The following is a 70,969-nucleotide window of genomic DNA, read 5'->3' on the forward strand; positions in this document are numbered from 1 at the left end:
ACAACCCTGATATCTCTAATAACATACACAGCCCATATGACTGACAATAATAGAAAAGTACCATTTTTGTGAGGCTCTTCTCAGGGTACAGTAACATGCCAGGCCTTCCCAAAACTACTTCAGTGTTTCTTTCTCTCTATGCAAGATGTTTTTCATCATAGACCAAACCTTTTCCAGAAGCCAAACACATCAATTTCCATCTCTTCCCCCTGCAAAGGGGAAATGTGTGGCCAGAGAGGTGTTGCTCTGATGAAACGGCTGCATTCTTCCAGGAGGCTTTCTCCAAAAGGAGAATTGCCCCGTGAGCTGGGATGCCGTGGGAGAAGGGCTGCCCCTGCAGTAAGTGCCCATCCCCAGAGAGGAATGGGGAGCCGGGGACTTAGCACCTTCCTGCTTATCACCAGGGATGGAAAAATGTGAGAGTTGTTCTTTTTTTTTAGATTAGCCCTCTGAAGCAGAATGAGAATTCCACTGAAAAATGAGATTTCTTGGTTAAGGTTAGTCCCTGCTTCTCATACAGCCCCCCATGGAAGTGAGCAGAGGGAGAGCATGAGTATAAAGGCATTTCAGAGGAGCTGAATGCATTTCAAAAGTATCAAAACTGATACTAATGGATAGCTTGCCTCACATACATGTTTCTTTTCTCCCCTCCCTTTCACTTAACCCCAACTTGGGTTTCTTTCTTCCCCCAAATCCCATTTGCCTTGGCTTTGAGGTGAGCTGAGGTCTCCCATGCTACCTGCATAAACACCTGTGGGAGGGAAGAACATGACTAAAGGAGGATGAGGAAAAGCATTTAGGAAAGCATTTTCAAGTGATTTTTCTCTTCCAGATGTGTTGGATATACTGCTGCATGAGTGTTTTTAAATATTTTTGTAGACATCTGAGCAAAGGTGTAAATTCCTAGGGACTCTCCCTTGGGCAGCCTAGAAGAAGTCTGGCCCAAAACACCTTTTCCTGCTTTCTAAGGCCACCTTCTGCCCTTTCTCTCTCAGGTGTGCTGGAGAGTTTGTTGCAGACAGAGAGCAGATTCCCCTCTAGTGGTTTAACACTTTCTGTGCAGCCCTGTAGTATAACAGCATAACTTGGGCCTTTTGACGTTTCAGAGCAATCTTTAGCTTTGGCAGCTCTAGGTGGGTGCAGATGTTTTCCATTCAGAGCAGTATCCAGCTCAGGATTTACCTGGTGGGCACTGACTGCAGTTGGCTCCTTTTGCTCTGCCTGGTGCGATGCTGCACCAAGCTCTTGCAGGTACAGGGATATGCCGACTATGCTGTGAAAGCTAGATGTCAATGGTGTGGTTAGATTTTTAATTTTTTAAATAATTTTATGGGTATAAAAAGTGATTTTGTGTGAGCATGGAAGGCAAAAAAGCCCCTGATGGGCCATTTTACATAAAGAAGAAATCTGTGGTTTAGGAGGTTCCTCAATTACAGGCTGCAGTAACCTGGGAAAGTATTGGTGGGCTCCCAGCCTGCCACAGCAAGGATGGTCTTCCAGCTTTGCAGTGTAGTGCCAGGGCCCTGAAAATCCAACCTTGCCTGGGCTCAGGTGCTGTAGATAGACAACATTTCAGCTGCAGCAGGGACTGGGACAGCAAGGGGTGTGCTGGATTTCTGCTTCCTATCAGACTGACTACAACTAGAAGAAACCTTGTGGGGATGTGACCTGTACTGCGAGAGGCTGATTTGCACACAGGACTCTCTTCCTCATGGTGCGTGGGAGAGGCGGTGAGTTCATGCACTTGTGCTTCTTCTCTGGCTACCTACGAGCAAGAGCTCTGTACTGATAGGGGAGCCCAGAGGCTCACAGAAATCCCTAATAGTGTGCTGCAGAGTTAAATCCAAGCCAAAGGAAGAAGATCTGGCTACCAGTGACTGAAGACAGTTGTTTCCAAAAGACCCAGAGAAGTGTGGGAACATATCTCCTTGAGACACTTGAAAAGACAGCTTAGCACCGAGATTAATCACTGTATTGGGGGGGGAAAAAAAAAGCCTGCTTTAAGTCTGGAAGTCCCATCTGGAGAATATTTACTAAACCTTCTGGTTCATGTGGAATCAGGAGTTCAAGAAAATAAAGCAGTTTATACAAAAAAAAGTAAACTACCCATGCTCTCTGCTCAGAAATATTAGTCATGGGGAATTCCCAATTTCTCTAGTTTTACAAGCCTAATGCATCAGGAACTAAATTTATGCAGAAGTTTTTGTTTTCCCCTCCTGCATGCTGCAGCCACTGCCATTTCTCCATCACTGTGTCTCTCCTAGATGTTTACTTGCTTTCTGTTCCTCTTACATCCTTTATGTCACACTGCTACTTTTTGTCACCAGCACAGGGAAGAAAGCAGAAAAAGGGAGTATTTTCTTTCTATGCTGACTGATGTGTTATTTACTTTTCTGCTGGAGACTGAGGGTTGTGTTCACAATGTTTCTTCTCAAATCAGAATTTTAGAAATGATAGAGGATGATTCATGGACGCTTTAGCTGTTGTCTTAAAATGAATCTTCAAATATTTTCTTCTTCCTTCTTTTGTGACAGCTTTCTGGTTGATTGACCTTCTGACATCTGGGTTTGTTGCTGACATCTAGGGTTTGTTGCTCTTGGGTCATTTATTGAGTCAGATCTGCTAGAAATCATTTAATGGCATAGGCTTTGTTGATCAGAGATAGGCTACTCTGGCACAAGGTGGAGAAGCAAAAGGTCACATGAGGAAGGCAAAAGATGATTCCTCCTGCATTTTGCAGGTTGGTGCCCAGTTGTCTATGGAGCTTGGTAATAAAATGGGTCAGTGAGAGATGCTGGTGCAGAGGTGGGGGAACTGGCTCTCGGGGCTACCAACTTTCTCCTGTTGGGCTTGTCACTCTCACGTGGACAGGTTGGAGCAGGAGACCTTGAATTATCATTGCTCCATCTGGGGAAGAGGATTGCTAGTTGGGGTCTGTTAGCCACTCACCTTCCTCTTTTGGCTGCCTTTCTTCTTTTCGGTCATGAGCTCTCTTGTTCAAGCACCAAGACAGTCTGGTTTCCCAATGCTTGCCTGAGCCAAGGGTGGTTAATGGTCTTGTGAAACCACACTGGCCCTGCATTGGCACCTGTTGGGAGGGGTTAGACTGGCCTTTGCTGTCACTGGAAAGGTGGGTGAGGTTGCACCAGAATTAGCAGTAAATACTGCTTTTAGAGAAAAGCACTGGATTTTCATGAAACCAGGGCTTCCTATCACCTTTGTCAGCATGGCTTATAAACATGTTTAACAACAAGAGGGTAAATACAGGCCTGAGGAAAAGCTCTGGCAGCTACTTCTCTTATCCGTGAATTCACCTTGCTGATAAGAGAAAGTGTATGTTTTTAACTTGCATGCATATCCCCAAAATATTGCTGTTTGCCAAGCCTGCTGCTTATCCTTTGTTATGCCCCTACCTCACAGCAGCAACGCAGTCTACAGCATCAGTGGAGCATCTGGGTTGTGCAGCAAAGGGTACTGCAGAAAGGAATGGGCTTGCACAGCTCAGCACTCTGCCAGTTCACAGTAAAAAATGTCCTCATACTGTGGTTTCAACTTCTGCCCTGGCATAAATTCATTGTGATGATTCAGGCTGTCAGCGTGCTCACATCTCCGATATGCGTTTGACAGCTTGGAGTGTAGGTACGCAGGGCAGCCAGGCCTTACGGAAAGATCCCTGACTTTGGTGGTCTTTTTTGTAATAAATATATTCTGATCTTTACATCTTGGCTTTAGATTAGGAATAGTTTTCCTTAAAAAAGGAAAGGAGTGTGAGTTAGACAACGCTGAAGAGTCAGATATGAGTTGGGTACTCCTTGCAGAAAGGTGGGTTTGGGTTTTTTTATTGTCGTGGGGTTGTTTTGTTTGCTTGTTTTTAGGGGTTTATTTGGCTTTCTATCGGATCATTTTTGCTGTAGTTGATAACACACCAAAAAAAAAAAGCCCTGGGCAAGGACAACTGGCCCATACTGGGGCTGGATGCTCAGCACTGGTCAGGATAACTCAAGAGTGGCAGCAACCGGCTCTGGCAACCAGAATGTGCCCCTGTGACTGCTGGAAAGGCTGAGCTGCTTCTGGTCTAATTTACAGGAGAAGACGATGATAAAAAACAAAAACAAAAAAAATCCCCAAGACCTGGAAAGGATGAGTCCAAATGACTGATGGAAACAGTGGTGTGTTTTCCAAGGCCCCCCTCTTTCCTCCTGGTTTAGTGCCACATCTCTTCACACCCAAGAATTTATCATGTGAGAAACAATTTCTACGGCTGGTAGGTTGGTTATTTTGCTTGTTGTTGAGGTTTTTGGGGGTTTGTGTGTTGCTTTGGGTTTTGTTTGTTTGGGTTCTTTCCTATTTTTTTTTTCTTTCTTTCCCTCCTTTCCTTGCCTTTATGGAAATTCTTGTGGTGCATGTGCTTTCTCACCGAGAACTGTGCTGGGTACTCTCAGGATGGGTTGGGGATATCACAGAGCATCTGGAAAAAACTTGCCCCGCAGACATGAGACCTTCCCGCCTCCTCCAGCCCTGGTAGCCTGTCCTCTTTCATCACCTCACCCTGGTCATGTCCAGCCTCTCTCAGGGGAGGGGAAACCCATTATTTCTGTAGCTGATGGCGGGGGAGGCGGGTGATTTCGCTGAGCAGCTGGATCCTACATGGCTGTTTGCAGGCAGGCCAGTCCAGCTTGTGGCATATTGCAGTGATGGTGGACAGTGAGAGACTTTGGGTGATCCTGACAAGCACTGGGTTTTGCTGAGGACAGAGCCACCGGAGGAAGGAAAGCCTCTGAAAGGTAAAAATAAAACAGAGCTGTGCAACACAGTTCACTCTCTGGAAAGGGTAGTTGCTAATATAGCAGTTTCTAAAGCTAGATTTTCATGTGGGTCTTGTACCCCAATTTCTTTCCTCCGACACAGTGGTATAAGGCATGAAGCCAGTTTCCAGTTGCAGCAGGATCCTAGAGCAGGCTGGGCATGGGGAGTAGCGCTGGGGTGGGGGATTCCCACCCCAGAATCTGAAGGAGGAAGGGGAGGTATATGCACACCTCCTGGAGCTAAGACGCATTTCTTGCATCAGGGGTGGGCCTGAAAGACTCTAGAGCTCCCTTGCGCATCCCTCCATGGAGGAGAGGTTCATGGGATGCCTCCAGTGCAGATCCAGGTACAAACCATGCAGGGGGAGAGGACAGGCCAGGCCCTGCACTGGGGACAGAGCTTGCCAACTGGCACCGTCAGCGCCAAAAGCGATGGAGCAGAGAAGGGCTGTTTTGCTGTAGCTGTGTGTGCTGCACCAGGAAGTTGCATGTCCCCGTCACTTCTCTGACACCAGCAGAAACCTTTGTGCCATCAGGGCATTTGCCCGCACTAGGGGGGAGGTTTTAAGTGCACAAAAAGAAGCTCTTGTGATTTCTCTCTTCTGCGTATGCTGACTGATGTGCTGTGCCTTTGTGCAGCTGTAAATTGAAGAAACTTGGTCAAGCATAAAAGTGACGTGTGCTCTTTAGCATCTGGCTTATGTAGCCCTATCTGAAAGCAGAAAAGCAATTCCTCCTTTGGTCACTTTTATCAAAAAAATAAAAAATTTAAAAAGTCAAGTAGAGAAATGTTTCAAGGGAAACTAGAGTAAGATGTGAAGGGTTTGTGTGTTTATGAGGAAGTGAATGTGTTGAAATACACCAGTGGAAACAAATCAGCCTGGAGTTTACTGGCAAAAAATAAAGCCAATGTGAATTAATCAAAAACCAGAAATGTGCTGGATTTCATGGCTGGTTTTAGTATTGGCACCTCAAATCTTCCTCACAATGATTATGTAGATAAATTGTCACCAGCAGCACAGTCTGAACCTGGGGTGTGCCTTTAAATGCCAAATCTGGGAAACCCCTTTTGAAACAGTGGTTCTTCCGCTGTGGTCTCATTTCATGGGAGACCTTTTTCTTTTCAACTTCATTTTATTTTTTTGAAAACCAGTGGGAGAAGCTGCCTGGTTAGGACCCCTGTCCCAGGCAGGCAGGTGGTGGGATCCACTTGCCTTTTGCTGGGGGAAGGCAGCGGGTGTCCAGGGAGGCAGGTGCCCTGCCCTGGGTAGCCCAGTAGGAGGTGGGCACATGGATGCAGGGGGCAGTGCATTGCCTCCATGGGAACTTTTTGGCAGGACCTGTGTTTCCTAGATTGTGCTTTACGTAGAGGGGAAGTTGGTCAAGCTTCTGCCTCTACTGATACCTCCCTGCTGGGACGGAAATAGCACTGCAGTCCCTGATGTGAGAGGTGAGAACAGAAGAATCCTAAAAACAAACCAAACCCAAACATGCATACCTGGAGCAGTGCTGTTGTAATTGAGCTCCCCTGTCCCTTCTTCCAGAGCTGGGACTACTGCAGACCACCATCCCTCTAGGAAGCAGGAGGTGAGATCCCCCCTTGCTGCACTCTGCCTACTGAAAATATCAGCTGCTCTTCCCAAAGGGACAAAATCCACCATTTGTGTCCAGCCAGCTGGTAAAAGAAAAATTCTAGGTATGTTATTAAAGTCAGATATATCTTTTATCATTGCACAGCTTATTGCACCTTTGACATTTTTCAGAGTTATGTTTCTTTAAAAACGAAATAGAAGCCAAACCCGCCCCCCTCTCTAAAACTGCTAAACCACTGTGAATATAGTTGTGTCACTTGAGATGAAAACATGTAACCACAGTGGCAGAGAGTGAAGATCCCAGTGACGGCGAAGGGCCATGGCTGGCGGGTGTGGTCCTCCCAGCCACAGAGCGCACCCAGCCCCACCCTGGCCCCTGGGTGCAGGGTGGCACTGTGGGTGCTCGGGGGATGCCTGGCAGCGGGGACTGGGAGCCAGCCCCTAAGGGCATGTCAAATGCCGCTCAAGTCTGATATGGTCGGTGTCCAGACATGACAGGAAGTAGTATTCATCAGAATAATAGCAAGGAAAGGAAGTGAGCAGCAGTAAAAGATCTAATTTACCATTAAATTATAGCTTAAACAAGAGTCTCTTCCTTCCTGCCCCAAGATCACTCCTGACCTTCTGCCCGCACTGCCTGCCCTGCCCGCAGTGGCTGGCTAGCAATTGTCCATTGTCGCCTCTCTGCTTCAAAACCAGATGAGATTATGCAGTCCCTTCCGCCACCCGGAACTCTTCTCAGAAGAAATTATTGAATAACCTTTGTGACAGGCAGAAGTGTAAATGTGTTAACTGAAGCAGGTTGTGAAATAGCTGTGGTGATGTGGAGGAGCTGTGTGACCCACATGGGGTGTGTGTGATGGTGTCCTGCCCTTCTGAAATGTGACATCTCTGTGGTGGAGGCATGATGCAGTCTCTGCTGGGGCACTGAGAAAAGCTGTTCCTTCGGTCCCTGGTCAGCGCAACGTGACTTTTGGTGGAAATATGATGTTTCTGAAGCCCATTTTTGTACAGCAACATAGGGCAAGGGATTAAAGAGTGATTGTGGGCTGTGGCACCAACTAAGGGCAAGAGACCTACAGACTTGCTCTTGCAATTTTGTGGCTGATAAAAGTCTGACTTGAAACATCTGTGCCAAATTTTTACCAAACCAAATCAGGGAGCCTGGCTTGAAAGCCAAGGGCCAGAAAGGCAGAAGTGTGAAGTGTTCATCTTGGTAGAAGAATGTCAGCAGACAGAAGTGAAACAGGAGTTTTGAAGTTAACAAAGCAGCTGGCAGACTGCTGCTGGTGTTTCTGATGGACAGGGTTGCAGATGCTGCAGCCTTTTAGCACCTTTGAGGATGAGGAGTGAGTGGTGTCAGATGTTGTCGCTGGCTGGTGCATGCAGTGCCACACGGGACAGCTCATCCTGTTGGAGTGACTTGGTGATGTTTCTGAGGCTTCATTCAGAAACTGAGAGACATAGGAATGCTTCTATCTCAAGTTAATGATAACGAGTCACCCTGATTTTCACTTCCCCAGAAGTGCCTTCTTTTTCTGTCCTCAATGAAAGCATCTTTGAAGTATGTCACAGTTTTTTTTGGTGACAGCTTTCACACTTTCCCCCCACACCTGACATTCAGCTGAACTCTCATTTTTCGATCAGCTGCCCTGCTTCAGTACTTGGCAGCAGGGTTCAGTTAAAATGTGACAGCAACAGCAAATGGAAAGCCCCAGGCAAGAAAACTGGTGTGAGACGTTACCAGACCTCTGTGAGCAACAACATGAAAGTTAGAGGGAGACTTGGATGTGTTCCTACACTGTGTGTGTGTGTCCTGCCTGTGCAGTCACATCCAGTGCACTGCAGCAGCCCCACTTGTGCTTTTAAGTGACCTGTTTTTGTAGCAAGTTCATTCAGTGCTTGTGAAGGGTATCAAACTGTCTGCATCCAGCTCTGTCATCAGTTCATAGAATTAGAATTAATATAATGTAGGAGATGCTAGCACAAGATGTTTGTGCCTACCTGTGTCCTGCAGCTGCTGGGTGGGCAGTGTGGCCTGATGAGGGCAAGATGCAGTCATGCATGGTGGGAGATAGCTGCCTCGGCCAGCCTGCGACGTGTAGGTTCCAGTCCTCCTCACACCTGTATCCCCATCACTTGGAAAGGGTGAGGTTGATGTTGTCCAGACAGCTCCAGAGAAATCTGGGAAGTCTGAAAGACAGAGCGCTTCCTATGCTAGGAAGGTTAAGTTGCACATATTTGAAAGCTTGGTGGATGTGATGAGATAGCTAAGTTTTTTGCAGCAAGATCAAAGCAAGCCAGGCAAGGCCTGCTCCACATAAAGCAGCTGCTCCTGGGCAGTCATTAGGAGTGGCAGTGGTCCTGCTCAGAGCTGCTGTGGAGGCTGGCTGTGGCAGTGAGGACCATCCCTACACTCCTTGCCCAGCACCATCCTGCACTGGCACAACCCAACTGTCTCCTCCACAGCCCCTCCAAGGCTTCCTCCCTCTCCAAACCTCAGTAAGCACCTGAGGACTCACTGCCGTGCAGAGGCTTTGGTGTGAGGTTTCTGTGGTGAGGAAGTTTGGCCAACTTTGGCCAAGCATTCATGGTATGTATTTCTGGGCAAATGGCAGCTAAAGGAAGGGGTGTTACTCGGAGTGAGACAGCTTAGCAGAATCTGATCGGAAATGCTTTGTTTGTAGGCTGCTTTGTATCTCCTCCACCCATTTAATTAGTGGTTACTGGAGGAGAAGTATTTTTTTCCTGTGCATCTAAAATAGCAGTTTAGTTTGTGCAGAGCTTTTGCCTCTGAAGAGCTTGCACCCATGCTGGTGAAACTGGAGGTGTAGAAAAAAACACACTGGCAAACAGGTTATCTCTTAAATCACTGCAGTCTGGGCACGCAAATCCCATACTGGGGAGGAAATCTTAAAGTTATGTTTAACCTTATTGGGGAACAGTCCATCAAATTAAGGTCATAAAGGGTGTATATGTTACTATAGAGATGCAGGAGACCCATCAGCACACAGGGCTGGGGAAGGCAAAGTGTGAGCCCTGCTGCACTGAGCTGAGCAGTGTGAAATCGCTGCCAGGGCCATGCCACGCAGCACCTTGGACTGAGCTGGGAGGAGATCACAGACTCATAGCATGCTTTGGGTTAGAAGGAACCTTAAAGATCATCCAGTCCCACCCCCCTGCCATGGGCAGGGACACCTTCCACTAGACCAGGTTGCTCAAAGCCCCGTCCAGCCTGGCCTTGAACACTGCCAGGGAGGGGGCAGCCACAGCTTCTCTGGGCAACCTGTGCCAGGGCCTCACCACCCTCACAGGGAAGAATTTCTTCCTTAGATCTAATCTAAATCTGCCCTCTTTCAGTTTAAAGCCATTACCCCTTGTTCTATCACTACATACCCTTGTAAAAAGTCCCTCTCTGCATGCACAGTCCCATTTGTGGCTGCTTTGATCTTTTCACAGAAAATTCACAGGTAGGAAAGAGGAGAAACCAACCTCCTTAAAAGGTCTTTTTTAGAGCCAGAGCCTCTCCTACTCCCCCTCCTCATTGTGCAGTGAGTGAAGGCAAGATCTTGCTTTCAGATTTTGGTGATGACAGAGAAGATATCCCCATTTCTACCTGAATCTCTGACAAGCATGGTGAGAAGCCTACAGTCCCTCGGGAGGTTGTCAGAGCTTTGCTATTGTCCCGTGCAGGTGACGTGGGCTTTTCTGGGCAGTGACGCAGCCGTTGCCTGGGTGGATGGAGGGCTCTGCTCAATGATTGTCTGCAGCAGAGTGTCTCCTTGAGGGGTTTCCTCCATTTGACATGTGCCTTGAGTAAGAGGAGATGAAAAGGCTGAGCTGGGTGTGGGGGCTGTAAAGCTGCTTAGGTGGTGGTAGGGTTTGGCCCAGCGTGTGCAGGTGGAAGGAAGCCCAGCCTGGGGTTGGGAGGTGTGAGTGGAGGTGTGTGCCTGGTAACATCCCATCCAGGGACACGTGGCTCAGGGCTAGTTAGTGGTTGTACCTACTTAGCTGTTTGTGGGTAAGTGTGTTGCAGGGTGGCATGCACTGCTCTGCCTTTGAAAACCTGAGGCTCCATTGCAGCTTGTACCCCCTGCCCCTCACTTGGACAGTGGGGAGATGAGCTGCCCCACTTGGGGACAGACAGCAGAGCAGGTCCTGTACCACCCGAATCCCCCCACCTTTTCCATTTAGCTCACTAAGAGACTAAGCTCTGTGCCAGTAACATGACTTTATTTATGTTGGTTTCTTTGGACCAGCTTGCTGCAGCTTTCTTTAGATAGTCCTTTACATTATAAGCCCCTAATACAGAGTCCTTATTCCCACTGCCCTGCCCCAACTCTTTGGATAGTAGTTTTAATGCCGTTTGACTCAAACACTTTTGATGTAAAGTTTTTCTCCAAAACAAGCAATTGCAATTTCTTCTGACCTTCTATTGCAATTGATGACTATTTTGTAGCTGTTATGTAGTATGAATGGTGCTGTAAAGTTGTCTAAAGTGGGAAAAATCTGCCTTTGCCACTGTGATTGTGCATTACTACCAACTAAAACCCAAGAGGTTTATAGCTTATTAAAACACCTTTCTTTCTTTTTCTGCAGTGGTTTCACTTTTTTTTTTTTTTTTTTTTTTAATATTGGAATAATCCCTCTTTCTTTGTCACAGCTATAGCTGCATAAAAACTGATCCAATGAGAGGGCAAGGGACAAACACTCTCCCCCCCCTCCCCCTTTACCTCTGGCTGTACTTGGTTTGGGTTTTCTGGGAAAATGAAAGACAATATTTGCAGGGGAAAGCTATAATTTTACTCAAATTTGCATAACGTGGAGAATTATCAGTGGCAACCTAGATCATTACATCAGGATCTGGACTGCTGTGGTTGTCTGAATCAGGGCTAATTTTCATGTGTCTGAATCCTTTCCATTAGCAGAAAGTCCCTCCATTCCACTCACACAAAAAGGAAGTGTGAAAGCCTGCTATGGAGTCCCAGTTGAACTTGAACATAGCAAGTATAAAATGTGTGCTGCATGTGTTTTGCACTAACGTGTTATGCATGTGAGTTGAATTTCAGCTTCTTCACTGGCTTCAGATTTGGACTTGGCTAGCTTGGGAGATGCTTCCTTAAATTCCTTGCTGACAAAGTAGTAACAAATAGCATCCAGGCAGCAGTTTGTGTTTGCGAGGACCGAGGCGAGGTGAACAAAATTATTAACCCTCTGTATTGCAGAGCAGTTGGAGCTGGTGGAGTCCATTATAAAGCGAAGGAGATGCCCAAGGTAAAGAGGTAAAAAGCATACGATGAACACAGCCATGTTTGCAGACACAATGTAGACGGCCTTCCTGATTAACTTTTCCTTGTGACAGCTTTCATTCTTCTTTCTCATGAGTTCTGCAATGACTTGTATGGAGCAATAACTCAAGATGATCAGTGGCATGAAAAACCCTACAATAATAGCACACAGTGTGATCACTGAGGGCTTAACGGAAGATTTTTCAAAGCAAAGTTCATCTTGTCCTCGGTCCTCTAACTTTTTAATGATGGACATCATGCAGATGATAACTATCCAGAGAAATCCAGAGGCAAAAGCTGCCTTCAGCGGCGACCTCAGCACCTTGGCTTTCAACGGGTACTTGATTGCAAGGTACCTATCAGCTGCTACGACAGTGATGATACCGATGCTCATTAAGCGGTTTATGAAATAGCCACCTTCCAGAGCCAGGCACCATCTACCTACCTTCAGCTGGTGGAACTGGGATAAAGTTTTAAAAGGCAAAGTAAAGAGCAGCAAGCAGTCAGCCACAGCCAGGTTGACCATGTAAACTCTGGTTTCTGTCCATTTGCCGAGTTTGCAGCAGAACACCCACAGCGCCAACACGTTCAGCAAAATGCCCAAAACCAAAACCGGGATGTAAACACACAGCTGGACAAGCGGAAAGCTTTCATAGGCTGTGATATTGCAGCTGCTGAGGTTCATTTTTGGGGTATTAAGAGGCACGGTTCCTGCAAAAGCAGATTAAACCTTTGAGAAGCTGGACTCTTGACTGAATTGGTGATTAATTCAGATAGTTTAGGACTTTACAAACAGTGAAAACCAGATCATGGAGATCACTCTGCAGAGCAGAGCTGGCTGTAGGGTACTTAGTGAGAAAGGGAGGGAGTGGGACATGAGCCTGATGAGTTGTGAAGGAGAGAAAAGCACAGGTTCTCACTGAGTCCCATGTGGGAAGATGTCTTGTGGAGGGCTGCAGGGGAAAGTGCTTGGGCCTCTGTTTAGCCCAGACTCAGATCAGGCAGCACCAGATATCCTGCAGCTAGGAGTTATATGAGCTGTTACAACCATCTCTTAATGGAAAGGGGTGCCTAAACCCAGCTCTCATCCCTTCCTTATAGTGGTGCTCAGGAGAAGCCAGCCAGCATCCTCACAGCTCAAAATGTTCCGGGAGATGTGCAGCAAATGGACAGCTGTCCTCTCCTTCAGTCCTGAGCTGTCTCTGCATCACTTCTCATTAGTGATAAGAGCAATGAGTACATCTCTCATTAGTTTTAGCTGCCATTGAATCCTGTACTCAGTGGTAGCATTTAGTGGTGTGCAGCAAGAATCGGAGTCCTGGGGTCTGCTTATGCTGCCTTTCAAGGATCGTGAAAGCTGGTCTTTGTCTCAGAAGTATTAGAGCAATCTGCCACAATTCCAGGACAAAAAACCCCACCAATGTCATAGCATGATCAGCAGCCATGTGAAACTGAGAGATGAGCTCTATCTGGTCTAGTAGGTGGTTTTATCACCCTAGATCTAAGGGCAATACTGCTGTTTGCCCTCCTGCTTTGGAGGAGTTAATGCAGGAGTATATTCCAGGTGCAGCTGTTCATTGTCAGAAAAGACCAGGGAGGTCTGAGATGTCTTTGGATTTTCCCTGCAAGGGGAACATGGCTCCATGGGTGCAGGTTCCTGTGGCTCGAAAGCACCCCGAGCAACCCAAATCATAAGGCAGTGCTGCGGCATCTGCAGCTCTTGGCTAACTTTGAAAGTCATGCTGCTGAGGAATCATGCCAGGAGACCTCTTCAGAGGTGAGGAAATGTGCTACAGCCAATACCTGCAGCAGCTCTGTGCTTTGGACATGAGGAATGATGTAAGGGTAGATCATAACAGACAATGGGGACATCTAGCAAAGGCTGGGACAGCCCTTAAGCATCCAAAACATGTCTAATGTGGCCAGTATCAAAATGAGCCTTTGAAATACACAGGCTCCAGCCCTCTCTCAGTTTCTCCACCACCATTTTGGTGTCCTTCCATGGCTGGGGAAAGGCAGTGCCTTGCAGAGCTCAAATAACCAGGTCAGCAAATAGCCAGGAGGAATTACCTGCTTGCTCGCTGTCCTTGGAGAGAGTGAATGTTCCTCCAGACCAGCTGCGGTGTGATGTGCAGGCACGATGAGCGCTCCGAGCAGTGTTCCTGGCACATGACCAGCAAGGTGTCCTGCGATGACCATTTGCCAGTGGCTGTGACAACAGCAACGCTGGTGGAGGAACCACCTCTGCCCCTCCTCAACGCATTTTGCCGGGTTTGAGCTTCCTCTTCACCGCTGGCATGGCTTGTAACACCCCCTGTTGACTGAGGAGCCTGCAATAGCCCTGCAGCCCGATGAAATGCTCATCTGCCATGTGGCCCTGCAGCAGTTCCTCCAGTGATGGAATGACTTTGGGTTTTTCCTTTGATTTACTTCCCGGTGCCTGCTGTCTCAGTGGGCAATGACCGCTGACCTTCCTCTCCCAACAGGCTGTGTGTGTTTCTTGGAGGGTACCCATTTCCCTGGAGGGTCCTGAGGTCTTCGCTCTGCCACTTCTGCTGGGGCTGGAGCAGGGACTGTCACCTGCTGTCACACTGCTGAGCCCCAGGACAGAGCAGCCCCAGCAGGCCCCCAGTCCCATTCACAGAGCTGTTGGAGAAGGGGAGGGCTGTGGTTTGCAGACAGTTTTGTGATTATTATAGCTGGGTTTCACTCTGAATCATGGTATTTCTTTCGTCTTCCACAGTTCTCATCAGCCAGCAATTCTGAGAAAGCGTGGCATCGTGACCCTATGACCTGATAACTTTGTGACTTCTCTGTGGTTGCAGGTGCCTGCTGGCCAGGGGCTCCTCCTTGGCTGTCCATTGCAACCCATTTACAGGAAGAGTTCAGACAAATTGATCAACAAGCTCGAAGGTCCCACTGTTAGTACCTTGAATTGCTGTCTTGGGCAAACACATTTCCCCTTCCCACTTTTCAGGTCATCTTAGAGCATCTTCAGGAGTATTTCTGCCTTGTCTGTCTGCACATTTATAAACCAGCTTTTGAGATTAATTCCTTGCCAGTGTATAGTCAATATAAAGCTTAGCTTAAATACTTCTCCTGAGTTTCCGCGGACTGTGCTTGCCTTTCTTGGCTGCTTCTTGGTGGATGCTTATAAGTAGTTGCTGACCTGTTAGTACACCCAGCTTCTTGATCCCCAACCATCATAATTTTCATGTTGTGGTTCTTGTTAGTACTTTAGTTTTCAAAGTCATTCAGATATTGGGTTGTGATAATTTCACCACTGTACAGAAAACACTTCACTTTGTGTCATCCTCAGGTGTTGTCCACACGCTCCTATTGTCTATATCAAAGCAATCACTACTGGTATTAACCATGAGCAGTCAAAATCAAGCCTGGAGGGATCTCAGCTCATAGCATCTCTCCAGTGTGATGCTTCCCATCCACAGCTTGGTGCTGTGGTTGCCAGATGAGGGCAGCTATGTCTCCCGTCAGCCTGGTGAGGATTCAAAGGAGGGACAAATGGTGTCACCAGGCACAAAGCAGCTGGCTGTGATCAGCAGGTTCACCAGGGTATGTCAGAGCAACTCCACCAGCTACCAGTAGGCAAAGCTACGATGAAGTGTTATCTGTGGAGAACTTACATGTCTCCTGATGTGGTGGTCCCTGTCTGATTCCTGGACACTGCTTGGCTCAGGATCCTCATGCTTCTCTTGTCTCCACCTCAGCTCCTCATCAGCCACCCTCTAGGCTCTTGCAGATGCTAATGACCCCATTCTTCCATCCACTTGCAGGTTTTATCACTTCTGCCATGGACCAATGATGCTCACTTGGTATTTTCCCCTGCCTCTGCAGTTCTCAGCCTGTCTCAGCCCCATGAGTGCTGTCACCATGTGGTGCAGTGCAGGTGACACCAGTGCTGCTTTCTGACTTCCTTGCTGGCAGCTCTCTGGCAGGGTAGTCCAGGGGCCTACAGCGCCGCTGAGTACCAGTGCCTGTACAAAGTGCATTACTGCTCACAGCGTGCTCCAAAGGACCTTTTACTGACACCAGTGTCTACTACACCTTGGCTGGAAAAGTGATTTTCTCAGTGAAAGGAGCCAGTGAGGCAAAATACTCCTGTAAGGTGAAGCGCCACTTAACTTTTGCATTTCTATTTGTTTTGTCCCATTTAATGTTATTCAAAAGTGTTGTGAAACTACACATTTTTCAGATCTGAGCATAGCAGAACTGTTACTGGCCAGACTCTTCACTTTGTTCCCCCATCCTAGAGAAGGGGCTGTGTTTGGAGGCTTCTGTCCCCTGATCCTATTTTGGCTGACTTATTAAAAACCTTTGGTGCTGGTGTGAGATTTCATGTACTAATTCCTTTAAAATTCTGGACTTCTTGGGTTCCTTGTCCTTACTGAAAGCTGTGGCAAAGTAATTAGGTAGTTTTCTGGAATACCTGGACAATTTTGTTGTTTTTATCAACAGCAGTACAGGGTGATCTCACTTCTTTTCTTGTGATTTGTAGGTAGATTTTCCTATCTAAGGGAATAATTTGCTAAGAACTGTTTGATCTTTACACTTGTTGATCTCTAAGACTTCTGTTCTGCACAATCAATCAATTTTCCTTCCCTTGTAAACTCTGCCTGATGTCCTGTTTCCCAGCCAAAGAAATCCTTCTCATGAACTTTTCCTGTGCTCCTGGTACAGATTGCTAATAGACAGGACAGCTCAGGTTTGATGGGCTCCTGCCTCCTTTTCCTGCCAGGGAAGATCTTGGTCTTCTCTGCTTCCCAGAGACTGTGCCCTGCTGGCTACAGCTGCTGGCACATCAGAGTGAGACAGGGTGTCTGGCAAGGTGTACCGGTACCCCCCTCCACATGTGCGAGGGGCACAGGGACACCATGCTACCCTGGGACATTCGAGTTCTGCAATGCCTCTGCCCCATGTGTTTTTTGTCCTGGCTTTCTCACGGGAAGATGTGATGTTGCAACAGCAAAACTTGACCAAAGCAGAACTACGGGGTCGGGAGCAGAACATGTCAGTCTTATTTTTAGCATGGAAAACCTGTGAAATGGCAGTGTTAGGCTAACTGCATCAACTTCACACAATGACCAACCCTGTCTGTTGAGCCTGTTTCCCTTTTCCCCATCATTAGCACCACACAGGAGCTGAGCCACGGCAGATTACGCACTGGCAGGGCTCTCTGTACTATAGCCCTCTCCGTACTCCAGCAGCATCACTGCTGAAGGGATTGGCCATGTATCTCTGTGCAAACATACTGGGGAGGGCATGGCAAAGCCTGTGCTCCCCAGCTGCCTGCTGCTGCTTTGGTGCCTGTAGAGTTCCCTGGAGACTGCTGGGCAGTGCTCACGATTGAAACAACTGCACTGTACTGAGAAACCAAAAACACAGAGGTACCTCCAAAACCTGAAAGCAGCACCCGACTCACTAAAATGCAGAACTCCCCAATATGCGTCCTTCATCTCCTGGGAGAGGAGTGCTGCTGAAGCCCAAACCTCTGGTGAGAACTCAGCTTTCAGGCCTGCCCAAATGCCACTAAACAGCAAAATACTGTCTTATGCCAGCCCCTGCCTTCCCTGCTTAGAAGGGCCAAAAATGCTAAATCTGTTGGCTATTCACTTAGAAGAAAGATTCTGGATTACTTTGTAGGCATTTCCTTGCCTTTTTTTTTTTTTTTTCTCAAGCCTAAATTTTGACTGCAGCATCAATTTGCTCATTTAAAGTTTAAGCCATTGTTAGCATCTTTTAAGGGATAGAGAGATTATATCTTGCTGAAATGTTAGCTGAATGCAGTGGCCCAGCCCTGCTAGTTGGAGCTGTCAGACTGTGGCTGCTGCTCCCTGCTATCATTAGTCAGACTCTTGTGCTAGGAAATGGGAAAAATTTGTGGATAACCATGCTGCTGTCCTCATGGATTGCTATTCCAGTGCTGTGTGATGGCTGGTAGTTTGTTGTGGCCCAGGTGCTGATAAATCATCTATTCCGTTACTGGGAGCACTCATGGAGCTGAGGTTTTGTTCAAACTGAAGAAAGGTGTCAGAAACGCATCATAAACATCATTATGACTTGACATGTAAACCAGATAATAATTTTTGTCCAAGTAGTGCATACTACTTCAGAAAGTTCCTCACTCATCTTTGGGTTGCACTATCCTGTTGTAAGGCAGATCTTATATCATGGTAACTAAGTCTCCTCTCACAATCTCCAGTATAGGTTTAGTGTTAATAATAGAGGACTCTGATGTACAATGGTAATAAATGAATATTTATTTATAGATATATTACTATGAGATAGAGTTATTTTCACTTGCAAAAGAATGTTTCCTTTTTTGTTTTCATAGCATTCAGTACAAACAACAAAAACTATTACTAAATGATGACAGGGATATTGTGAAGTCAACAAGCTTCCATTTTAAGAAAAAGGAACACAATTTTTAAAATTTAGAACATGAATGGCAGGAAACCTCAGTTTGCTTCCTACAAGAAAAAGACATTCACTTCATAAAGCTCCATATGCAGTAAGCTTGGCTACGTATAGGAACGCCAACTATAAATTCTTTAGTGCACCTGTTGTACTGGTTTTGGCACCAACAGGGAGTAAGCTAGTGACTGTGTGGTGCTTGGCTGCTGCTGGCTGGGGTGAAACCACAGCAGCTGTTTGGTTTAATAGAGTGCCTTGTCTGTGGTCCTTTCTTGATTTAAAAACGATAGGTTTGGGCAAGAAGAAAATGCTCTGAAATTCCTTGGTTACAAAACAGTAGCAAATGGCATTGTAATGGCAGTTAGTATTTGCTATACTATGAGACCTATAAATGAGACCACTCGCACAAAAGCGTTATTGTTTTGTATTTCAGAATAGACAACCTAATTGGACCCCATTGTAAATTGGACAACGTGCCCCATGTTAACAGGGAGAAAACATCAACATGACTGAGTTTGCAGAAAAGGTGAGAAAGAGTAAGTTTTCTTCCTGGATTAACAGCAGTATAACAGGTTGATATGAATCAACTTTCATCTTTTTTCAAGATAATAAAAATTTTCATAATAATCTGTTTGGAACAGGCCTTCATTATAACCAATGAGATGCGACATCTCAGAAGGGGATCCCAGAGCCAAAAGTGGTTTTGAAGGCCCTCTGCGCTGTTTCTGAAAACAGAAGTCTTCTTCCTTGCTGAACACCTGGACATGTAAGTCATGCTTGGCACACCATAAAGGAGAATGGGCTAACAGGGGACCCTAAGCCTCTTGTTCTCTGAGGATAGTTAATTGCAGTGTATTTGTTGACAGCTACAAGGGTGACTACACTCATGCATTTCCTTAAGCAACAGATGCATTGTAAGATTAGGCACTATTTGTCTCTTGTACCTTTTTCCGTCTTTGAAAAGAGACTTTAAAAGGCAGAATGAGGGCCAAACAGTGTGCAGTGATTAAGTTAGTCACATACACAGACTTTTTCTCTGCTTGCAGTGAAATACCAGTAATGCCAGAGCATTAAATAATACATCAGAGAAGAAAATGGGGACATAAATGATCAGCTGAATGACCTGAGTAGCTTCATCCATTTTTATGCTGCAGTTTCTCACTGCAGCTTCCATCATGCTGGCACCTCTGCCAGAGTATTGACACAAAGCAAGTAGATCTAATGTCTGGATGGCGAGTGCTTTCTGTGATGGGAATAGTTGTTTCCTATGTTGATTGGCCAATGTCTAGACACTGGTTTCAGCAAGTGGTCTGCAGACACTAGAAAGTGACAGGCCCCTTGTAGAGGAACTATTTGCAAGTTGTCACTAAGAAAGTTAGTTTCCTGTAGGTTTACATGAGCAGAATATGGGTTTGCATTCCCTGGAGGAATTTTTTAGGGGTTTACAAGTCAGAAGACATTGAAAGTCAGGGACCATGAAGCCAACTGAGATACAGCTATCACATGCATTTCAAAAACTCTATAATATTTTCCACACTGACTTTAAGTTATTGAAGTGACTATGTGGTAAAATGTTAGATGAAATTTCCATGCAGGTAGAATGACTATGCAGTAGTCACACCTTGGCACTTGCTCCCCTCTCAGCCCAGGCTTCCCTATGGGTCACTTCCTTCCAGTGCCCCAAGACCTCCCTTTGTGGCTTAACTGTTTTGAGCTGCCTCGTTGTCCTGTTGTCACTTCCCTGTGGACTGGAATGATACATGGTGCACACTCAGCAAGCACAGATATTATAGAGGAATTTGTTACCTGGAAAGCCAGACATTAAAACTGATGCGTGGTGTGGGATCCAGCTAGCATAGATGCTCTCTGTATAATGCATGGAAAGAGTTAAATGTCTCAAAATGAGGTGCAGAAGAGCTGTTGAACACCCACTGTGCGCTGTCCAAGCAGCTGAAAAAGAACCCAAATCCAAAGCAATGCTTCATCACACAGGGCAATGCCGAGAAGCCCTCAGCAGTGAGTCTGCCCTATCTCTGCAGAAGGGCCTTACACACCCCACTCTCACCAAACCTCCTCTGAAAATTGTTCATGGATGGCGAGGGAGGGATCAAGGCTGCATCTGCTCCATGTTGCTCACTGCTGTTTTCTGGACATCAACACTCCTGCAGCATGAGGATGTGACGACTTGGGCAGATGCAATCACCTCTCATCAGACATGACACCCCTTGGCAGTTTGATCCCATTAAAGTACAGCAACAAACCTGTTACCTGAGGTTACGGTCGTCGCTTGGGTGAGATCAGGTCTTCACAGCTTTATTCTTGATACGCACGATGCAAAGGGTCTGTTCTGTGGTCCACAATGCTTTACATAGCTCAGTTTTTCCATGCAGTAATGGCTTATTTATAGCCACAGGGATTTTAGTCTCACAAATGCCAGGGCATTGCCATAAGCTAATACAAGTGTCATATGGCAGGAATGGGCCAATAGTCTTAGGCCACTGTCTGACTCCTGCAGTTTACTCCCTGCGCAGCAATAGCTGCATCCTGGTGATAGCTGCAAGCTTTGAAATTATATAGGCTGGCAGGAAACTACCACTCTACAGGCAAATTCTTTGATGTGAGCAACACAGATGTATTAGGTTTGGCATTGTAGGACAGAGGCTTTTTCTTGTTTTTAAGTCACCATATGTATTACAGTACTAGAGGTTGATTTGTGTATTGCTGTAAGGGTGCTCAGTTTCCTATGTTAAGCTGCAATGCAAGTGCATTGGCAGAAACAATGGCCTTCTAATCTATTTTCCATACCACGTGGCTCTCCCTCTTGTCCAGGAGATGCCTGAAGCTGTGATACAAGGATCCAAGACAACAGTCAGAGTTGGAGTCAAGTCATTGAGGGCAGAAGGACAAAATTCAAGTTAATATCAGACCCCTTGGAGGGGGTTGCCTCTTTTTTGCAGGTATGCCTATACCCACAATGATTGCAAATACTGTAAGTGGTCCCATTTCCCCTTGCCTCGAAACTTCAGCAGCACTGTGGCTCTTAATACCTATAGTGCACTAGACCTTGTCTGTGTCACAACTTGATCTGTGGGTGGCTGTGACTCTTGGCTTTGGTTCATCTTGGATCTCATTGATATACAAGTGGGGAACAGAGAAGGAAATTCCTGAAATTCCTTGGCTGCAAAGTAATAGCAAAATGCATCCAAACAGCAGTTAGAATTTGCTAAGCATGCACAGATTTGAATAGAGGCTCTAACTGCTGAGAGCAGAGGACAAGCTCCAGCAACATCCACTGCAAACCGCAAGAGCAGTGTGATGTGTAAAGGTGAAAAACATACGGTGAACACACACAAATTCACGGAAACAATGTGGATTGCTTTCTGGATTAACTTTGTCTCATGAGGGCTTGTGGTCATCTTCTTTTTGAGACATTTGATGACTTGTACTGAGCAAAAAATCACAATCCCTAAGGGAATAAAATACCCAAAGATAATGGAGAATAACAATGAATAACTAGGTTGAATGGATTGTTTCTGAAAGCAGAATTGTTCTTTTCTTTCTTGAAATTTTAGACGCAAGTAGGAATAAATCATTACCATTATCCATAGAAACCCACAAATAGAAGCCGATTTCAGTGGGGATCGAAGAATCTTTGCTTTTAGAGGGAACTTGATTGCAATGTATCGATCAATTGCAATCAGGGTGATGATAAGGATGCTCATAGGCATGTTTGTAAAATAGATGTTCCGTATGGTGAAACACAGCTTGTCTGTGGGATGGTCATACTTGGTAAAATATATCAGGAATGGCAGGGCGAAGAGCAGGAAACTGTCTGCGACCATGAGGTTGATCATGTACACCCTGGTCTCGGTCCACCTCTTGATTTTGCAGCAGAAGACCCAGAAGGCTATTGTGTTCAGTGGGATCCCCAAACAGAACACTGGGATGTAGACGATCAGTTGAAATATCACAATGCTATTCTGCAGCGTGCTGTCATCTTTGGTGCAGTTCTCCATGTTGGGCCGTCTCTGCAAGAAAAGGGTCCAGGCATGAGACCGAGCTCAGGGACAGGTCCTCTGGGCTGGGTCCTGCTGCAGTGCTGCTGCTCTCCTGGCTCTGCGGCTCCTTGCACCCCTGCACTGCATATGTAGGCAGCCCCTGGAGGGGCTCGGGTGTCCCATCACCACCGTCTGTCCCTCAGACATCAAGGTAACACTGTCACTCACCACCAGCTAACATAAAAACACAGAGGCAACTCTCTCTTACAGCTATTACAGGGTTAAGTCTGTCTTGCCCTCCATTCAGGCCTGGTTTGCACAGTTTGGGTAATAGCAAAGGGTCTACAAAGTAGAATGATAATTTTTGTGGTCACTTTGCTGCTGCTCTGGTTATCAGAGAACTACTGGCTTTAGGGCAGCACAAAGCAGAGCAGGGTAGTATTCCCCCTTTGCCCCCCTGCTTTGCTGCTGAAGTCACCCCATGGGTTTGCTTTGGGTCTTGCCAGGTCTGTGAACCTCCACAGGACTTGAGCCCTTCCAGCCGTAAGGTAGCTCAGGTGGCTTTGCTCCTGGGGGCTGTGGGAACGCTGCTGCAGCCTGGTGGGTAGGTGTCTGATGTGGGCAGGTTTCCCTCAAGCACAAACCCACTCCTCTCACTGAGGATGCTGGGAAGGAATAGCTCAGCAGGGGTACCACCAGCTCTAGCAGGTAGCAGGTCTCCAGAGAGAGAAAGGAAAGTTAGTACCTGTGTCTGATCTCAGCCTTCAAAGACAGGGAGCCAAAATGTTGCTAGAGCAGAAAACACGAATCCAAGAACTTAGACTATCTCCTGGTATTCCTTTAAATATCTCAGGGCATCTGCTACCAGCAAAGAGGCTGTGGAGGATGAATCAGACAGTCTACAGCTCATAAAGGAAGTGTTTACAGTGAGGCAGAAAAGGAAAATGCCCAGATTCCTACAATCTCTTATAAATACATTGCCTTATAAGTCAGCAGCTTCTAAGCATCAACATTTACACTGTAGTGAAAATGTCCAATTGCATAAACTAAGTGAACTGTTTTTAGTGTCCGAGACTGGGAGACAGATCTGGCAACCACAGAGGAAAGCGCAGCACCTGCCCTAGCACCAGAACTGGTATGGCATCACTGAACCACAGGCATACAGTCATTTTTAGGGTGGAATTTATGGAGGCACTAACACACAGCTGGTGTCCTGGCTCTCTTGGGCTTTCAGCTTCACAGGTCCTTGGCTGCACTGTGGTACCACCTACCCTGCAACCATTCCCTGTCAGCCGACCGTGGTCATCCTGCAGTGAGAAGCCACTCTCTGCATGCCCTGAGGAGCAGCTGAGCCCTCCGGGCTGGACTGGGCATCCCGGCCCCATCAAATCCCCCATGTAAGCACAGAGCCGGGGGTGGTTTCCAGGGTGCCATGCCGCAGTGTGCCTGGAGCTGGGTGTCTCCACACTCATGGAAGAGGCATGGTAAGAAGCACTGGTGTGAAACCACAGCAAGGGATGAAGACCCCCCTGAATGACACATATGACTGCAAAACAGTGAGGTATAACAGCTGTGAAAGCAGAAGGAAACTGAGGCATCTGTGTAGAGCTGCGGATCAACCCGTATGTTAACAAGCAGGCAGCCCTCACTAGCTCTTCAGTTAAGAGGTGAGAAAGCACACCCTGAAGTACAAAGCAGAGCACACAGCCACACACTGCTGTGGGAAGAATTAAAAGACATTACCTGCTTCTTGTGGGGCCGTCAGGTGAGTTTAGTCCCCAGAAAGGTTGCAGTGTAGATGTGGGTGTCCTTCCAGGGGAGGAGATCTGCCAGGGCCGTGGGTGCTGCTATGGGGTGCTGCTCTGTGGAGGCACAAGCCGTCTGGGAGCCTGCTGTTGACAGCTCAGGAGCGCTGAAACACAGCAATGAACTCTTGTTCCCCAAAAGTGCTTCATTTATCACCTACTTTTTGGGAAGGTCGAGTCTCTGGTGCCCTCTGTCGTTCTTCTCACATCAGCTCGATGCTTCACCATCATTTTTTCCACACCGTCTGTGCTCCCCCCCGTCACCTCACACAAACTAGCAATTAAAATTTAATATTTTCAGTTGTGGGAAGACAAATAATTTCTGAAATAAAACCCATAATAGTTGCAAATTGCGTTTCTGGCACTGAAAGGTCCCCCAGGGAGCACAGCAGCCCATGCAGGCTCTGGCGCGGTTGCAGAGCATGCCCCAGGCAGGCAGCAGTGTGGGGGCCGGTATTTTTTCCAAGGGGGCACGTCAGTGCTCATGCACCCTGTGACAGTGAGCTCAGGGCGAGGGGACCCAGCATGCTTCTCTTCGGTGTCTTTACAAGAGAGGTGCCAGATGTTATGGGCCTGCTCATCCTCTGTGAAGCAGCCAGGTGTCTAACACTGCGCATCAGCGTCACTGGAAATCTTAAGCTGGTAATGACAGTCACTGCCAACTGGGCGTGGGCGAGAGATACTGGTGCGGCAGTGAGCATGCCATAGGTGACAGGACCTCTAGAAACATGTTTAAGAACATGCCCCAGTGGTATTTTGTAGTCATTTTGATGGCTTTTGCTGTCTGTTGGCTGCAGCAGTTGCAGCCCCATCAATGTGAGCCAGCTGATGGGAGCCAGACTGACTCCCTCAGGATTTGTCCCATTAATTCATGTCTCCTGAGCTCACAGTCCCAAAGGTGACACAGCAGATTGAGCAGCAGCCGTGGGCTCCCTGAAGACAGATGTAGGTCACAGGGGAAACTGTGTAAGTGGGCAGGGAAGACTCTTTCACACTGTCTCCTGGAACACTCAGGTAGCATTGCCTGGGCAGAGCTCAGAGGCCATTTTGGAGACTTTTCAGTATTTAGAAAGCAAAAAGCCCAGTCCTAGGGAGCATTTGAATAAGATGTAGGGGGTCAACCCACTCCCCATCTCCCCTGAGTTTTGTAGGCTTCTGACTCATGGACAAATGAAACGTTAGGGGTGTCAATGTAGGCAGGTTGTGGAAACCTGGACCCAGCTGTGTCCAGATGTGGGGTTCAGCTGGGGGGTGATACTCTGACCCTGAGCTGTGACTGGGAGGGTGAACATGGGGGCCAGTCTGATGCCACAAGATAAACCCAGGGAATAGCAGTGCATGGGTGGCAAAGGTTTAGACAGACTTAAAAGGACTTCCCCATTGAGTGGGAGCATCAGCCCCATGGGGATGGCTGCTCTAAGGAGGTGTGTCTGTGCCAGGGCTCAGCAGGGCAGCAGGAGGGGAGCCGGCAGGAGGATTCAGCTCCTGGACTTTGTGCCTTTATGGCACTGGACAACTCTTGCTTTCATCCTAAAAATGTTCCTTTGCATCTGTCTGACCCATTGACTTGAAGGGGAAGGGCAGTGAGCAGAGTCTAGGCTGTTTTGTAGGGCCATCTACTTAGTAGTATACTGGTACCACCCGAACACCCTCAGCCCACCAAAGGAATATGATAAAAATAAATGGTATTATTTTAATAATGCAAACAACCTGAAATACATAATGAGGTAAAACATGATGTATTCTTTTGTACGTGTTGACAATAAGGATCGATTGACTTTAGCTGCAAAATTAACTAAAACAGGGAAACATACATGGGTCACCTCTCTTCCTGCAAGAGTAACAAGCAGGCGCTGGAGGGTGGAATGGAGACATGTTACTGACCAGCAACTACATACACGCTTTTACACAGCTCTCTGAAATAACTTGTTTAATAGAAACATATAGTATAAATCATAATTAACTTCGTAATGCTAAACCTCCCTAGAGAGAAAGCACAATAGTTATCCCAATAATGTTGAAGCTGTTTCTTCTCTTGATGTTACAGAGTTGTGGGGTTTTTTTGGGTTTGGTGTTTTTCATCCCCCCTGCCCCTCACCTTCCTTTAGCAAGTGTGTGTCTGCAAGGAGTGGATTTGATCTGTTTTTTCAGTGCTGGATTTGGGCAGTGGAAGGGCTTCATGGAACTCCTTGGTCACAAAGTAGTAGCAGATGCTATCCAGGCAGCAGTTGGACGTGGCAATACACCTTGTCACAGTGGAGAAGTTCTTCATAACCTGGAGCAGGAAACAGGTAACTCCGATGCTCTCCATTATGAACCTGGCAAGTAGCCCAAGGTAGGCTGGCAGAAAGCATATTAGAAATACAATCAGATTTGCATAAATAATGTGAACAGCTTTCTGGATTAATTTCTTCTCTGGTGAATTTGTGTTCAGACGTCTCTTAAGGTTTCTAATTACTTCTGTGGAGCAAAAACTCAAGATTGCTAATGGAACAGTAAAAATGAAGAAAATGGAAAATAGGCTCAGAGTAGCGGGCGCAGTGGTATCCTTCTGAAAGCAGAGAGCAGCGTGTCTCTGCCAAAACTGTAAGATGGTAGCGATTATCACGGAGACCCACAGAAGCCCACAGAGAAGGGCAGCCTTTAAAGGAGACCTGAAGGTCCTGGCTTTCAAGGGGTGCTTTATGGCAATGTATCGATCAATGGAGATAAATGAAATTATGTAGATGCTCACTACCATGTTGATAAAATACATTGCCTCTACAAACTGACAGAGTTCATCTCGGGTTGACTTATTCCAGAGTAAATAAGCCATGGAAGGCAAGGTGCAGATGACGAAGAAGTCTGCAAAGACTAAATTGATTACATACACCCGGGTTTCTGTCCAATTCTTTATCTTGCAGAAGAACACCCAGAGGGCAAGGACATTAAATAGTGCTCCAAAAAAGAAAATTATGTTATACAGAGCAAATTCAATGAGACGAACATGGTGATACAGTTCTAGATTTGTGACACTGCAGTTGTTGGACACATTCATTGTCCTGATGTGTAGATGTTGTATGATGTTCTGAGACCTGAAATGGGAAAAGACATGGTAAGACTTTACTCCTACCTCTTAAAAGATGCATGGCTCCTATAAAAAAGGGTATTTAAGTAAATATTTACTTTGTTATCAATTTGAATTTGAGTCTAGAAAGCTGGCTTTCTGAGTCAGCCTCTACCTGGGATGCATCCTTTGCCGAGCTTTGTTTATGTTTACTCAGTTTATGAGTAAGTATCTCAAGGTACACTTCCAATAGGACATGACAGGAAGCTTTTATTAAAGGCTTCTTGAAGGGGAGGGGGGGGGGGGGGGGCGTGGAATAGCACCTAGAAAAGTCCTCATAGATAGTGGGGGCATCTTGTGACAATGTGAACACTAATTTGTTAAGTCAGGCTGTGCAAAAGAGGTAGAATTACCCTTAGCTTGGTTTTCAGCTAGGCAGGGATTGAAGCAACCCTAAAGCCTAGCACAACCCATGAGCAAAAACTCTTCTACTGGTTCTGCTGGCTTGGGAGACAGACTAGGGGGATGAAGGGCTGTAAGGGCGTAGCAGATGTCACTTGGCAGACACCTTCATGCTCTGGCTTTAACTGTGCAGGTTTCTGAGCCTTTGGGCTGCCTTGCAAATCTGGAGATCCTGCTCCAGGTTGAGGAAAACAGCTGAATCTGAGTTCCTGCATCTCAAAGGCATGCTTGAAACCCTAAGGGAGGGAGTGAGGCATGCTGCTCTCTACCTCCTTGGGAGGGGAATGGGGGGTGGAAGGATTAACCTGATTAATGGCGGGGACCCATTTGTTCCAGGAGAGAGTACAAGTCTGCAGATCTAAAGCAGAAAGACACGCCTGAAAGACAAAACACCACTAAGGGCTGCATTAGATGGCTCCTGCTCAGGCAGGCATCCTGCCATCTTAGGAAATCCATGAGATATAAGTAGTACATCTCTGTCACACTGGCTACTAGATGTTTTGGATTGGTTGCGTGAAGAGTGTGAGTTCATGGGCTGATAAAAATCAGCTTTAACCAGACCCCATCCTGTGCAAAGTGGCTCTATGTGACGTGCACATGGAACAATTCTGTGAACTCGTGATTTTGTGTATATGTCGCTGAATTTCTGCTTGCATCTAAATGCACTTTGGAAAGAATTTAACCTTTTAATTTAAAATAAGTTTTTTACCACTCTAACAGGAGAGTGAAGTGGTGAGGGATCTGGAGAAATCTTACAGCTTTCAGAGATGTAGGAAGGGACACCATGACTGAATATGCCTGGTTAAGCAGTTATTTGCCTTTGCAAGCGATGCAGACCTTGTGGTCAGTTGGTGAGGGCACTGCCTGCAAAATCAGACTTCAGTTCTGAAGTAACTGATGAACATACAACTAATTCAATTGCTGGGGGGATATGTAAATGTCTTGGGCCCTAGTAGACACTAATGTGACTCCTGCATAGAGCACTCTCCCAGTTCTTGTGTGCTCACGTCTGGGTTTCCCAACAGAGGCTTGCTGCTGGCTGCCTGCACCCTGGAAGGAAGTTGATGGCTGTCACGCAAGGAAGACCTCTCTGAACTACAGTAAGTAGCAGCAGGGAAACACCTTACATCACGGGCTGAAGCTGCCACACTATTATGCTCACCCAGTGCACGAGGCAGATGTCTTTGCTGTCATGGCTGGTGCTCAGGTTGCTTTTCACTGTCCCTGGTCTGCAATGCCAGCAGCAGCCTCTATGCTGAAGCACAACACAGGCAAACCATGCTGGTGTGCTCTGCAGCGTGAAAGGGCTCTGGCCAACACCACCTTTGGAACTGGAGATGTGCCCAAATGCAGTCCCCAGCATCAGGTCTCACAAGTGCTCCTGGCTACGAGGCAGCCCAGAGACTGGGGGGAGGAGGGAGGAAATGAGCAGAGGGTTTTAAAGCAGGCCACATAGCACAGATAGGGTATGGCTGAGCATAAAATGTCTTTAAAGAGATGCAGTTTGATAAGCTACCATATCCTGTGGCTGCTGGAAATGTTTAAGGTTGGGTAGATGAAATGGCTGCAGCATCAGAGGGGCTAGGCAGCAACCTACAGCTGTGAGAAAAGCATGGAGACAGCTGTAAACCAGCATCTTGCTGCTGCTGGAGGACCAGGAACAGGCTGGAGCTCAATGGACAAAGTCACCAGTATTGTGGAGTGTGTCCTGCTTTCCCCCCGCTATAGACTGGGGAGAGCTGATCCGCAGCTGTTCCCCACCATGGAAGCTGGTCACCAGCTGAGGACGAAGGTCAGGGCTGGGCTCATTTCCTCCAGCAGCTCAAGAAGTAGTAAGCTTCTTCCAGACCCTTAACAGAGAGGTTGGAGGGATAGAAGCAAGGCAGAGGCTGAAGGCACTGTGGGTGTTGCAGTAGCACCGTGGTGGCAAACATCCTGTGTTTTTTCCAGTGGGATGCCCATGGGGAAACAGCTGCACTGGAGGGGGAGTCTTGCCTGTAAAATCCTCCTACCTTCTGGTGAGGAGGGCTCAGAAATAAGCAGGTACCAGAGGAATGACAGGTGAATGTGGTGGGTGAAATGACTAAGGACAGCAGGGCAGCCTTGGTGGGTGAGAGAAAGGACCTGGAACTGAGCAGAGGGAGAGGAAGAAGGAAAATGGGGTGGGAAGTATGGTGTACAGCACAGCATATTCTGCATCAACTGCCACCTCCATGGCAACTGGTTGGATTTTCACCAACATTTCTATAAATTGAACGGGTAGCCGTCAGCAAAGATTTAATGAATATGCTGCACCGGTATGAGAATAGACTTGGACAGGGCTGTACTCCACAGGCACTGCTGGCCAGGCCCTGGGCAGCGAGCTGACCTGGGAGGGAAGCACAGCCAGAAAGAGCGGGCAGACAAACTGCCTCTGTGGCAGAAGAGCCCTAGGTGAGGGGTTTTTCCTCTCTTTTGTTTCCAAATCGCATAAAGAAATCTGGAAACTACCTGCGCTGACCTTGCTGTTGTTCACAGCTCTCTCAAACACAGTGATCTAAGGCACGGTACTTTTTTCTTTTCTTCTTTGAAACTGGTGTTCTCTCAGGCTCATCTATCGCTGCATCCTTTGAAAACGGTAATGTAGTAACCCTAACAACAGAACTTCTTTGAAAGATGCAAGGGTTTACTTAGACAGAAAACAAATCTTATGGAATCACTTGTTTCCTGTGTTGGGATGAATTTACTTTCCAGTTCCCAGCTGCTGTTAGGAAGTAATATGTTGTCATCTTCCAGGTGAATTACCAGGAGAATACCTTGGAGTAAGAACAGAAACTGAAAGGCTCAGAGATTGCAACCTACTGCATGGACCTCTGTGGACTGCACTGCCCTGCAGAAACCAGGTGTCTAAGCCTCCTCTTCCTCCTCCCAGCCACAGCAGGACCCTGAGCAGCAGTTCACAGAGAGTAAGAGAGAATGAAACAAAGTGATATTACCTGTAGGTTTAACGGCACAAAATCAGCAGCAGGTCCCGCCGGAGGCAGGGCATGTGCGGGCTGTGCAGCCACACATCTGGGCCAGGAGGAGCAGGGTCAGCCGAGGCAGCCGGTGGGGCTGCATGCACAGGACACCAACAGCTCACCGGTACTTGAGGGTTTCTATAGCACCTCCTCCTCCTGCGTGGGAGAAGATTTCATGTCAGTTTGGTCTTGAGTTTCAATCTGCTGGCCAAATAAATGGTGGCAATACTTTCCAGTGAGGTAAAATGTTGTGTTCTAAAAGGGTGTGTTCAACAGCTAAGCAGTGGCACTCAACAACTGTGGATTTGAAATGCTGTGCTGAAACCTAAGCTAAGCAAAACCAAGAAGATGCGATATCTGGTGTTGGATCACTCCACACAGCTGGAGGTGCAGGGCCCTCCGACTGAGTGCTGAGTGGAGTCATACTTGTTTGCACGGCTCTGGGTGGTGAGGTGAGCACACTGAGCAGCTTGGTATGTAGCATAGTCTCTCTCTAGGCTGGAGAAAGTCTCCCCATCCCTCCTCAGATGGACACTGCTGTACCCAAATGGCCCCTTGGAATGGGTTTGGTGCCTGGGGCAGGGATGGGGCAGGAGATGGCCACGATGGGGCCAGTGGCAGGGCTCCAGCCTGCACTTCTTCTCCAGTACAGGTACGGCCAAAGCACCTGAGAGCTTCAGGCTGGTGACTGAACCAAGACCTTGGCATCTCGTATGGGTGACGAAGAGTCCCACTTGTTAGACCCTGCATTGACAGAAGTGGAGGCAGGAGAGTGAGCTGTAAGCCCCAAAGGGTCAGTGATGGGCTATTTAATTGGTGTCAATAATCAGCGTGCAGTATAGCTAGTGGGGAATTGTCTTACTGCCCACTTACCCTTAGTACCTGACCAGCTGTAACACTTTTTCATTGCAGTGATGCTAATGGTGGTTGGCTGCTCATAAAATAGCGCGATGGGTACTCTTCTGGCCATGCGAGCTGTGAGAGAAGAGAAGAGAAGAGAAGAGAAGAGAAGAGAAGAGAAGAGAAGAGAAGAGAAGAGAAGAGAAGAGAAGAGAAGAGAAGAGAAGAGAAGAGAAGAGAAGAGAAGAGAAGAGAAGAGAAGAGAAGAGAAGAGAAGAGAAGAGAAGAGAAGAGAAGAGAAGAGAAGAGAAGAGAAGAGAAGAGAAGAGAAAAGAGAAGAGAAGAGAAGAGAAGAGAAGAGAAGCCAAGCCAAGCCAAGCCAAGCCAGGCCAGGCCAAGCCAAGCCAAGCCAAGCCAAGCCAAGCCAGGCCAGGCCAAGCCAAGCCAAGCCAAGCCAAGCCAAGCTTAGCCAAGCTTAGCCAAGCCTAGCCAAGCCTAGCCAAGCCTAGCCTAGCCTAGCCTAGCCTGCTGGCTTGAGCTTGGGGGTGAGAGCACACAGGCACTGATGTGGTGAGCGAAAGATAGCAGGATGCCGATGTGGCCCAGGCGTCCCTGGCTCAGGAGGCACTAGGTGGCATCAAGCAGAGGAAGCGCTGCAGCACAGCTGTCCAGCAAGACTGTGCAGGGGAGAGGACCCGACGGAAGAGCCTGAAGATAAGACCCACTTGCTCTGCTCCACCACAAGCCTTACGCACCTTGCAGCCACCCTATAACCACAAAGATGTATGTGCCGATCACAGCCCTCAGGAGGCAACAAGGCATCCAAATCCCTCAGTTTGTTTGTCACCGAGGATGGGCCATCAGTGCGTAAGGCAGGAGCCACGTAAAATGTGTCTGAACCACATGCCGATAAGACCCTCGAATACCATCTGGCATTTGTGAGGTGCCGTGGCAGAAGAGGACAGGGAAGCCTGCTGATATGAAATGCTGCAGTGGATCCTGGAGTCACAGCACAGAAGAGGGACTGGAGGGTCACTGCAGGTGTTTAAGGCCAGGAAAGACGTGTGTGAAGAGGACCACAAAGGAAAGGCTGTGGGAGCTGTTTGCCTGTGGTAGCTGCAGCTGCGTTTCCCGAACAGGCTGATGGTGTGAGTTATTTTTGACTGAGAGCCCAGGATAACAGCCTTGTTCACAGAGTGACTGAGGTTGGAAGGGACCTCCTGAGGTTTAGTCCAACCCCTTGCTCAGAGCCTGTTGCCCAGGGCCAGGTCGAGTCTGGTTTTGAATATCGCCAAGGATATCTCCACAAATTCCCTGGGTAACCTGTTCCAGTGTTTGATCACCCTGAAAGTAAACATTTTTCCTTATGTTTAAATGGACTTTCCTGTATTTCAGTTTGTGCCCATTGCCTCTTGTCCTCTCATTGTCACTTCTGAGAAGAGCTCTGTCTTCTTTAATCCCTCCCATTGGGTGTTTACACACGTGGATGTTACACTCAGGCTGAACAGTACCAGCTCTTTCAGCCTCCCCTCATATGAGAGATGCTCCAATCCCTTAATCATCTTTGTGGCCATTCCTTGGACCTGCTCCAGTAAGTCCATGTCTGTCTTGTACTGGGGAGCCCAGCACTGGACACAGCACTCCAGATGTGTCTCACCAGTGCTGGGTGGAGGGGAAGGATCACCTCCCTTGACCTGCTGACGATGCTTATCCTACTGCAGCCTAGGATGCTGGTGCCTGCCTTTGCTGCAGCCATGCATTGCTGGGTCATGGTCAGCTTGGTTTCCACCAGGTCCTTCTCTGCAAAGCTGCTTTCCAGCCAGTCAGCCCCAGGCTGTGCTGGTGCCTGGAGTTGCTCCTCCTCAGGTGCAAGACTCTGCACTGCCCCTTGTTGAACCCCATGAAGTTCCTGTCAGCCCATTTCTCCAGTCTGTGAAGGTGCCTCTGAACGGTGGCACAACCCCCTTGTCTATGAGCGACTCCCCTCAGTTTTATATGATCTGCAAACTTGCTGAGGGTACACTCCGTCCTAGCACCAGGCCGTTATTGTTTGGCATCTTCACTGTTTGCCTCAGTCTCGACCTCCAAGGGACTCTGCTAGGGACTGTCCTCCAGCTGGACTTCATGATACTAATCTCAGCCCTTTGAGCTTGGCAGTTCAGCCAGTTTTTAGTCCACCTCGCCATCCATTTATCTAGTCCATACTTCAGTCTGTCTCTGCAGGTATTATGGGAGACAGTAAGGCTTTCAACACTAAAATTGAGAGAAACAACATCCACTGCTCTCACTTCATCCACCGAGCAAAGTCATCTCATTAGAGGCAGCTTATCAAGTTGGTCAGGCATGATTTTGTAAATCTAGTCACCTTCTTGTCCTTAGTATGCTTTTAAATGGTTTCCAGGAGGATTTAATCCATCTCTTTCCCAGGGATCAAGGTGAGACTGACTGTCCTGCAGCTCTCTGGATGCTCCTTTCTGCCTTTCCTGAAGATAGGGGTGATATTTGGGTAAGTCAGCAGTGTTAAAGGGAAGAGCACACTGTGAGTGCCAGCTCACATGCAGACCTGGCTGTAAAAGGAGAGGAGATGAGCAGCGGTAGAAAATTATTTTGGGCAGGGAAAATAGAAGGAGCAGGCTAAGCTTTTCTATGGAAGATGCCAGCTCCACCTCTATTTGCTGCTGTCCAAAAATATTGGTATAGTGTCTGGGACAGGAGCAGTTTCAAATAGAAATGCTGTACTGAATGTGCTTGCTGCAGCCCCTCAAAGTTGCAGAGTGGATGCATGGACTGAGAGGAAGCAGAAAGGCAGGGGGACACCCATCTTCCAAACAGGTAGACATGGTTTTGAACTCTGACATGCTAAGTGGACAAAAGCCACAGGCCAGCGGGGAAGGGAGCAAATACCTCCCTGTGGCTTTGTGAGGGGTGATGTTTCAGGGCAGCAGTATGCTTCTGTGTCTGATGGTGTGGCATGATGGAAACACACGGTGGAAAACCATTAAAGCATGGTGCTTTCCCTTCCAGGAGAGACTTGTTGATAAGTTTGTTTGTGTCCACAGAGTGTGAGACAACATCGAGATGAGTCACGCGAGTGTCAGCTCTGCAGAAATGCAGCTGTCAGACCCGGTAGCCCGACTGCGCCTTCCTGAGAGCTGGGGGTGTCGTGCCCACGGCCTCGCTGCGATGGGGCCAGACACTCACCGTGGGAAGTGGCTGATCCCCCGCCACGGCTGTACATGTGAGCTGTCACCCAGGCAGAGCCAGGGCGTCAGAGCCTGTTGAACTCTGCACCCACAGAGTGGGTGTTGCACACTCCGTTGAGGGGGAGTTGTGCACCAGTGGGGCACTGGCGTGGGAAAAGGTGGCAGCATTGGGTGCTGTCGTGGGTCTGGGCAAGGTGGCACTCAGCCCCACACGCTACCTGTGTGAGCTGCCAGGGTGGCCCCCCCCAGGCAGAGCACTGGGCAGGGAGACACACAGACAGCATCACAAGAGTAGTGGAAGGGGCTGAGCGTGGCCTTTGCCACGCTGAGGCAGAGCTCCTATGTGAAACACGCCAGGCAGTTGTGAAGGTTTGCCCATGACATACATGTACAGTGCTATTGCCCCGTGTGTCTCATCTCATCCTTCCTCCTCCTCTTCATCACAGCTCAGTTCGCTTTCCAATCCTAACTGTCACTTAAACTGTCACAAACGCCTTCATGGAAGGGCACTTCTGTCTCAAGACTGTTGAGTTGCCCCTGATACCAACATGAGCCTTCCCAGGGCAGTACTCCGGACTGGCAGCACAGCAAATTATTGTGTTGAAAAGTGTATAATGGGTCATAGGAAACATCCAGGTTGCCACATACACACATGTGCAAACACATCCTGCTGTCTCAGTCAGTGCTAGACAAGCAAAACCAGGCCGCAGAGAGCAGGTTGCCCCCGTGCATGCTGACACCGCTGTGTCCCACACCAGGACAGCTGTGACCACCATCCATCACTCCCAAAGAGGTCCCTTGCACGGCAAGGTGGGCACAAGAGCTTTGGTTTCTCCTGCTCCCTGTGTTTGCAGGGAAGGCAAAGCCCTCAGCCTTGGCTAGCTGCATGCCGGTGGTGCCCACACTCACCGTGATGTACAAGCTTGGTGATGAGCCCTGCTGTGTGAGGCAGGACAGTGGTGAGTGGTGACTCACGGGTCACATGCCTGTCACCCACCTACAGCAGCTGTGGTTGTCTCAGTGCATGGTGGGGGCCAGGGAGCTCCTGTAGGTTGGTGTGGCCCATGTGGTGGGCACCTGCCCTGCTGCCTGCAGGGCACAGAGGTGTCCCTGGAGGGGCCTGAACAGAGTTTGGGGCAGCCTGTGGCAGAAACCCTGTCCATAACCTACATCATCATCGAGCAAGCTGTCAGCAGGGTCCATCCAAACTCTGTCATCCACGAGCAGGTTTAGGAGGACAGGTGAGAGACAAGATGGCTGAGTATGCATCCTTCCATCTCTGAGAGACAGAGATGGGGTAAGAGCTGCAGTCAAAAATCAAGCTGTGAAGGGACATGTACCTCTTGCTGGCCTTGCTGTCAGCAGAACAGACTGCCCAGCCTCCATTAGGTGAGTCAGAAAGCCCTGAGATGTTCCCACATGGTTTGGTGTCCCCCTCAGATGGAGACAGCGGGATGTCGTGGGTCACCTGTCCTAGCACTGAGCCCCAAGGACTGGCTGAGGTAGGTGCAGAGGGATCCATCCCTGGCTGAACTCATCCAGAAGCTCTGCTCCCTTCACAGACTGGGGAGAGCAGGGTTGTCCCCCAGGGCACAGACCCTACCAGCCTTGTGCTGGGTGGCAGCATCTGCGGTTTTGTGTTGCAGGGTACAGCCTTTGGCAAGCAGAGGTGGAGATGAGCTTCTCTAGAGATGGTGGCTGCAACGGTGTTGGCGCAGCCTTGTGTGCCACCATGAGCATGCAGGAGGCTACAGTTGGTGGTGGGGACTAAGAAAGTGGTGGCTGACAGTGCCAGTGCCAGAAGGAGACTGAACTCAGTCCATGGAGGAGAGAGAAGGGAAGGAGGAGTGTTTTGTGGCAGAGGATTGGAGGTGCAGGTGAGAAGCAGTTATTTTGCAGGTGGTGGCCTAAGAAAGAGCCCCGAAGAGGGATGTAGGCCAGAAGGGTGAGGTGGCTGAGGGAGAAGACCATGGGTGTAGGGACAGAGATGGAGACAATCTGGCTGTAAGGTCAGGACTGATATGCTTCACCCTGTGCAATGGCTAAAAGTGGCCAGGGGACACAAAGACATGACAGGAGAGAACCTCTTGGATGGCGGCAACAAAACAGCACTGGGAGAACGTAGGTCTGTGCCAGTAGGGTCAGAGGCCACTGCCTGCAAGCAGAGTGTCTAGCCTGGACACAGTGATTCATTACTCCAGGGAAGACAGGAGAAGGCTGTGCATGCCAGCTCCTCTTGAGGACCTGTATATTCTCCTGGCATTTTTTGCCAGTCTCCTACCAAATCTCAGTGCTGAAGGATGTCAACCTAACACATACTCCATCTGGTTGTGTTTTGCGAAAATGTAGTACACTAAGCAGGACTAGATAATGTGGTTTTGGTTGTGGTGTGAAGCAGGGGGAACGCCTACATGGGATGGTGCAAACCTTCAAGAGACAGCCTGGGTGACCTTTGAAGGTACCACCTTTTCCATGGCAGCAAGGTACAGGGGTGGCTAATCAGTATGCCATCAGCCTTCTTGGGTAACGATGTGGTTGGTAGCTCCAGCACAGCACTGCTCAAGACCGCGAGCTAACCCAGAGCTAATGGTGCACTGTGCACCCACAGACATGCAAAGTGGAACAGATAGAAACAGCATAGAAAAAAAGTCAAAAGTTAATGATACAGGGCCACTTTCTCATTTTCAGAGTCACCACTCAGGGTCCCATGTCCTCAAGTGATACTGCCTTTATGGATTCTGCTAGACAGACCCAATACACGCAATGCATCATTAAACTGCAAAACTTTTGCTGCAGGAGGCCAAAGACCGGAAAGCAGTCAGAGGCTTCACAGAGGTATTGGGGGAGGAGTGTTCCATAAACATGCATTGTTCAGAAAGAAAATTATCCCATCATTTAAGAACCAGCAATGACTCGGCAAAGGAGAGGTGACAAATTAGCTTTGAATCCATCTCACATCATTCGTGAAGGGTGGTGATGCCTCTGTATCAGAAAGCTGCAATTTCATCTAATCTGTTTCCATTTCCTGACACGGAAAAAAAAATTTAGGAATACAGTTTAATAATAAGTTTAATAAATGAAAATTTAGGAATAGCTCGTTAAGCCTTTGATTCAATATTTTCAGAAAGCTAATGAGCTAGCTGACTCCAGAGATGGAAGTTAAGCAGAAATTACTAGTGCCAAGGAGTTATATTTTAATCTCTTCTTCATTACTGCATACCAGAAAACCTCATGTTTCTGCTGGAGAGGTGAGCCATGCACAGGAAGGTAGCAGATAAGCAAAAAATCACAGAACCACATGAAAAAGCATAATAAAACATGACAGTGATGGCTGGTTAAGCATTCATGTCACAGCATCACACAGGGCACTGCCTGCACACAGCAGTGCTTAGCCGTGCTTGGGCTGGTGTCCTCAACAGGCTGCACCAAGTGGGAGGTGGAAACCCAGCAAAGAGCATTTGGTGGAGGGTCCCTGAAGCACCAGCAGTCAGAGACAGCCCCTGCCGGTGGGGCAGACTGGCATGGAGGAGTCACTGGGTGTTGATCTCCACCTGGTCCCCCAAATGCCATGGGTGACCTGTACCAGACTAGTGTCACTACAAGACCCCACATGTGACGTCCTGTCTGGGCTCAAGCGCACCATTGATGTCCAAACTGTACGTGAGGCATAAGCTGTGCCCAGTTAAGCAAGGGAGCTGACAGCAGAAGGTGGATGTGACAGGACTGTGTTGAAGGATTTAGTTTATCCCTCCTGCATGAACTTTACACCACACACACACTGTAAGCTCCTGTCCCAGCTCCAATGAAGATCGATGTCTCGTCAAGGATTAAGAGGCTAAATACTTGTTTCCTATTAGAGATACACCAGATCTGTCAATAACATTACACAGCTCCAAAGCACTGGGGCTAGAGGGCACACCAGCTAACGATGACAAATGGGTTTTTCTTTCCTGCTACTGAGCATTCAATATAATTAAACTTTGCAATTGGAATAACAGGATTTAAAGCATATGATGCTACCCTGAGCCTGCTGGGTGATGTGAGCTATAGATCCATCTGTGCCTTTACAGAAAATGTAATATGTCAGTGATTGGATTGATTGGTAACCTTTGCAGGGTTGCCTTTTAGATTAAAAGATTAAGTTGTTCATGTTTGGTTTGCTTTTCAGGACAGGGAAGCATATAAGCATACCTATAAATGTCAACCTTTTCTTTTTCTGGAATTGTGCTGACATGTTGTGCTCAGAGAATAAAACAGAAGAGCGAAGAACATGAACTTGGCCGACGAGCAGAGGCTCTGGGAGATGGGCATATTTCCCCCTTGCACAGACACAAAGTAAGGAAAATGTGCTTTGGGAAGGTCGGTTCCAGACTTTGCCATTGGAGTTTAATTTTGAGTTTAGACAACTTGGCTTTCAGCATCTCACAGCTAAAACACGTGAGAGGGAGTGGAGCCGAACGCAACGCACCCACAGAGAGCCACTGGTTTGCACCAAGGAATTTTCTTAATCACTCATTTACTCTGTGTTATTCAACTACTTGTCACTGGTGAGAATTCAACGCAGCATGACACTTAAAAACACCTGACTTTGTGCCACAAGCAGCCTTTTGTCCCAAGCTCTGACAACATGACAGCTTTGCCAGCATGCACGTGCCCTTGCCCTCCATGGGTCTCCCACTTGAAGACCTCCATGTTGACTAGAAAAAAAAGAAACAAAACCTGGGCAGGAAATTTGGCCAAAAAGACCCAATCTGATGGTGGTGGCTACCCTCCTTCCCAGCCCCCATCAGTACTAAGCCAACACAGGGCTGTGCAGAACAGCGAGCAGCAGGCGTCAGGGAGTGCATGAGGAAGGGAAACCCAAGAAACCCGTAAAGTTGTGCTGGCTCTTACTTAACTACGAAGTTCACTTGATGGCTGGGGCTTTGCTTTGCTCCATTACAGTTCTTCTGTGTAATAGCCTTTCACCACAACTTCCTACTCAGGAAAGCAGCAAATTTCCCCACAGGTCCTTTGTGCAAAGATCTGACCACAAAGCGTTTTTCCACATGCTAGTGACACAGCCCCTGAGCCTGCAGATAAAAAAAACACACACCTTCTTACAACTTCAGTGCTGTCTTCTGCCTATTCAGGGCAGGGTTTCACTTGGCGTTAGTCAAGTGACTTCTAGACCTGCCCCAGTTTTGTTGCTGTAATAGTCACAACAGCCTCTTATTTGGGTCCTCCCCTTTACCCCTCCCTAGTTTTAACAGTTTAAGTACTTTTAATGGTTTAAAATACTCATTTATCACTGGTTTTGGAGTAGGAAAGACCTCCTGTGGGAGGTTGGTCTTCAGGAAACATCACAGGTATCTCCTCACTTCTTTATTCGGCAGGGCCTGTCACTGAAACAGTGATGTGACCAACTCTGCTAGCACTTGTCCAGTTGCTTCAAGAGACCTGAGATGGGTTAAAGCACTGAGCACCTCTCTCAGTGATGGGCCTGTGTCAGCAGATGAGTGCTAACCATTCATGAGATTACGACATTTTGGGGTTACTTGCTGGAAGTCTCCGTCTGCTGCTGACGTCAACATCACTACACATGTAGAAGCTCGTAAGAAATCCCCGTGTGAAACCTGAGGTTTCTGAGCAAATCTGCTGCTGGCACTGTCTAAAATGCATGCTCAAAATTCACCTCTAATACAGTACTTTATAGAGAGCAAACCCATGAACCCTTGAGTCACGCTGCAGCAGGAACCTCTGGGGACACACGTGCTGCTGCAAGTCGCTGATGCGACTTTGGACAATTGCTTCTTTCCAACAGCCCCTCAAACATGCTTTATTCATTTTGCTGAAACAGTATCTTTTGGGCATTTTGACTAAGATGTGCAGTCACTACTCACCATGGCCTTGAATACAGTGCGGTGTGTCAAGCACACAGATGAAACTTCCCATGTAGTTGTTCTCCTCTTCTCCCTGAAGTAAAAGGTCGAGGAAAAATCAACCTCTTCTTCTGCAGAAGGCATACAATAAAGTCAGATGTGATATTTATATTTGCCTCCTAGACCCTTAGGTTTAAAAACTTGAAGGTACAGGAAATAATTCTCCATGAGTTACATTAATTTTTAAAGCTATTTTCTACTTTGCTACAAGGTGGCAGATTTCTAAATGAGTTTTATTGAAACTCTGGGGTGCTAAAACACAGTTACTATTAATGATGTGCCCATAACCCTTACTCACCATAGGAAGAAGGCCGTTGATCCCAGGTGGCTGTGTCCACCTTAGCCACGTCAACCTGTGTGTATGTTCAGTGAGATGGCTCTGCACACTGCTGAAGGGGCACCAGCCGAACAGACAGGCTTTCCTTCAGTGTGAGCAGTCCCATGCCCTGTGCCGAGGAACTGACAGCAGCAAATACACCAGGGTGAGGATGGAGCGGGGCTCTGGGCACAGTGGGATGGAAAGCCGTGGCAGGTACCTCCAGCACCAACCCTGCCCCAAGGCCTCCTGCCCTCGCACCCCACACCGCTGTGATCTGCTGCCCCATGGCCCCCATTTGTCTATTTTTTTTTTTTCCATTGCCAAACTGTAGTTTCCAGGGGAATTGCTTCCTGTTACTATTGCTAAAGGTTAATGCATAGGCAGGGGGCTCTGAGCTGCCTTTGAGCAACAGAGGACTGCTCTCCCCAGCAGAAACCACCACGCTGAGAGAAGCTCTTTTCGCCAGGACTGTTCCCAGCACGCTTTTTCCTTTGACCTTTCTGAATTCATGCACCTTGCACCAAATGCAGGGTGTATTTTATTCCCTCTTACACTAGCATAAATCCAGAGTGCCACTTTAACACCTGGACAGACCTAAATCCTGATATAGAAATACCTGGGGCCAGTAAATCCAAGCAAAACCATGTCCCCTGCTTGAACAGGGAAGGAGTTATTAGCTCAACTTGCTTACGTGCTTAATTCAAAAAATGCATGGGTCCTCCTTTCCCTTCCACTCAATTACATTCATTTCATTGAAACTCTTTTGTCACAGGAAATCTCTGCTTGATTTGCTTTCCTGATTATGGGTCATTGCATTGCTTTTCCTCTAAACAGCAATCGATCTTCATTTTGCTTGCAGGCTATTTTGCAGTAGCTCTGTGGGGAATTAATACTATTATTTTTCTAATCGTCCTGTTGTACGGTATAACAACATAGGTCACCAGAAGGTTATATTCAAGGGAAAATATTGTCTGAACTGGGTGTCTAAAGATAATTTTAAACTTTGTGTCATTTACAGCTTTAGTTTTTAAGTGTGAGAGTTTGCGCCCTCTCCAAATTTTGGATTAGCCCCACGGTGTGTGGGCAGGTCCTCATGAAAACGACATTTCCTCTTGACATTTGGGTACTTAGAGCTCCCACGGCCTCAAGACCATCTCCAGGGAAAGGTTCAGCCCAGACGTGGGAGGGAGGCAGTCATCTGTACCAACACAGGAGCACCTGAAGTCTTAAATACTGTTGGGCCTATTTTTAGGTCCTACACATACATAATAAAAGTCATTCCTGCCCAAAACAACTTGGGGTGTGAAATCCCCAGTTCTGAAAACACAGGCATCACCGGCATTAGTCAAAACACAGCACAAGCAGCCCTACCAGCGAGCAGCACCCAGCATTGTACACGTGCCCAAGGCAATGCCATGTGATGAGCCCTACCTGCCGCAGCCAATGGCCCCACCGAAGCGTTGGCATCCAGGACAGAGCTTTTGCTGTACATCTTGGTATTTCAGGTCTTTTGCAACTAGCACTCTGTACTTAAAAAGTTTGAAATGCCAGAGTTTACAGCCCTCGGTTTTGTCTTGTTGAATTAGTATCTGTGCAGCCTTTCCAACCCAACAGGAGTCTGCCACAGCGCTCACAGTGTGTAAATCTTGTTTATGTCTTCTGTCTAGGGAATGTACACAAATTTCCTGAGAGCAAGCTCAGCTCTGTGGCAGCTGCACTGCTGAGGAGATGGCAGAGGCTGGTATAGTGCAAGGAGGGGGAACCAGAAATTCCAGGTCTGACACTTTATAAACCCAGCAAATGAGGGCATTTCCCTACAGCTGCTGAGAGGCTCTTCAGCTCTTTGTAAAAAATCCAAAAGCCACAATTATAATTTTTTCTTATGGAAAGGGCTTCTCACCCTCATGCTCTTCTGTGTGTCTGGTGGGTTTGTGCCCTTGCTGAAGCTCATCTTATGGTGCCTTGAGCTAAAGTGCTTTGCTGACACCGAGGTTAAATTTGTCTGGGGCAACAGAGGCTCAAATTAATTTTAGCGCAGCCAAAGAGAGGGAAACTGGCTCATTTGAGATTCTAAGGTCTGTCTGGCAGTTTCCATCAATACCACAAGCATCAAATGTGAATGACACCGGGCTCTGGGCAATTCATGCTTCTATTTTGACCTGTTTGAACTGATCATTTATCAGAGCAGCAAGTGTCACTTCTTGAAAGCAAGGTTCCTCTGGTTCAGCTGACGGCAGGACCCTCCAGGTCAGCGTGAGGGCTGAGCCTGTTGTGCCATTTACCTATAAAAAAATGACACCTGACCCACAGTGGGATGTATAGCTTTCATGTGCGTAAACCACAATTCATCTACATTTCCTAGCCTGCCAGGCATGCAGCAATATTGCAGATTTCTAGTACAGTAAAGGGTATTATCTGCTCAACATTTTACAGTTATAAGACTTCAGATGTGCCTTATCTGACAGGCTTATAGACCATAACACACACAGACTTTTCCACTGACTCCCTTTCCTGACAGCCCCCGGTACCACTCCCGGGGATGGCTATATATATCTAACCCCCTAATTTCAAGAAAATTTCATAACAGAGCAGTGCATGTAGGCAGACAGTGCATTTCCAGAGACCCGTCTCTACCGATGCCTCTGTCACATTCCCTGAGCTGCCGGGAAGCCCAGCCCTGCAGATGCTGCCTGGGCAAGCCCAGCTGCAAAGCACACAGAGTGCCACTGAACCCAGCCATATGGGGACAAGGTCCTTGGATCCTGCAGTGAAGTGTGGCAAAGTGGCGTGGGAGGACAAGGTAAGGCCACTGAGGATGGGAATGAAAAACTCCTGAAATTGCGACTCAGCACACACCCAGCAAGCACTTTGGGAACCTGCCTGTGCATTCCTTGCATGTACAGCATCCCCTCCTGTTTGGTGACTGCTGCCAGAGCTTACTCTGTCGATGGCATTAGTGTCACCACACAGCTAATATTGAGGCGTGGCTGTAATAGATCACTGCTCAACCTCTTACCCTGGGGAGCACATTCCCTTTGTGCAGCTGCTTCTTACAGCTTAGTGACTGCTGCAAAGTTTTGAAACTCCCCAGCAGAAAAGTCTATATACATTTAAAGAGAAGATTCCTACTTTTAATGAAATTCCTACATTTACACCCTATGTAAATAGTTGTCCTGAAAAAAATCAGAATTATTTGAAGGACAACATGAACCTTCCCATACCATAAGATGTCTAGACTGAACTGCTGGGGAGTGCAGGTGTGCTGGAGGATGTTTTAAATACTTGCAGTTGGACAAAAAAAAGTTAAACAGAAAGTCCAGAATTACTCTTGGGGTCTGGGTGTGTATAGCTGAAGTGTCCCAGGACACCCTGGTTGTTCATCACTTACCCCTAAACCTTCGCCTAGTGCTGTGGCCCCAGCATGTGTGCACCCAGCGAAGGGGAAAGGGGCAGCTGGCACCAGGTTCAACATGTTCACCCAGGTTTTGCAGCCATGAGTGCACAGAGGTGAGCAAGTAACCTGGTAGCTTATAACATGGCCTCGCCTAACTCTCCGCCCGGAGATTTTTAGCGAGTCACACCCACAGGCAGCCCCCCCCCCCGCCTCCATCCCGAGCTCCAAGCACCGTCCTGCCGGGAGCCAGCACTGTGCTGCACCCATGGCACCTGGGATGCCCACGGCCACGGGAGCGGGGCAGCTCCCTGTGCACCCAGCAGCATCAGATGGCCGAAAGGGAGAGACTCCCTCTGCATTTGCCCTTTCCCAGTTCTGAAAGAATAACTTCTGGAAATGTCTGTAACACTCAGAGCGCAGGGACCTCTTTGGCTTTTAGCACACTTCCAGAAGCCTTAATAGGCCTTGAAAAAAAAAGAGGCGAAGAAAAAGTCATTAAGCTTTTTCTTTGTTTTCATAGCCTATTATCTACCCTCTTCTTTGACAATTTCTTTCGTGATCCATCATAGGGCAAATAATGCAATAAACTGTTTTAAATGCCAGTAATCTTCCTGCGCTGACGCTGCCCTGGCTGCCCTGTGGGGCTGCGTGCAAATCCAGCCTTGCTGCACAAGCTGGGGTCTCCCAGCCCACCGAGAGGGGAGTATTGACACTTTCTGCATCTCAAAACATTTGCAGCTGTCACTGCAAAGATGTGACTTGTGGCTTAATGGCAGGTAAATGTGAAGTGCTGATGGGGCACTATGGGAGAGGACAGGACAGGGAGGCTCTTCGGGGACCTCTTGCTATGAAGGCTGGTGGTGGATCAGAAATTTTTTTGGGACCATGATTTTTCTACTCCTGTACACAAAAACCAGGCCCATAAGAAGGAAAATGAGAAAAAACAACAAAAAAGTAAGATTTAACCCTTTTAAAATTTGAGACAACAAAGTTTGTGAATCTATGTGAAAGTGACCAATTTTATAGGATTTTTTATAGCAGTGCATCCTAGGGATCCCTTTCATGGCATGGCTCTGCTGTAGCCTTTGAGCTGTGCCAGAGGAGTGTCACGTGCCATGCACCCCACCATGGGGCAAGGAAGGAGGTCAGTGACTCCAACTAGCCAAAGCCCTTCCCTAATTCCCGTTGAGTTGTCTGCATGGGGACACACTGTTTCTGTACCAGGTCCTCCTTCAGATGATACTGGCTTTAAGATCTCAAGCAATGAAGAGTATTTTTTTGCTTTTTCTTTGTCTTTGTGGTGTCTAATTGCCCTCAGTGCTAAATTACAACCTTCTTTCCAGTTTGATATCCATCAGTTTTAGTTTCCAGGCTCCCTGAGTCACACTTTCCTTCTCAGACCCCTTCCCTGGCATGGAGGAGGATGGAATCTCTCAGCTCTGCTGGCTCCATAAGGATGACAGCACTGTGATCACCCTTTCCACAACGTCCTGTCTTTTTGTGAAGCTGAAAGCCTGGAGAGGAGTACAGAGACTACAGATCTGCACTAATAAAAACCACCAAGAGCAACATTTTGCAGGGACACCTGAAATGCTATGGTCTGGGAAGCAGAGCGGTACAGGCCGCTTACAGCTTGTTGCAAGAGCCGAGCCTGCAGCTCAGAGCTAAAGTACACTAGGTTTCTCTAAAACTCAGTATAACCAAGCAGACCTCAAAGTATTTCCTCGCCAGAGTGTGTTACTTTTGCATTCCTCTTCATGACCATGCTCAGACCAGAGACATTACTGGAAGCCATATAGATTTCATGTAGCATCAGGGGCTATTTAGAGAACAACCATCAAACCAGCAACAGGCAAAGAAAAGAGGTGGCAGAGGGACTTGCAGTGCTGTGGAGGTCTCACTTTAATAGGGGAGTATTTCTGGGAATCAGATAAACTCTGTGTGTGTGTGTGTGTGCGCGCGCACGCACGCTCCTGGGCAGTAGGATGGCTCGGTGCCAGCCATGCCAGCCAGGGACCTCCCGGGCAGGAACAGATGCTTTCTCCTGCCCCCCCCCCCATCTTCACCTTGCCAGCCCTTCACCTCCCCACAGACACCCTTGGGAGCAGCATCGCTGTAGCTGTGTCCCAGGACAGCACTACTGCAGGCAAAGCTTATCCTCAGTGTCGAATTAAATCCCTGCTGCCTCTAAATGTTTTCATCTATTGCCATTTGTCCACACGCTGCAAACCATTCCTGATAACTTGGGGGGAACTGGCTACAAATTAATAGGGCTCCTAAAGGCTTCGTTACTCTCCATGGCTACCATTGCTTGAGTTTTAGTTTAAACCACTCTAATTTGATAACTATTCATTACTGGCTAGAAAGAGGTAAATAGACCAAAACCGCTGCACTCACAGCAGCAACAAGTTTGGAGAAAAAGTTCTCTGTAGAGGACCAACAAAATACATTTGATGGAACAACCTGAAGGAATCCAATGGGAAGCATTCAGGTGCTTAAAAAAATAGGTCATTCTAGGCACTCAGCACCTCACTAAAATCCTAATGGTGCTCCCTAATGGCAATCACTAATATTTGTAATGTTTTATACCAAAATAAAGAGATGACACCAACTCACTGCAGGCATAACCATTGTTCAAACTCACCAAGTCCCATTAAAATACTTTGTGGCTAACAGCCCGACAAGGGAGATGATGATTTATAACAGCTAAAAATAAAAAAAGAATCTTTAAGAAACAAAAACACAAACCCAAAATTTGAGTAATAAGAAGGAACAAATAGAAAAGTCTGTTCTAAGCCTGCCCATTTATAAAAAAGAGTAACAATTGTTCACACGGGAATTACTCGCACAATCATTAGGAAACACTTTATTTCGGAGAATAAAGATGAGATATCATATGGACTGCAACAGAAAAAAGACAGATAATATCAAATGATCTTTCACACATATCAAATGTTTAATCACAAATGGTTAGAAGAGTGGTTTTTGGAGGACCTTAGGCTGATCCACCAGCAAAAACACATCTTCATTACCATCTTCTTTGGCCAAACCCAAAGGATGGAGGGCAAGAAATGCTGGATTTTGGTACATTAATTGGAATTATGGAGTCCAGGCACCCCAGACAAGGTAAATTACTGGCAGACAACCCTGTGCAGTTCAGGCAAGGGCAATACTGGTAGGTGTTAGGATTACTGACCCCAGCACAGCTGGGGTGATTACCTTCCAGCAGACACTTGGCCATAACCTGCATCTGCTTTCTTGACCCCTACCACTATTTTGTAAGCAAGGATGGACAACGTAGGTGAGTACCCCAACCTTCCCAACACATATCCTAAAGAACTGGGGAGCTTCCTCCAAATCCACATGGATCCAGCTACGCAATGCCAGGGAGACACCCAGAAAGCAGTCGAACTGCTAAACCTTTGGGGAAATGACGTTGATTTCCTACAGCAAGAAAGAGCTGGCAGGTAGAAAGTGGAACAGGCAATATGTTCTTTGTGATAGATAACCCAAGTTTACTTTAAGTCAAAACCAACCAGAGTTTTGCTTCTACATAATTCCCAGTCCTTTCCCTGCAACATTTAATCCTCTGTGATTAATTACATCACGATTTGCTGAGATCAGAATAGATGGGACAAGAGAGAGCCATGTACAAACTAATAATCGCTATTCACATAAGCCTCTTTTTTAATGTAAATTGTAATTCTTCAAATACTGGCAATGGGAGTTATTTTCATTACCATATTTTCACTGACTGTAATTAGTCCATTACGAGGATTATTACCTCTCTTATCAGTAACAAGAAAGAAAAGATAATTTGCCACAATGTTGCTGACTTCATTGCCATTGACAGCCGCTGCTGCTGTTCAGGGCTGTTGGGAATCAGTGGGGTTGCAAGGGTCTCACTCAAACTCCTCGAGCTGAACGCCATGGGGGGCACCCCTTGGTGAGGGGGTGGCCCTTGGGGACTGCCCACAGCTGTGATCCCTGTGCTGTACTGCCACCACATCATCCCTGCAGGACTTGCTGCATGGTGGTGTGTTAAATAGCTCAAAACAGCAGTGCAAGAGGTTACTCTGAGCTTCCTCCAGCCAAACCCTGCTGTACGCTGTACACCTCCCACCTAACAGCCCCAGCTCCCATAGAGCCGCCTACAGCCTACCAGCACACCACCCTGACAGCTGGGTGAGAACTGTTCAACGTCTTCACTATCTATTTAATAACCCACAAATACCAGCCACAGGCTCGCACAACACAGGCTGCATTTCCACAACAGGACAAGGTATTTACAGGACACACACCAGTGGGAACCACAAACCACAGAGGAGTGAAACTCAGTAGGCATTGACTGGATCCTTTTCCTGTCCCTTTCCACATATTATCAAAATATTTGTGTAGGAAATGCATTTTTGGCTACTAGCTGGACATTGATACTCAGTATTCAACACCGTGGCACAACAGCAAAGCTGCCTGTGCAGAGCCCAGCTGCTAACGCCACATTTGGAGCTGCTGTGCAGTCACTTGTGTGTCCACCGACAGAAACGTCATCTCCTTGGATGGCTGGGATCCTGCCCTCGAACCCGCTGCAGAACCCCTGGGGATTGCCTTTTCTGCTGCCCCACAAGCCTCTCCTCTCAGCTCCCCGAGCGGCTGCGTGCCCTGTGCACCCCGAGCCATGACGGTCAGCGGCGAGAGCTGCCGCAGAGCGACCACACGCTCCAGCACATGGATGCTGTCCATGCTGCCTGCATCAGCCAGCTTGCAAGAGCAAATACGGGCATCTCCCAGCCTGATGAGTAATTTACCCATCCCTATGTACAAGCTGGGGTGCCACAAAAGAGAGCCCTTGAACGAGATGTTGGTCTGAAACCACCTGCCAGCTCCCGCTGACCCCTCAGCCTGGCCACAGCCCTCTGACACGGGGCTGCTCTGTACATGCTGAAGCGAGATGGGGTGCAGGCTACCCTCTGCCTGGCTGGCACATCCCAGAAATGGACTGAAGCCCAAGTCTCATGGGCATCGGATGCCTGAATTTCATTTTCAAGCAGCCTTCGCTCAGCCTGAAAAAACCATTTCTCCGGTGATCCCATTTTACTAGGAGGAGCCCTGTGCCATCTTGTGGCCGTTGCTAAAATAGAGGTAGGACTTCTCCAAACTTAAGAAAAAAAATTGCTGCTGGCTGCAGCTCCTGACCTACCCCCTGCCCCTGGCATCCACCTCTGGACATGTCACTGCTGCGGCGGCTCAGCAGCGAAATCGGCTTTTTTTCAATAAAATGGAAAAGAGAATCGAAGTGAAGTCAGACGTGCTTCTGCTTGAAGATATCTCCTGAATTTACCTCTGACTTACCCCCAAAATGTATGCCAAATGCTATAAAGAAGGGGTGAGCGTGCCCCCGGGGTGCCCCCAGTGCCCATACCCGCACCGCAACCCCCGGTGCCAGGCAAGGCGAGAGGTGCTCCGACCCAGGGCACGGGGTCCCGGATCAACCCAGAGGATAGGGGCATTGTCAGCAAAACTCACAAGTCATCACACCACATGCATAACAGAGCTCTCATTGTATATAAATTAATCTTAAACTAAGGTAGGGGGGTGCAAAGATCTCAGAATAAGTGTATTATTTCTTCATTCACATCAGGAAGGATGGAAAAGATCTCTAGCAGAAGATCAGTGATGAAGCAGAGAGAAACCACTGGGACTATATGCATTTTTTTTTTTTCTCCCAACAAAGACTGGTGGAAATTGTTTCTGATGCTCTCAGCAGGCACTTCTGTGGCTCCCCCAGTGCACAAATGGCACCCTCCTCCTCGTCAGGTACCAGATCTAGCCTAGCTCAGAAACCTTCTAAGACATAAGTATGCGTTGTAAAAATTATATATTACACTGTCTCTGCAGAGCAGGGGAGACCTGGAAAAGGGATGAATTGTCCCATGTTCACATCTCCTCTGGCACAGCCACCCCTTTTCCAGGGAAGGGACTGCTGGTGGCAATGGCAGGGCTGGCCCCCCAGCCAGCTGTGCCCCCTGCCCTGGTTGCCCTCCCTGGGGGCCATTCACATCCCAGCAGAAGGTCCTGTAGGGCAAGTCATCCCTGCACAGTGCCAGAGAGAGCTGCTGCTGGCCCCGGTGCTGAGAAATCCCCACATCTGACTGAATGTAGGGCCTCAAAAGTTACTAGTTTTGCAAGCAGCTCTTCTAAGCTGCAGCCCATCCTTCGCACAACGGGTGAAACTCTGTTGTTAAGCCATAAGCAAAAGCTGTATTTTTTGTGAACAACTGACATTTCCCTCTTGACAATTCCCTATAGCAATTTTTTTAACTAGAATTTACCCTTCCTGAAACATCCCCAGAGAACTGTCATTGAGATAAATTCATTTAATGTTGCTAATACCTTCCTTCTGTGTCCGAAATCCAAGAGCTGCTCCTCAAAGAAACTGCAGCACCTTGATATTTCCATTCAGCTGCAAATCAATAAACTGCAGCCTCTTAGGGAGCATACCTAAATTTCTGTGCCATGAAGTTCCCAAGTCAATGACAAGAACGGACTTTAGGAAAGTAATTCCCACAGGCTGTATCACAGTGGAATGTGATGGGGATTAGAATAGCCAGAGGTGCAGGCTGGACCCCCAAAATGAGAGCAACCAAGGATGCTTGGCCATGGGTCCTACGCAGGCAGCCCAGTTTTCCATCTCTGCAAAATATAAATTGCTCCTTTGTTATCTTTCTGCCTTGTCTAAATCCCTCATTCCCTTGCTTTCCTCTTCACTTACTATTTAACACAGCAAAGGGACTTGGCATCTCATTTGCAGGAAAGGTGCTGCGCAGCAGCACTGTTGTTCATTTGATCAGCTGGGAACTTGGCTGAAATTGCACAGCTGCTGGTGAAACTTGTTTGTACTCTGAAAAATGGGTAGAAGTTACCTAGAAATAAATGTGAAATCTCAAGAGATGTTTTTAATGGATTTACTTTTCAGAATACAATTTCACATCCAATATACTATCTTGTTGGGTTTTGTTTTAGTAGGGAGTGAAAATGCTTATTCCATGATATTCACCTAGAAAATCACATCACTTAAAATGAAATTGTCTGTTCAAAGCAATTTTGTATTATTAAAATGATTATTTGACACATTTTCAGTAAATGGTCAGAAACATCTCAAGCCAGTGAAAATAACTTTTGGGCTTTATTGCTACTGGAGGCTGCAGCTTCTTCTCATCTCTAATCAAAGTTCCCTTTAAGAAACACACTGGTCCTGAATTTTACTTATATTACTATTTGTTTTACTTCTATTAATATTTATAATTATACTCTAGTTTCCATGCAGGCCATGCAGATTATCTAGTGTTCTTGAGCATCCAACAAGCCAGCCACATGTGGGCTCTGCCTACCTTCATTTTTGCTTGCAAAGCTCTTTGCCTGCCTGCGCAGGCAGTGCCTTCTGTAAGCAGCCCACCCTGAGCACTGCATCTTGTCTACACAGATAGGGACACGCAAATCTTGAAATGAATCAGACATTTTTTATAAAGGCAGACAGAAACTTGCTTCCTATGGGCCTCAAAAAGCAGACCCATCAGCAATAATTACTGAAAGCTATCTGAAGCAAGGTGGCAGGATTTTATCACCCTATCTCCCAGTATCAGCCTTTGAGAGGCTGCGCCCTCAGGGACAGAGATAAATGCTATAGATGACACTCTATGTTCATCAGGACTTAAATTTGGCCTTGTCTATCTGGTGAAATAACTAGAGTTGTACAACCCTAGCACATAAGCACAACAAAACCATACAGCCATAGGTCTCTTTTTTCTATTAAGTTTGAGGAGCAGATACTTTCCATTCTTATTTTTTATCTAAGTACATACTCTCAGGTAACCCAGCTGACTGCTTGTTCTTCCTGCCCAGCTATATACTTGGTCTTCAGAAATGCTGATGAGAAGACAACAGCACTCTGCTGGACCCTGTCCATCCTTAACCCAACACACCCTTAGTATCCAGGAGGGAAGACAAGAAGCAGCCAGATTTCCCAAAGTCCAGATTTTTGCTTTTTTTAAAAAAAACTTGAAAGATCATTACAAGCAGAGATTCTCCGAACTGCCTCTTCCCCATAATAAAGATCCGATAAAAATAAAGGGGTGTGAAATCACCCTTCATGCCCTCCTTTTCAGTATTAATTGCTCCTAGCAACCAAGCTACAGAAAATTAGATTAATTCCCTTTTTATTTGCAAAAATAGAGAAAAATTCCCTTATAAGTAGAACAGTGTGATTTTTTTCCCCTCAGGACAGCTCATTAGAACACCAGACAATACTCTCCAATGGGTAGGATACAGCCAGGACCCCCTGGGTTGGAGGAAGTGCCCTATAGATTTTAAGATATTTTAATTGATAAGAAATGATTTATTACTCATCTGGTTGGCAGTTCAAGCTTTACCCTTTCTTTTAGTGACAGGAATGTCTGGATCAGCCCATGCTCTTCAGAGTTTACTCTGAAAGCCTCTACCTGGCCAAGCTGAGATATATATCACTTAGTGCTATAGTTATGTACGTTCTGCATTTTGTGTAACTCGGTGCTTAAACACAGCTGACTCTTTTGTTCTGATCTGAATTTACTCATCTTCCCAGCAGCTCCCTGAACTATGAGACCTTGCTCGACAGTGAGATCCCCCAGATCTGCCTTTGTCCCTGTGGAGGTCTCCAAGCAGCAGCCACGGGCACAGCACAGGACAGGCGAGAACTGAAGGACGCTCCCCCCGGCCCACAGCACAGCAGCTGCTCTGTGCCAGGCTCAGCTCCCTTGAGCCACCTTCCTGATCCACACCTGTGATGAGGTTGCGTCTGGTCTCAGTCTCCTGGGCACGGAGGGCCAAGCAGGGCTGGGAGCAGAGAGAAGCCAGCTGTTGATGGCCAGGCAGTGGAGCATGGCAGGCACAAACCCTGCGTCCCTTCACCTTTAATGTAACAAAGCAGAACCCCATGGGGCAGGACAGGGAGGTGGGGGGCAGCTGGGAAGTGGGGAAGGCTGTGGGGTTCTGCACCCACGGAGAGGAGGTGGCCCCATGTTGCAGGGGTACAAGGCTGTGCCTGGCAGCCTCCCACTGGGGAGGAGACAGGGACAGGGACAGGACAAGCCCCAGCAGCTCCAGGGGAATGAAGGGTCAGGAGCCCCAAACCCCACTGTGTGGATATGTGGGTGCTGGGAGAGCAGAGCGTGTGGGATGGGGCATATGTCTGTGCATGAGGAGCAGTCCCCCAGGCATGCCAAAGGCACAGCACTGGGGTTAAACTTTCCCAACTTCAGCTGTTGTTTTTCTGGGAAAATCTCCTACCTCCCAGGCAGCTCAGGGCCTAAACAGCCGCGATTTCTCTGAAATCCCGTGGCTTTCAGACCTGCCCGTGGGCCTGGGGCCTGTTGGGACCCCGGCTGGAGGCACACGGATGCAGACCTGCCCCTGCATCTCTGTGGTGTTGCCTGAGCTATAGAAACAGAAATTTAGAGCAAAGTGGCTTTGAGCTAAGTTTAACAATATCTCTTATTTTCAGGCTTCCCAGCACTAAAAATCTCTCCCAGCCTGCTTTAACACTCCAGACACTGACACACACCAGTGGGGCTCTCCCCCAGCTGGCACTCATGCAGGCCAGAAGCTTTACCAGTAGAGTCATCACTCTGCCCATCAGTAACAGACCTGAACAACCAGAGGAAAACAGCTCAGCATCGCATCCAGGCAGCACACCCCTGCTTTGGAAGACACTCGCACCACTTACACCCACTCAAAAGATACAACATTGGCAGCTGCAGTTTAGATGTTTGCTGCCACCTCTCTTCCTGATACAGTTATACAGGGTAGCAAGCCAGCTTTGTGTATGTAAAACCTTTACATGACAAGGAAAGTTTAAACAGAGTATGTCAGCATTAACCAGCAGGTCCAGCTATATTCAGTTGTACCCACCAGCGTCACTTCCAAAATGCAGCCTGGGAGGTGGGTGTGGAGGGGAAATTACAAACTTTAATATTGGCATTAGAAATTACCTCTCCCCAGAATTACTGTTTGCAAAAGAAATCTTCAGTTTGCTGCTAAGTAGTTTTCTCATCCTATTTGTATCTGCTGACAGTACCCAAATTGCAGGAGATCTGTAAATGTCTGCGAGGGCTCATGAGCTGCCCGTGCCCTGCACAGCTGTGCAGAGCACACCAGAGCACTTGCTGGCACAGCAGGCTTCATGATGTCGTTTAAATCTACATTTCTTTGTTACAGCACAGCCCTAAACCCTTGTGAAAAACCTGGAAGGGCAGCAGACTGCTGCACTTTTGAGCTGACAGAGGGGCCCCTCTCATTTTCTGCATCTCTGAAGAGTTGCCTTGCCCTGTAAAAAGCATTTGGATTTCTGCTGACTGTTAAAGATGTCCTCATGCTTTAGGTATGAAATGAACTGTTTAATGAGCTGCAATTCTTACCCTTGAAATCATTAGTTTTCAAACCCAAGCAACTAAGCTCCCATGTTCCTCATGCTCTTTCAAAGGTGGTCTAACACCAAGAGACACAGATCTTTATTTTGACTTGGTAATTTCCCTGCAAGGAAAGCCCTCCTGGGTCTCACCAGGAGTTATATTTAAGCAGATTCCTCTAGTGACATACACCCTTTTCCCACTTTCACAGAACTGTCTTTTCTCTCCAAAACCCAAAATTTCATAAGTAAAGTCACTTCTGTTCCTCTGCAGTGTCTGTCCTTGCTCACATACATTTTTTTTGTGAGAATGCCATGTTCTCGACCTCCAGCCCAGCACAGGGGCAGGGGGGTTGGTGCGAGTCTCCAGCGCTCATCAGTTGCATGAAAACATCCAAGAAGTGCCTGGAGACCATAACATCTGGGGAGAGGGCAAGGATGGGGTAGATCTTTCCTGCTGCCTTCACTATATGTGTGTGCCTCAGCATCTTTTTGTGTACATGGAAAGTGGTGGGGAAGGTTGTGTAAGAGATCAGAGGATGGGCAGGGACATTTATTGTTCCTGACACACCTTCCTGGAGGGGAAAAAAAAAGATATCTGGGAGAAAGCACAAATCCCAGTCATCATTTCAAGTAGCAGCAGTGATGCTTAAGGAAGCCTGTGAAGCTGGATAAGCCCTGAACTTTGGGCAAATATAGCTATTAATCTTTAATCATTCAATCTTACAGGTGGACCAAACACCAAAACTGATAGAGAAACCAGGATTTTGCTGCAGGTCACACACACACACATAGGTATTTATGCAGATGGATGTGCTTAATTATTAATCAGTGTTTATAACAGACTTGCTTTGGCTGGACACATGTTTAAACACTCCTCAGCTTTTGGTGAGGGAGGTCAGGCTCTCAGCACCTCTCACTCTTAGGGGGACATCTCCAGCCCCGGTCCTTGCCCACCAGGTTTCCAAAGCCACTGACATCAGTCTCATCTTTAGCTTGAAGTATTGCTTTGGGATATAGAGCAAAGCCTTAATTCAGCCATTTCTGCTAATGCATGTTTTGATACAGGCATTTTCTTGCTCATCTCCCTCCCTGGCTGTACTTTCTTACAAACGTTACTGCACCATGACAGGAACAACAGAGGCTGATAGCACAAACTATAGGAAAATATGGACAGACATCATCCTGTCCTGGACGTACTCCTTGGTCTGGAGTGCCCCTCCCTTTTTGGCTGGAGCAGCTATGGGCCAGAAGGACCAGGGACAACATGCTCCGTGAATTGGCATTCAAAGGATGCTAATAGTGCATCCTACACTGTATGTCTTTTCATCTTTTGCCTTGTAATCCCTTTTGTCATTATTGTTTACTTGTATGGGAAGCTGCTGTGTGCTATAAGGCAGGTAAGTAGATTCCTCAACTGCGTTTTTACTGTGACCTCAAACCAAGCAGAAACCAGTGACCACCATTTTTCACCTTTATAACTTCTCTGCTGTCACCCGTGGAAACTGTCTCTCCTGTGACTGTCTTGGTGACAGGCTCCAGTCTACCAGGGCTTTGAAAGTCACGCTCAAGTGTGAACAGCTGGAAGTCCCTATGACAGCTTTGCAAATAAGGGAAGTTTGCCAGACCACTCAAGATACCCCTAATTAAAACTAGAAAGGACTTACATACCTTGACGAGATTGGTCCTAGGATTTAAATCTGCAGCAAGCTTATGGAGAGGTGAGAACCACCTGCATGTTCAGAGGCTGTACAATCAGTGAAGGGTGTGGGAGCTGTGACTTCTGAAGATCAGTGCTTCTTCTCTGAAAGCATGAAAGTAAATCCTGAAAAAAGAGTGCTAAAAAGAAAAGTCATATATAATTCCAGCTGCTGGCAGGATCCAGGCAAAGCAAGAAGATGGAGTTTAGTGAATACAAACTGTAAGGCAGCCCAGTGGTGTGACATCTACCCCTTGCACATAAAGCAAAGCCAATCCATAAAAGACTGTGAGTTTTTATCCCCAAGATAAGAGATGTTTGCTTTTAACCCACCCCGTGCAATGTTTGGTACCAAACACCAGCACTGTCAGGCAGCTGGAAATGCTGATACAGAGGTTTTTGTTCTCTTGTGAAGAGCATCTGCATTTAGCCACGAGTGCTGGGGAGTGGTGCACCAGTGCTGCCTGCTCCTGGCATGGCGATGCTGGGAGAGGATCCATGAGCGTGGCAGCCCCTCTGTCGGGGACCAGCCTGTGGGAAGGCCAGGACCAGGCAGCTCAGGCTGGGCCACCCACTCTCCCCCAGCACAAAGCAAGCATTGGCCACCCTACACAGCTCTGCACTTGGACCCTGTGCCCCAGGAGCCCACCCCGGGCTGGGCATGAGCTCCATGATACAAGATCTGGCTTTGTCTCAGCTCATGCAGTGAGTGCCTGAAGATAAGAGGGAATTAGATAAAAATCACTCTATGAGCCACATTTGTAGATGTAAACATTTAACTTAAGCTTATTATTGCTCCGGGACTTTGGGCAGAATTAAATCAAATCAGTGGAGATGTCTGAGTTAAGCCTCATACTTTCCCAGCCCATCATCTCATTACAAATACCTTTTGTTCCCTGTGATAGTGAGCTCAGTCCTCTTCGGTCACCCTTTCCTGGGAATGGTGCCTGCTCCTGCACCACCAGAGACCTGTCCCCTGAGCGCAGGTGGGGGGCTGGCTCTCATGGAACTCCAGTTTTTCCATCTTTTGAAGCTAAAAATACTGGTTTAGAGGTGCTGCTTGTTGCAAGTCATTCACAGCAACCTGGAGCAGCTAGTGCCTGCAAGAGAGGCTCTTCCTCTCCAAAGCTCTTCCATGGGCAAGAAACAGCAAGAAAATCTGATCAGAGAGTTGTCCCCTGCAGGAAGGTTGTGCTGTCGAACACGTTGGAGTGATCACCACGGGTCAGACAAGCTCTCCCGGCTCTGCCTTCTCCAGGGCAGACAGAGCCTTTTTTTTTTTGGTGGGGCTGCATCTGGGTGAGAGCACTGAAGGGTGTAAGTTTTCATATTAAATAATCTTTCCACTGATGCACCCATCACATAAAAAGTGAATTTTAGGCTCAGGAGAGCTATCTGTCTTTAGGACAGCTTTGGACACTCATCAGGTGAGCATTAGTACACCACTGGTTCAGGTTGCCTTTCCTGGGCTGTCTGGTCCTGCAGAGACCCCAAAACATGGGAAAATAATATGAAAATTATTCTCAGAAGGGGAAGAGCCATTTTTCTCCAGTTTTTGCAAAGCATGTACATGCAATGTGTTGTGTTTGTTGCATGACCCTGTGGGATGGGGCTCCTGAAGCCCCAGTGTGCAGAAGAGCCGGTTCTGAGGCTCAGCCTCTACCACTATCATCATATCTGATTTGTCAGACACAGACCTCTGTCTGGATCCATGTTATCGTTCCCAGAAGGGGTATTTTCCACGAGGAGGGAAAGTCAAAACTGTCTGGTACTGCCAGATGCACCTGGGCTGCTTTGGGAAGCCAGGAGAGCAAGGGGAAGGTGGGAGGGAGGGGACCTGGAGGGGCAGCGAGCCCCAGAGCCCCTCTCCTGCCTCCTGCCCTGGGCACAGGCAGGGTGCCCATTGCTGACACAGGCTGCTCCTGGCCAGTTACGGTGCCGCTCAGCTTCCCCCATGGCAGCAAGGTCCAAAAGCAGCAAAATCCCTGGTGTGGGTAAGAGGGAGGAAAAAAAAAGACTGAACAAAATAAGCTTCACACACAAGCTAAATATTTAAGGAATTGAACAATAGACATTTGTGCTTTTAGACAATCTCAAATTATAGGCAATGTTCTGTAAGCCTTTTATCATCCTTTCAACTCCTGATGTGAATAGCTTCCCGTAACTGAGGTTATCTGCACCACTTACAGGAGTAAAATAGTAGTGGGAGATAGGGGTGTTTGGTTTCAGCCAGGCATGAAAAAATATATCCTTTCACTTGACATTTGTATTTTCATGGTCTGGTTTCTGATATGATTGTCATCACAGGAGTTATGCAAGGATGCTTAAGATCTTGGAAATCAGTCCAAGCTCTCATATTCTCCTGTGCTGCTTGCAAGCAGCTGACAGATCCCACTGTCTTGCTTCAAGCTCACAGTTTCCTTAAACTTGAAGAACATTGTCACCACTAAGAGAGGACCCATTTTTGCCCCCAGGTCTCATTTCAGGCTGGCAGACAATGGCCAGAGGGAAGGGTTCACTCTGAGCCATTTCAAATGAATACTAAATGAGCCTGAACATAATACAGTATGCTGTTGGCAATAAAGCTGAATACTGAAAACAACCATTAGAAAATGAGGGGTATTTAGGTTTCCAAACACACTGAGCTTTCTTCTTAATGATCCCCTTTCTGAGAAGTCTTTCTGTTTTGATACCGATTTCATATCCGCCCTGTGAAGCACCATGCAGGGCACAGGTGAAAGCAAAGGCTGCTGCTTACCCACAGGGAGGCTGTTGTGCTGCAAAAGCAGGATGAAGTTGTGCGGTGGCAGAGAGCTGGGTGCGAGGGTTTACCTCTCCTTCCTGAGGTTCCTGCATGGGGAGCTTCACCGCAGTGCCTCAGTGGGATGGCAGGAGCCAGCTTTGCCTCCTGTGGCTGGTCCCATTCCTGAAAGGCAGGCAGAAACCTGCCAACTGAGGTTTGCTGCAAAGAGCAAGGCTGCTTTATAATTGCCTTAGTTTTGTTAGCAGTATCTCCAGAGCATGTTATTTCCCCTATAGCTGCATATGTAGCTTCAGATGAGTACACAGGATCTCATCTATGCTACATGCCACAGCCGGAAACCTGTAATCCCTCAGCTCAGATTGATTTACAAGTTAACAAAAGTGACAGAAGTGAAATAGAGCCTGGGAGACAGCCAGCAACCAAGGCTGAGCAAGCTGCGAGAAGCGGAAAAGCAAATCCAACAACTGCTTCTTATTTCACATAGCCTGGTGCCCTAGCAGGTCCTAGGAGCCCAAGCAGGGTTAGAGGATGTCAGGCTAACCCATTTCAGTGCTCAGGGCGAAGCACGCAGGCAGCTGCTCACAGCTGGAGAAACCCTCTGGGACATGAAGGTGGGCAGCACAGGAAAGCTGGATGTGTCCTCCATCTAAAGCCCTGTGGTGGGTTTGAGAATCTTCATTGTGTCTATTTTATTCCTGCTTCGAAACCATTCTAGCTAGCAGAAACAGTGCGCATGGACAAGATTCTCAAAGACAACTTCAGCAATGCAAATAATTCCTGGGCTACTGAAAACGATAGTTTGGGATTTCTTCTAGTACAAATACTTGATAGCCAGTATCAGGTTCACCCTGAGCTCTTGAACGTCCTGAAGAAGCAAGAAATCTTTATGGTCATTCCTGTGTTTCAGCAGTATGCACAACCCAAGGCACGGGGTGTAAAGATGCCAAGTACATACCTGCTTGGGTAAACCATCTCATCACATGTGGTCTGCATCCCAAGTCCCCCACTGGAAATAACCAGCTCACTGAAAGTGACACACAGGCAGCAATTCCCCCGTTGCATCCATGAAACTTGTAGGAGACAACCTTTCTGCTACCAGGTGTCAGAATAGCTGTAGTCAGCACATGAAACCTTAAAAATGCTCACTAGAATCAGATAAATAATTTTTGAGCACAGGGGTTAGAAAGTCATTATTTAGAGTCTTTGACAAGCTTGGCAGAGTCCTCTTACTGAATTGTCAGAATGCAAATATAATTGATTCCAGCTTTTATGTCACTATATTACAGCGTAGTTTGGGGTTTTTTTGCTTAATTCACTGACAGGCTACGTGTCCGTCATCTCCTTGACAAATCAATCTGAAGTCCTGCCTCCAAATTACTGACCAGCATTCATCCCAGTAGATTTGTACATGGGCTCAATACTCTGCTTTTCTGTGCAGACTCCTGCCCTGGGTAGAGTTACATCGGTGTAAAACTACCGTAAGTGCAGTGACACAAACCTCATGAGGTTTGAGGGAGGTTTAGCAGCTCTTTCACCTCACACTCCAAATCTGACCAGTTTCCAGACTTGCAGTTCCCCTTCTTGTCCCACCCTGCCAGCACACCCTTCCTGGCAGAGAGGTGAGGAGCAGCAGAGTGAAGCAGCACAGCTTGTCAGAGATCAGGTTCTCAGGCACGGTTGCAGCCCCATCTCCCATCCTCCAGCAGGCACTTGCACGCCAGCCAGGGGACAGGTACCCAGCACCCACGGTCCATGGGAAGTTCATGCCAAATCCATGAGCACCCATGCCAACACACAGGCTGGCCCGCTGGCGTGGGGAGGGTGAGTGGGCAGAGCAGAGCCCCAGGCAAGGCTTGCTTCCCCCAGCACCTCCCAGATGTGTTGGCTACACGGACCAAAGGCATGTCAGGGACTGTGCTGCAGAAATAGCCACATGTGGGCTCTTAAAGCATATCCAGGTTTGTATGGTCCTCGGCACCCACTGCAGGGCCCTCTGAGCCCCCTCACTCCAGCAGTAATCACAGGCAAGGCAGGAAAATACAGCACCTAGGCATGGTTTCCAGCAGCCCTCTGACCCCTTGGTCCCTCAAGTGTTATGGAAAGGAAAAAAAAATGCAGCAAGGCATCTGATGTGTTACATATTAATTTCATTACGTCGACTAGCAAGTCCAACAGTTTGTAATGTTGGGGTAATAGTTTCATACAGCTTGGGCAGAGGAAACTGGGGGAAAATAGCACTGTTTTCCAGCAATTCCTTTCCCCTGGCAAGAAGGGGAAAGGGTAATTACACTAGTCCTCAAACATTTATCTAGACAATTATTAATGCTGCTGCAGTGCTTACCCAGAACAAACTGAGACTGAACTGGGGATGTGAGGCAAACACATTCCCAAAGGCAGGAAGCATTAAAGCTCAAGTACTGAAATACATCAGATGCCAGGTAAATCAGTCTTATGACAGCTGAACCCAGAGGATCCTGCAATAACAGTGCAGCCCAGGTGACTGAAGAGAGCAATCACCTTCAGAAACAAGTAAAATCCACCCATGCCCAAAATAACCACGGCATTGGGGTTTTTTTGCTTCATTTGACTTGAATCCCAGTGAAAACACAACTGTGGGATGTTTTTATATTTTGCCACTTGAATGGTAGCAGGCGCTCGGCTCACTGGAGCTGCCTGTACTTGGTTCGTCTCTGCTGCGGGTTCTCCTGCACTAAGTGCTCCCTCTCAGGGCTTCCATTAGCAGCAATAACCGTGGGCACTGGAAGATCAGGCATTGATGTGAACACAAAATATATACACAATGAGGGCCACAGGCCACATGGTGCCTCTGAAGCAAGGGGCAACACTTCCAGCCCGGGTGCTGTGATTCCCTGTAGGACTTGCTTTGCGGGCAGGGCACAGTGACTGTCCTCGGCTTCTCCAAAGAGCTGGAGGGACCATACCTTGTGCTCTGCCACTGTGTTTGTGTGCAGTGGAGATCTGTCCAACAGCAGTCACTTACCTCATGACCACCCTTAAGATTAAGATTTTTTGAGTTGAAAAAAAAGCAGCTGTGAACCTTTTTTTTTTTTTTTTTCCTCCAGCTCAAATATTTTTCAGCAGGTGCTTCAAAAACTCCGAAGTGAAGCATTCAAGCATTTGCAGTTAGGGAAGTGGTTTCACACAGCACTTCCAGCCTGCTGGACAGCAGGGAGCAGCCGTGCCTCGCAGGCTGAGCTGCACTTTTCTTCTTCCCAGAGCACAGTCACCCGTCAGTGCCAGAAACCACATTTTCCTCCTCCACTGGCTCTTTGTGATACTCTTTTGTGTATCACGGGGCTGGGGGCCAGCCCAGGCTCACATCCCTTGCTGTGCTACCTACCAGGCAGCGTTTCTGTCCATTCTATTGTCTGCCCATCACTGCTCTGGGTTTCACCCCACAACCATCTAACATGCAGGGAAAGTGTGTGTGGGAAGGCGAAGGGAGAAATCTGCCCCCAGAATTAAGTCATTTTATCACTCGGCAAAACAAAAATTAACGAGGAGGGTCAGCAAATGAGTGAACCCCACCTATCCCTTTCTACGAAAGCACCCCTCACAGCAGTCCTTGAAGCACTGGTTAAAATCCCCCTAAGTCAGGAAGGCAAATGCAAATTACCTCTCATTAGCAGTTGCCTTGGGAGAACACCCTGTCACCCATCAATTCTTGGTCTAATGACTGGTCTTCTAGGCTCAGTAGGGAAAAAATACCACAAAATTTCAAGCTGGGGAGCAAGACTTACTGCCTCACCCTTACAGGAGGACTGTGCCTGACCTCCCCTGCCTCGGCAGTAAGCCTGCACCCAAAGGGGCTCCCACTTGCTGTTCGAGCTCAGACAACTACAGGTAGATCTGCAGGGGACAGAAAGGAGAGCAAACCACTAACCCGGAGCACAGAGCCATTTCAAGCCTAATGCAGCTCTACCCCAAAGACCACCGTTTTTCCACAATAGCAGCCAGGTTTCACTCCCAAATGATCAAATACTGTACCTGAGTGTCCTGGAAGATACAACAGACACTGCCACATGGCCAGTTCTCTGGATTCACAGAGAGGGCTCCCTCTTCCCTAGGAGAAGAGGTTTAGCACTGCAAACACTCCACACAGAGGAGCCCAAGGGTCTTCTGAGACATCCTGCAATTGCAAAGGTCCCACTTAAGAGTGCACAACAGCATAGAGCTGCTAGACAGATATACTTGGCTGTTATCACATCCACTAGCACTAATTCAATTAATTTGCTTTTAAAACACACCTGTCTTGGAGCACAGCTATTGCCTGTGCTCTTTGGAAGACCAGTGCAGGGTCTCCTGCTCCCCTGAAAGGGGAAGCACCAGGATACCCTTCCTCATGGCTGGCAGCAGCCAGGTCTGGGCTTTGCTGCATGCCAGGATTGACCTTGCCCACCTGGACATCCCAAGGACACTCTGCACAGTCTTGGGTGAACATATCCTGAGGCTCCTGTGCTGCTAATATTTGATTTGATATCTAGAAATCACACAATGTTTGAGAAAACCTCCACTTTCATTGAAAAGAATGTGCTATTATCACAGTCATTACTGATTAAAGCATCAAAGAAAGATGCAGAAGGAGGGGAACCAAATCAGTGTGAATATAAGTAGTACTGAAGTATTTTAATACTCATTCTCACTGACAGATGTGCTATGCAGATTAATAACTCCAAAGGACATGTTTCCTTTGAACTGTAAATGTTTTCTGCTTTACACAGTTAAGCACCCCAAAGCCTAGAAGCACACCCGCTGTGCCACAGAAAACTCAATAGGAGAAGGATGAGGCAATGGTTAGGACCCAGAAACCTCCCAGCAGCGCTGCACTGTGCCTGCACTTGGTACTTGAGCTTTTTCAAACATCAGCCATGATGAATTGTTTTAATATTCTGATATTTAAATAATTAACCCCTTTTAGTGATTTCAAGACCTCTCCTTACAGTTATGGAGCCCTCTATGTTTATAAAGGCAAGTGAGGAACTGAATTTAGATCTAAATTTTGATCTTGTATCACGTGGTCCACCCTTGTGAGGACAGAGGTGAGTGTGAGAGGATGATGTGAGCACTTCGAGGGCATGCCTGAGCCACAGAGCTCTCTCCCTTGCACAACACAAGGCCCTTACTATTACTCACCTGGCACCTTCTAAGCCTTAATGAGAAAAATTATAATAGCAGAGGTGAAAGACAGCACAGTGGGTAAAAATGGATTTCTTCTCTCTTTCCGCTCTTGCCTCCCTATAAGCTTTGACAGATGTCTACATTAATATTGGAAATTGCATCTTCCAGAAAGCAATCAGTAATGGTGGGGTCAGGTCACTCTGTGCGCACAATGAAGGTCCCTGCAGGGGCTGTGTGATTCCCTGCCAACAGGACATAGCCCAAGACCACCTTCTTCTGATTACAGCCCGCAAGTGCTTTTAGCCAAATTTCTACAGTATCAATCTTGCTAATACACTTAACCATGGGAGATTTTCCACAGCTTTCACTGATTGGAAAAAAAATGATTTGCAGAGGCAAATCTTCACCTGACTTTTAGAGCTGGGCAGTAACAAGAGCACAGCCTGAGGATCAAAAGTTTTATTTGGACCCACCAAAAGGGAGCTGTTAGTGTCCCTTCCATATGAACAGGCAAACTTGGGATATGCTGGTGTAAACTCAACTCATTAAAGTATATGAACATATGTTGCATTTAGGGTTGAAGTTGTGTGTTTTTAAATACAATCCGATGCATAAGCATTAGTGGGATTCAGGAGCACAGGATATTCTGCATGTCATGAATGGTCATAACATTTGTCATCTGTAGCACAGCTGAGGTGGAAGTCTCTACAGCACTCCAAAAGGAATGAGAGCTCAAGTCAGCCCAAACTGTGCCTCATTAACTGAGGCAGTGAAAAGTAAAACTGTATAGGAAAAGGAAATTTTTGGCTGGAAAAATAGATCACTTACATGGACTGCTATCAAGCTTCAATAATAAAGAAGTATTCATCTGGTTGAAGATTTCTTTGCATTTTCACATCCCCTTAGAAGAGAGGGCACCAACTCTTAGCTGCATAATTCATAGACATTTGCTCCTGAATCTCTATTTGGGCAAAAAGTAAGCACAGGGACAATGTAGGCGAGACCAGAAACTTTGAGCAGGGAAACCAGAATACCTCCTAAGTGAATCCAAACACAGGGCTTGGCTCCCTCAGGCTACATCTCTTTTGCAAAAAAAGGATGGAATTCTGCTTGAAATTAATTAGTGGTTTGAGGCAAAAGCAATTTCTTACAGATGTTTTATTCCTCCCTGTGCATAAGGTGTTCCATTTTCCATAAAATTACGCTTAGTCCCAGGCAAGGAACCAAGCGCCAAGAATGCTGTGGTCATGGAAGAAATGTGCAACTACTTCTGTGAGAGTCTCCACAGCCCTCCACCCACCACCTGTAGACATCCTTGCTTCCTTCCTGGAAAACCTGAGGAAGGTTTCCCAACCTTGAGTATAATTGCATTTTTTTGCTCCTTGTTGTGGTTTGAACTCAGCCAGTAGCAAATTGCCATGTGGCCAATTGTTTACTTCCAGTCTCCACCCCTTATTTCATACCATTGACGTCATGCTCAGGTTCCAAATACATTCTAGGGAATCATCACCCCCCTTTTTTTCAGATTTCACAGATATCATTCCCTCAGTCTATGGGCCATCCTTCCAAAATGTCTGTTGAGTTCATTTAGCCCATAATTTCAGGTTCCATCTGTCATGGTAGTCTTTAGAGCTGGAGGAATGAGGTGGAGCTAGCTCAGCTGGTGGGGCAGAAGGCTTCGGATGTGGCAGGAGGATGTTGTGAGGCACCAATTGGAATAATAGGGTTATCTGACAGTTCGATTTATTGGCTATTTTCACCCAAAATTAAATCTCCTTGAGGCACGCATGGGACTTATCCGTCCTCCTGCATTACCCACCAGGTGCACCCTTGGGCAAAAGTAATCCCACACATGGGTTTACCTTTACCTGATGCAGGAGTAACCCAGACGGTCTTCCCCAGTATATTTTTCATGTGCACTATGGGAACTTTATCCCCGTCTACAGTATGTAAGAGGTTTGACTGAGCAGGTCCAGCTTGCTTGGCAGATCCTCTGGTATTGACTAACCAGGTGGCCTTTGCTAAATACATGTCCCAGTGTTTAAAAGTTCCACCCCCCATTGCTCTCAGTGCAGTTTTCAGCAATCCATCGTATCGCTCAATCTTCCCAGAGGCTGGTGCATGGTAGGGAATGTGATATATCCACTCAATGCCATGTTCTTTGGCCCAGGCATCTACGAGATTGTTTCGGAAGCGTGTCCCATTATCTGACTCAATTCTTTCTGGTGTGCCATGCCACCATAAGACTTTCTCCTCAAGGCCTGAAGTGGTGTTCTGGGCAGTGGCATGGGACACGGCTTAAGTTTCCAACCAACCCGTGGCTGCTTCCACCATGTGGAAGCACACAGTGTTTGCCATGTCGAGTTCGTGGGACTGTGATATAATCAATCTGCCAGGCCTCCCCATATTTATATTTTGACCATCGTCCTTCATACCAAATGGGCTTTAACCGTTTGGCTTGCTTGATCATAGCACATGTCTCACATTCATGGATTACCTGGGCAATAACATCCAGGGTTAAGTCCACCCCTCGGTCACGAGCCCAACTGTTGTGGTTTGAACTCAGCCAGTAGCAAATTGCCACGTGGCCAGTTGCTTACTCCACACACACACACCCCCCGCTGAAATAGGGGAGAGACAGGAAAAAAAAAGAAATGTGTAGGTTAAATAACAAAAATTTACTTAGCAAAAGAACAACAGTAATGATGATAGTCCAAAACGGGTAAAATGCAGTGGTGTCTCACCGAACGACGACCGGTACAGAGCTCGTCCCCAGCCGGTCCTGAAACCGAAACCGAAACCGAAACCGAAACCAACAACAACACGTGAGCGAGCGCGCGCCAGCCTATAGGCTGAACTTTGATGTCACATGACATGGAACGGTCCAATCAGGACCCAGCCCTCCATCTGGGCTCCCTCTCAGCCCATGGGAAGTTAACTCCATCCTGGCCAAAACCAGGACAGCTCCTGAAACTAATACTAGCTATTTTAAACCAGTTTCCATCTCTGCTCCCTGCCGCTAGCTCAGCTTTGCTTGGGCTACAGCAGGAGCCAGAAGAGCCTCCTCCCAATTTCACCCTGCTTGTCCCTGAAGAAGGTGGTTGTGCATTTTCTGTGACTTTCAGAGGACTGACAAACCTCTTCCATTTCACAGCTTCTACAGGGAATCACACACCCAAAAACTAGTATGCAAATATATATAAAAAAAATTCTCAGAGGGATTTAGTAACTGCCCTCTTGCACACAGGAAAGACCTGGACCCCAACAAGCCCAACCAGCTGGGAACTGGCTTAGTTAGCATCATGCAAGGGGCACTAGAAAAGATTTGTCTTTGACTCAGATGAAGGAATTTGGGGTTTTGTCATCAGGATGATGATACTGCTAAGCCTCATGAGATGTTAATTTACTAGTTCTAAACCAGGTAAGCATCACACTAGGAAAACAGAGCGGCAGAAGTTTCCAAGTGACAAACCAGCATTGTTGCTGCTTTTTGCCTCAAGTCATTTTAAGTCCTGTCTCCTGCTTTGTTCTTCCCCATCTCTCCCAGTGCTGTGCTGCAGTCTGACCCGCTGGGTTCAAACCTGTTATACCGGTGTAAAATCTATTTTGTGGAGTAAAAGCACAAGGTCTGCCAGGAACAAAGCACTCCTCTCATGGATTAAACCAGAGCATTAAACCAGAAATATAAAACAAAGTTGGCAACTCACTTTTCTCACACTTGTTTTCATGACAATGCATGGGGAATTTTAAGAAAGCCTGAGTTCTGAATCAAAGATTATATAAAAATATTTTCATTTTGAATGCGGGTAACATGTTTCTAGGTTTTATTATTGCAGTGAGAAGCTTTTAAGCATAATTCAAAGACTCAGATGTTAGGAAGGATGGAAAAAACTTCCTTAAAAATAAAACCTAACCCAATCTTGCAATGTTTCTGGATGGTATCGTCAGCCATTTATTTTCCTTGATAAACATCAGTATTTCCTCTCCAAGAAAAACATTTTTTATTATTAGGAGAGACCATGAGCTACTGTTAAACCGGCCACCATATCACTGCTCACCGGTCCAGAGCTTCAAGGAAATTAAGCCCCAGCAATAGCTTCTGAGGCTAACTGCTCTCCTTTCTGTAAGCACCCTGCTGTCTTACTGTTTGAAGCTTTCTGCTGGTCTTCCATTCCTTTCTGCTCAGCCTTTGCTCATGGACCCTGGACCTCCTGTCCCCACTCACCAGGCTCCCTTGGCAGCCTGCCTTGTGCACAGGATACATCATAGCTCTTTCCAAGCACCTCACAGCTCTTTCCAAGCAACACACAGATGTATTGATGTGCATGCCCATAGATCTCCTGACCTGAGTGACGGGCTTCAACCAAGAACAGACAGCACAGTAACACTTCAAAGGGTTGAGAGTTTCCCCTGAGAATAGAATCATAGAATGGTTTGGGTTGGAAGAGACCTTAAAGATCATCTAGTTCCAATCCCCATCCAACACATCTACTGCAAACCCACTATCTACCTTTATCAGTTCTTAAAAGTAGGGCATAAGATGATGTGCAGGGACCATCAGGAAGCCTCACATCCACTTTAGAAGAAATTGGATTGGCCATTAATATACAGGCAATGCAGTTTAATTGCAAGTTTATTAGGTTATAGTCTGGTTCTCTTGTACGTATTCAAGTAACTGCAGCTATTAATTCACCAGGGCAGAATATAACCGGGTATATCTGATTTCATTGTTCTCAGGCACTATTTCCTGATGAACAGGCAGTGACATCTGAAGGTGGTTCAGCTGCTCCCACAGCTCAGGGGTGTCTGTGCCACCTGTTTATGGAAATACAGAAGCTTTGCTCATGTAAGTCGGGGACCTCAGCTGGTGTGCTCAGGCCATTGCATACCCAGTTTCGTTGAGTTTTTTTTCCTCCTCTATCTCCCTTTATTCCAACTTTTCTCAAGGATCATCCTCCTAGTCCCATGAGTGTTCTTGTCAACTCTCCAAGCTCTAAATAACTATGGTGGTTTCACAAAAAACAAGAGAAAACAGTCAGTCACTCAGCTGAGATTCTCAGATCATCCTGGGGATTCAGGAATTAATCCTGGTGGGAGCTTCATGGCTAAACCTCCCAGATGGCCATGGGTATACTCAGCTGTGTTCTCCAGTCCTGGATGTTACTGAGCAATTTCCATATCCATTGCTGAAAATGCATATATTATCTTCCTAGCAATGTGATGACTCTGTTATTTCTGCACAGTATATGTCAGCAATATCAACCAGGAATTTGCTGTGTCCACAGTGACCTCTATTTGAAGCTGTTCTTATTGTTTGTTGCATTAGTCTCTCATCCATGTGCTTCTTCTGTCCGTGTCCAGTGCCACACCACACAAACATTGTATTTGTGAGCATTTCTGCTCCTACGCTAGGAGGATCCCAATTATGGTCAATGATTGATGCAAAAAAAGCAAATTAATCACTTCTGCAGGCTGAATCACCATCTAGAAGTTCTTCTCTGTAGTAGAAAACATAAAGTCGCTTAGATATTAAATGACAGATCCCAGCACAGTTAATACATAGCACAGGCACATCATGGTTTATAATGTTCCAGGCAGAGGCAAATGGGGAGCACAACAAACTCCTGCTGCATCCAGCAAACCCCCGAAGTCATGGACTGCTTTAAGAGAGTGCATATCAGCTCATATAGAAATGCCTGTATAATGTATAGGATTAAATACTTCAGATGTCCCAGTGTTTGGCATCTTTGTAATCAAGCTTCAGCTGAGTTTTAGCTGGAAAGGGCACAATGAAGTCTGTTATGGTAAGCTCTGAGACGAAAAGGACAGCTTACATGCAGAATGAATGCACAGTAACATTTCCAGTACAGTAGCCTTCTTTCTGCTCACATAAGTTGTCATGGAATGTGACTCCAGCCCAGTCTTTTCACTGCTTGGCAATAGTTCCCGACATCAGCCTTTACTGCCTGCCCATGGCAGGGACTGAATGCTGAGCAGAGCCCAGGACAAATGTGGTCAGGACCTTCACTGGCTATGGCAGATGTTTGTGGAGATTCCCAACTACTCCTGATCTTTTTGTTAGTTTTCCACATAAAAATGAACACCTATGGGAAGAATGTGAAAACATCACTGTAAGAGCAAGATGTGACCAGGACCCCCAACAAAACTAGAGATTAACTCCCCAATCCTGATAACTTGGTACGCTGGACCACACATACAACATATGGAATGGGTGATACAGAGGCATCATCAATTTTAAAAAACTGAAAATATCATTTTTAGGAGAAACAGAGACTCAATTTCCAGCAAAGAAAACATAAAGCTATAAAAGCACATTTTCTGTGGGTGTTTTCTATACCAAAACCTATAGAAATAGTGAGATTCTTTTTCTTTATTTCTTGCACAGCAGATTGAGGTTTAGATTTTTGACCAAACCAGAATTGAAGGACACTTTACAGCAGCTCAGTGCACTGGCAGGGTAACCCAGTGCTAAATTCCTGCAGCAGCATCACTGCTGTTAGCCCTAAGCCAGAAACAACCTGGGCTGACTTTTTTACGGGCCAGCAACTACAGACAAACTACCTGGGCCAGACTTGTGCTCTTACTTTCCCTGGAAGTTATCAAGACAAAATTAAACTAAAAGTCCACAGAAGCACTCATCAGCATCACACAGGTCTTTGCTTTTGTCCATCTACAGAAGTCAATCTGATGGCAAGTCTGGGCACAGCCCTGGAGTTAGGTGATATATCCGAGTCACCATCTGCTGATGATGTGCCAGCAACATTTCAAGGTTGCTGAGTTTGCTTAGTTTTGCAAAAGTTTTCT

At 47.2% G+C, this 70,969-nt stretch overlaps 3 protein-coding genes and 1 long non-coding RNA gene across 4 annotated transcripts; 1 reads left to right on the forward strand and 3 right to left on the reverse strand.

Annotated features, from left to right (window-relative positions):
* Nucleotides 1–11,177: 11,177 nt before the first annotated feature.
* Nucleotides 11,178–13,821, reverse strand: LOC141947296 (G-protein coupled receptor 35-like). The gene is made up of 2 exons (XM_074878258.1): nt 13,756–13,821; nt 11,178–12,396 (listed from the first exon to the last, which is right to left on the reverse strand). The coding sequence occupies exon 2, from the start codon at nt 12,368–12,370 to the stop codon at nt 11,435–11,437; it is 936 nt and encodes a 311-aa protein (XP_074734359.1). The 5' UTR covers nt 12,371–12,396; nt 13,756–13,821; the 3' UTR covers nt 11,178–11,434.
* Nucleotides 13,822–17,940: 4,119 nt separating this feature from the next.
* LOC141947082 (G-protein coupled receptor 35-like) lies at nt 17,941–24,098 on the reverse strand. Its single transcript, XM_074877768.1, has 2 exons — nt 23,859–24,098; nt 17,941–22,145 (listed from the first exon to the last, which is right to left on the reverse strand). The coding sequence occupies exon 2, from the start codon at nt 22,131–22,133 to the stop codon at nt 21,165–21,167; it is 969 nt and encodes a 322-aa protein (XP_074733869.1). The 5' UTR covers nt 22,134–22,145; nt 23,859–24,098; the 3' UTR covers nt 17,941–21,164.
* A 1,926-nt stretch (nt 24,099–26,024) lies between these two features.
* LOC141946951 (G-protein coupled receptor 35-like) lies at nt 26,025–26,693 on the reverse strand (the record flags this gene model as incomplete). Its single annotated transcript, XM_074877420.1, has 1 exon — nt 26,025–26,693. A coding segment is annotated over one exon (669 nt), but the record flags the coding sequence as incomplete, so codon positions are not given.
* Nucleotides 26,694–26,708: 15 nt separating this feature from the next.
* On the forward strand, nt 26,709–31,717 carry LOC141947083 (uncharacterized). Its single transcript, XR_012630019.1, has 4 exons — nt 26,709–27,014; nt 28,454–28,528; nt 30,204–30,373; nt 31,340–31,717. It is a non-coding gene; the product is annotated as an uncharacterized LOC141947083 (long non-coding RNA).
* The last annotated feature ends 39,252 nt before the right edge of the window (nt 31,718–70,969 follow it).

This window comes from Strix uralensis, chromosome 9 (assembly GCF_047716275.1).
Source record: "Strix uralensis isolate ZFMK-TIS-50842 chromosome 9, bStrUra1, whole genome shotgun sequence".
Lineage (NCBI taxonomy): Eukaryota > Metazoa > Chordata > Aves > Strigiformes > Strigidae > Strix > Strix uralensis.

Excerpts from the sequence above, each read along its gene's own strand:
- LOC141947296 (XM_074878258.1), bottom strand. The coding sequence starts at position 12,370 with ATGAACCTCAGCAGCTGCAATATCACAGCCTATGAAAGCTTTCCGCTT.
- LOC141947082 (XM_074877768.1), bottom strand. The coding sequence starts at position 22,133 with ATGGAGAACTGCACCAAAGATGACAGCACGCTGCAGAATAGCATTGTG.